Source organism: Gobio gobio (assembly GCF_949357685.1).
Source record: "Gobio gobio genome assembly, chromosome: 6".
NCBI classification, from domain to species: Eukaryota; Metazoa; Chordata; class Actinopteri; order Cypriniformes; family Gobionidae; genus Gobio; species Gobio gobio.
The window spans coordinates 23,422,843-23,483,790 of record NC_137102.1 but is presented as its reverse complement, the minus strand read 5'-3'; the positions used below and the strand labels follow the sequence as shown (position 1 = coordinate 23,483,790).

Below are 60,948 nucleotides of genomic sequence, written 5' to 3'. Positions count from 1 at the left end.
AATCCTAAACCAACGGTTTAGTAATCATTCTGAGAATCCTAGAAGCCTAGAAGTGCCCCCATTATGCTTTTTCAAATATTACCTTTCATGCAGTGTGTAATATTGCTGTCTGTGAATGTAAACAGTCTTACACTATTGTTGAGAGAGGTCAGATTAGTTCCAGCTTTTGTGTACACACAGTTCTGGCATAGATGGGGTCTCAAAACGTTCTTTCAGGAAACACAAGAAACACACATTCAGGAAATTCTACACATTTTAATAACACTTTAAAATTTCCCATTTTTTATGGAAGTTCCTCATATAGACCTATAGCACGGATGTATGCTACATGTACACTGCTACATACGCCTACACATTATTGTCATTGTACTTTTGATGACAAGACATTTAGGTTCTTAAGTCTCCGAGGCAAAAAGGAACATTGACAGATATCAGTAGTAGTAGTAGTAGTAATTTCAAATAAATCCCTAGCCTGTGTGGTTTAAATAACAAATTTAAATGTAATTTGAATGAAAATGCAACCTTTTTTTATATCCAAAACAAGCCATTAGGCAATACAGCATTTGGCTGATATATTGCTGAGATGTGTGCTAAAGTATATTCAGCGTAATCTAAAGATCCATTCAGCCTTGTAGCATCACTGGATAGGCACAACACTTACAAGCAAGTGATATTTTCAAAACAAATGACTTAAGATGCATGTAAAATATCACTAAAGATTAGTGATGACTATAAATAAATACAAAACAATAGCAGGCGATACATACTCGTTATATTGTAAATGGTCCCAAACCCTGGACAGTCAACATAAAATTACAAAAGGTGAAAACAATAACTAAAAAACTGATTCTTGCATTGAAAATGACTCAGTAACATCAAACAACAACTTATCAAGACTGGATTCGCACTTTGAATCAGTATCAGTAAGCGTTAGGGAATAAAAAAAAACTATTTCAGGACATTCCAGGGGACAAACGATGTAATCAATCTAGGGAAAATACCTCTGCAACGACAAGGCCTCTAAAACAACATCTATTTGCACAGAGGGGAAGTCTACAGCGCAGACACATGCAAAACCCAACAGCTCAGGAAATCAATGCCTTAAAACAAAACTACAAAAGAGAGAACAGTGGAATAGCAAAACATTTATAAAATGCTTCATATATCATCAAGCTCACGGGTCACGCACAAAAAGACTATGATCAAAGCATTGCCAACAAATTTAATTCAGCATCAAAAATGTATATTTGTGTTCTGCTTGAAGATCAGTAGAGCCCATATTTACAGTGCTAACGCTTGGCATACCCTTTGGTTTAGTTTCTAAATAACTTCAAACTTAAAACATAACACTGCATTTGAAGCATTTTTATGATGGAAATCTAATTTTCAATTGACATGGAGGAAAACCGCTGATCTAAACTGGGAACATTTGTATAAACAGTGGCAAATAGTCACTTGATACTATGTTTCTTGATAAAACATCTTGCCAGTAGCTTTCCTCAAAATCTACCCAGCGGTGATCAGTATATTTAATACAGTTACTTCATACTTAAGCCTGTTTTATGTATTGAAGTGCTGTAAAAAGGTCCACTGTCTGCTGCTACATCTGGAGTAAATAATAACCAGTGCAAACTAGGCTACATACTGTAGATGGCAAAATACTTACTGAGAAGTAACTTAACCAAGACACTTTGGGCAGCATATGGTTTGACAAGCACAAGCAGGCGAGGCCACTGATTATACTGTTTATTATGGAGTTAATGCTCTGGACTGACATGTCATTATTTTGTGAGCAAGAAAAACGTAACAGAAGAAGTTGACCTTGGCCAGTTTGTACGAACTCCATCATCCAGTGTCCCGCCCTATTCTGACAGGGTTGATTTGTCTTTGTCTAATATTGCTTGTGAACAGGATGCTACAATACTCACTATACAAAAGTAAAGGCAATGAAATAATGACGGCTTGGTTTGTTTGTTCTGTCATTGGCATCTGGGAGAAAAAACTTAATTTTTCAGAAGACCACAAAAATCTGGAAAAAAAAAAGCTGACTTGGCACTCTGTATCATTATAAAAGGCATAGTTCACTCCAAAATGAAAATTTGGTTATTATTTAATTACCCTCATGTACTTCCAAACTAGTTTTTCTTCTAAAAGAAGGCATTTTAAAGAATCTCTCATCGTTTTTTGTCCATACAGTGAATTTCAAAGGAGCCCAAATGTGGTTTTGTTTTTGACCCAATTGACTTTCATTGCAAGGACAAAAACAGTTTTTGAACATTACTCAAAAAGGAAGAAAGTCATACATGTTTGGAACAACATTAGAGTGAGTAAATGATGAAAGAACTTGTCTGATCCGATGGAAAAAGTTGTATTATCGTAAGGTTCAAGGTCATATCTAATTCTCAAGACTCGATTTCAATCTTTGAACACATAGCCATTCATACCATCCATTCCTCGCAGCCTCAACCCTGTGATATTGCTTCTACCCTGACTAAAGTCTAGATCTGCAAAATGCCCACCGCATGGCAGACTAACCCTGACACAGCATTAAACGCATGGCGAAACAACCATCAGACCTGACTTTGAGTGCCACTGTGGGAAAATCAAGCACTGGTTTACAAAAAGGAAGACCGAAACTGCTGATTCACACAATTTATCATCAAGTCCGGACGAGTAATTGTGCAGTAATGTGGACGTAACATAGCATAACACAAGGGTGCGTCTTTCTTTACAACTTCATTTAAACCTTCTGTTCTACTAAGTTTGCTGGTATGGAAGGTGCATATGACAGGATAGGACCGATTCTTAGATTTTTTTCATTCTTTTGATGGCTGGAATAAAGGTTTAAACGTGACATTGTGAAACAACTGTACCGCTTGGATTCACGCCCCTTTCATCAAGAATTTAGGCATTGAGCCAGTAATTCAACAAATCACTTTATGTCAGAATAGTCAATATGAGCCAAGTAGTTATTTGACCAAAGTCGGTTTTGTTCGATGCGTGTAAAACAGCTGTTTAAGCTGATACCAAACAAAGTGTGTCATAGGTACCAACACCTTAACCACCGAGGCAAAAGCACTTGTCCAGGCACACAAAGTTTCGGCCAAGCAGCACAAATAAATGCAAGAGCGTGTGAACAGGAACCATCCTTAACTGAAAGAAAGACTCACAGAGCTCCAGTTCAAGAGCAGTGATTAGGAGTTGGGAGAAGGTCAGAAGTTCCGTGTGGTGTTGAAAGAGTTGGTGAGGAAGGGGGCGCTGGGGGCACTGGGGGCAGTATATGGTGGTGGAGGAGGGCTGGTGGTGCTGAATTCAGGGAAGGGCTTCAGGCCCATCTGTTTATTGTCCTGGAGCTTCCGCACCACCACACGGCAGAACTCCTCGCTGTGCCGCTCACAAGTGTCCAGAAGCTTCCGCACCTTGGCGGTACGTGTGGGTTGGTTCACGACCAGTTCATAGTCCTCGCGCATCAGCAGCTCACGAGACAACAGAGCATCTAAACTCTGATTGAGACACGCCTCCGTCATTTGCCGCACAACTTCCTCCCTTCGAGCAGCGATCCAGCGAGCCGCCGGTCCCTGAAAGTCCAATGCTGGAACAAAATCTGCAAAGACAGTTAGGAGCAGGAGGCGGACATTAAGTAGAGCCCGAATCAAGGGATGTCAAAATTACTGGTACTCTGTATTAGGGCTGGGCGATACATGAAAAAATATTAAAATCAATAAATCACCTTAAAAATTAATTGCAATATACGATATATCAGGGATTAAAAATGTATTGGTTTGTTCTGAGCAAAGACAGTAAGCAAAGGTTTCCTTTCAAAAGGTTACTGGTTAGAACAAAATAAAACTACGGCTTTTAGGGATGCAACAACTAATCGAGGAAAATCGATAATAATCTATAATGAAAATCATCAACAACGATTCTCATTATTGATTAGTCGATCTGCACTGGATAATGCATTTCTAAGGACAAAATGCATCTAAAATAGTGGAGTGGAAAGCTGCTGCCGGAAAGGTACATGAGCCAAGCAGCCAAAACATGAGAATTCTTTCATTTTAAGCGTCAAGCTCATGCATTAGTGTTTACCATACCCTGTCATGCGGTTTGACAGATGCGTGTGTCCTCAGCGCAAAGCGTTAATTTTACAGGCTATATCCACTGATCTATATAGAGAACAGTAGTTATATCCTTATCTGTAAATGTTCATTTCAATTTCAAATTTCAATTTTTGCATGGAAAATGTCAGTCTGACATTAAGCTTCAAACTTCATGTGCATGCACGTCAAACAGACAGAATGCAGTCGAGAGGGAGACCATTAATATTCAGCGCAAAAACATTCATTTATCTGCTGTTGGACGCTAAATTTAGGTTTAAAAGTCAACATCTAATTCACGTATTTTGAGTAGTAACTGTAAAGCATAACAGCGTGTAATTGAATATAAATGTAAGATGTTTCTACAGGATAAAGAAATGACAGTAACAGGTTACTTTGTCCATAGTGAATGTGTTTCTGCAGAAACATTCCTCTTATCCGCTAACACAGAGTGTGTTTTTTGTGTTTTTGTTTTATATTTTAATGTAGGGATTTAAAAGTGTCCTTAGCAAACAATGTATAGCAAAGATATACCCTTACGAAAATTAACCATGATTCTATTAGATAGTAAAACCATGTTTTTTGGCGTATTGATTACAATTTGTAGAACCACACAAATACGTAGTTAAACTATGAATTGAAGCAAAACTATGGTTAATTTGTGGTTACCATGGAATAACTACAATAACCCTGTTTTATTTATTTTTTATTATTGGTTCATTTTTGTAAGGTATATTCACTATGTATGTTTTCATAGCACTCAGCTGACACGTTTGTTTGAAGGACAGCATTGGGCAGGATGTGGAATAGTGTGTTTTGTCAGAAAAAAAGGGCTCATTTATCTGATTAATCAGAAAAATAATCGGCCAACTAATCGATTACCAAAATAACCGTTAGTTGCAGCCCTGACTGCTTTATTTATTCAGAAACAAGACATTTTAAAATTGTATTAGTCTAGCACAACGCTCCCAACACTGGAAACTCTGATGGCGCTTAAATCAATAAATATTCTCATTGGTTCTTGCAGAAGCTCAAAAGTGCTACGTAACACGAGAATGAACCTCATCGGTTCTTGCGGAAGCTCAAACGTGGTTTGTAACATTAGAATGAATCTCATTTGTTCTCGTATGTCAAATGAACATGCTTCCGATTCAGTTTACCACAACTGATGTGTGTTGATGAATGTTTATGTAAATAAAAGCCTAAATTCAATCTGTTCATCATATAAAGCGATTGTGTCTCTTCAGAAAATTGACTAAACCGCTCAGTTCATACGGATTCGTTTTATGATCTCTTTATGTACTTTTTTGACATTTAAATTTTTGGGTGAACTATCCCTTTAAGATGAGAGAAAACACTTCCAATTCAGTTAACTCACTGTTATCACCCAGCCCTACTCTGAACCCAGTTGATACACTCTCAGAAAGCTGTCACTGGAACGATACCCTTTAAAAAAATTATAATATGTACTCTTTAGGTACTAATATCTATGCTTTAGGTACAAAGGTGTGGCTTTTGGGATGTACCGTCCTAGTGACAGCTGTTCTACCTTTTTTTCCCCAAGAGTGTAGCAACTTTGAAATAGAAACTGCAGATGCAGATGCTCCAGCCCTGTTCAGGGTGTGGCTAACAGGTGTTGTTACCTTGTGGGTGTGTCTGCAGAGTGAGGGGATGTATGGCAAGAGCCAGATCAATTTCACTCTGAGGCGCAAGTGGTTTGAAAGGTATGTTGAGGTCGGACACGGGCTGTGCCGTCTGGTTTTCAGTGCTGAGGTTGTTCCGAGAGCAGTTGTCCATAAGTGGCTTTGGAGGATCAAGTGGAAGGGACATTAACGATGACTGCGGACCAGTCTGAGCACTTGACACACCTGATGATGTAAAACAGTTACAATAAATTAACCAAAAAAAAACAAACAAAAAAAAAACAATACACAAAGAGCATCACCCCAATATTGTGTCATTTACTCATTAGGGTTTTTCACACTGTGCTTAACCCTGTGTTATTGCGGTTCTGAACACCACTTGTAATTTGTGAGGCAGGGTAAGCAGGTTTACCCGGGATTATAGCAGCACTTTTGCTGTGTTAACCCCGTATTGCGGTGCCAAATGTGTGTAGTGTGCAACAACGTGGTGTTAAGGCCTGTACACACCGGGACGAATATCGCACACGCTTATCGCCAGCGTTTTTCGTGACGTTTTTCGGCGCGTCTTGAGTGTTCACACCCAAGCGATTTCCACTGGCGATGCGCCGAGTGAACGTGCACATTCAGTAGATGCGCTCACGATACACAAGGTGGTGCTGCGGCACTTACGCTTCTGACACTCGCTTGTCACACAGAAGAAGAGGAGAGACAGTATTTACGTGCTTGCCAAAACCACAGATATATTATGTCTATGGCAAAAGCATTCACACACTTTTTGCTAACTGGCAAGCAGCATTAGCAGCCCATCTTCTTCTTTGTCTACTTACTACTTCTTCGTCGTATCAATGTGTGCTCGGCAAGACCGATTTTGTGCTTGAGCGCCACCAAGTCGTGTTTTACTGTCACTTCAGCAGCTCCAGGCACGTGAACAAAAGCGCTGATCTCATTGGTTGGCCAGTTTTTAACGCGCCGCGTCAAAATAAAAAAACGAACCCGAGGCGTTTTTTTTAAAATGACGCTTTTACGCCTGCCGTTTTATGCGTCAGTGTGAACACTCACATTGGCGCCCATTGTTTAGTCACGAGGCGTTAAACGTCGGCGATAAACGCGCGTGAAAATAGTCCCGGTGTGAACAGGCCTTTAGAATGTTACTGCTAGACTTAGCAACCAACAGCCAATCGCGTGCCTCATATTCACGTGCTTTGTCAGAGGAAACAACCTCAGTCATGGAAACACCCCGCATTGTATAAATGTTTCAGCGGGGAAAAATATGAGATGTGGAGATGGAAAATACGTGAATTGAAGCGAAGAGACAATTTAATTAGCTTTATAGTCCGAAAAAGTCTATTCAGGTGAAAATTGATAATATACAGTAATACGAGGATGCACAACGAGAGCCTTTATGTAAATAGGTTGCATGCTGCATTTGTCCAATCAATGACACTGACACAGTGCAAATAATAATGTTAACATAATTCAGGAATGTAGAGTAGGAAATGACAGATTAAAAATAGCCAACCCAGGTTAAGTATGAGCAATGTGAAACAAAGCAAGATTACCCAGGATTCCTTTTATTAGGGGTTTAGAATGATCCAGGGTTAACCATTTCAAGTGTGAAATGCCCCATTGTGACACTTTTCCATTTAACATTTCCAGCAATTCTGTGTTCCATTGAAGAAATTGAGTCAGCCAAGTGGGAAACAACATGTGGGTGAGCAATTGATGGGAGAATTACATTTTTGTTGTTGTTGAGTGATCTATCCCTTTCAGAAGAAATTAGTCTTACCTTGAGAGGGATTTGATATCGTGAGGAAGCCCGGGTGGGACATTTCTGCTTCCTGGGAAGAGCAGGAGCCTGATCCAGATGTGGAACTGTTGTCCTGTCATATAACACGAAGAAGAAAATTAAGACGCTCCCCAGACTGTTCTCATCACTGGTTAAAATTCTGAATAAACAAAACAGGACCTATATACATGTACATATAAATAAAATAAATTGTAACTCACTGGCCAAGGGATGTTTTGCTCCTTCATACTCTTTTCCTCAATTCTTTTCCCATTTGTTTGAGTTGATGAGCAACCACTTGATGGCCTCATAAACTGACGGAAGAAAGGAAAGAAAAATTACAATACATTAATACGTTTTTGACCTCACAACTTGAAGATACAAATCAAACTACTTCCACTAACTAAATCCAGACTAATACAGGCATGAAAAAATATTTCTCAATACATAATACATCCATGCATGGTCAGGCTTAAAGACTCACCTTTGTTCGTTTGACTTCCAACACCGCTTCCAAGACATCAATCTCATCAAATCTTCTCAACATGGGCTCCAGTTCAATAAGACAATCTGTAAGGTACAGAAAAAGCAGCTATTAAGCTACAAAATGCATAAAGACTCAATGCATGGTCCTGTGGTGGTTGATTTTGTTATGTGGTGTCAGAATGCTTTTTAAAACTTAATGTTCTTAAAACCAAAGAGATAATTATTGACTTTAGCTCTAGGAAACATTCTATAAAGTATAAACAAACAACTATCAATGGAATGGGTGTTGAGAGTGTTGAACAGTTTAAGTATTTGGGTAATATTTTATATAATAAATGGTATTTTCTCCAAATAAGCTCTGTGTAAGAGGAGGCTGCAGAGATTGTCCTGCTTGAGGAACCATATATATATTATATATATGGGATTGTCTTATGATTGTATGCTGCAAGCAACCAAATTGCTCTTGGGAAATAAATAAAGATGAACCGAACTACTCCGCAGCGGTTGGCATCCCGTCCGGTCTAAAATAGCCTGAATATAAACACTTTTATTATAGGCATACCACAGTGATCCAGGATAAGACAAAAACATGGTTTGGAAAATGCATTCATAATGTGCTCTCATTATATACATACATCTTGAACAATGAAAAAGTTAAAATCAGCTCAAGCACAACCATTAGTACTAGCAGCATCTGGTTATTACAATAACTAGGTAAAGACACTAGTTTCACCATTTTAATTGTCCCTTTGGGTGTACCCTCAAAACAGATGTGAAGAATGTGAGCTGCTCTCTGAAAGCAATTTAAATGGGAGACAGCGAGTCTCATTACACTTTAATAAGTGTGAATTTATACACCAAGCATTCCCAAACATTTTAGTTAGCTGAACTTCCTTTGACCAAAAATGTTTACCTCATGAGATTAAGGTGATTTTAGTTTTCAATAATTTAACTAATTCTCATGTTTCTCTGACCATCAACAGTGGTTCACTTTCAGTTGGATTCACACCAGTAGAGTTCTGCAGGGGTGACTCAAAAACAAGTCTGCATTTTATAATCATAATCCATCATCCTGCAGTCAATGTTTTTTTTTTTTTTTTTAATGGGTTTCAATACACTATATTGCGAGAAGTATTGGGACACCCCTCCAAATAATTGATTTCAGGTATTCCAATCACTTCCATGACCACAGATGTATAAAAACAAGCACCTATGCATACAGACTTCTTCTACAAACATTTGTGAAAGAATGGGTCGCTCTCAGGAGCTCAGTGAATTCAAGTGTGGTACCGTGATAGGTTGCCACCTGTGTACCGGCAAATTTCCTCACTACTAAATATTCCACTGTCAACTGTTAGTGGTATTATAACAAAGTGGAAGCAATTAGGAACAACAGCAACTCAGCCACGAGGTGGTAGGCCACGTAAAATCACAGAGCGGGGTCAGCACATGTGCATATCTCCTCACAGTGCATTAGGATGATATAGACAATCTTTTGCTGCACATCAGAACTATATTCTTTGGTTCTACTCATTGTGATGGATGATTAAGGAAATTTGGGCTTTGTGCTTCCTCATATTTATACTCCTGTGGAACAAGAAGTTATAGCTAGACAATTTCATGTTTCTAGCCACCCTGGTGTGCTAATTAAAATATTATTGGGAATACTTCAGAGATATATTACTCATAAAAAGTTCTAGGGGTGACAATAATTGTGGCCAACATGTTTTGGGGAGAATTTTATTTTGCTTTTATTTATTGTTTAATGAAAGATCAATTATTTTTTGCCATCTTGTTCTCATTTTTACCTGAGGTGCCAATAATTCTGACCACAACTGTCAGTAATATGATCCCAGCGATTCTCAAAATGGACACAACGTGTCGGGGACATTAAACAGGAAAACGCATCTACTCACTAGTCCACTTTCACAGCCTCATTGTGTTTATAATTGCGCTCTTGAAAACTATCCAAACTCTAATTTTCAGGTAATTTTTTTTTTAAATGAAGACAAAGAGTTGTTGGAAGAATAGTGATGGTGACGTTGAAGTCTTGCGACTGTGGTGTAGTTAATTTATAGCCTATATTTCGCTTTTTACGGCTGACGATTGTATTTAGAACTCAAAATTCATAAAAGTTGTGTTTCAACTGTGAAGATTGTCATGATGAATGTGTAAGAGCTTATTTTCTACAATAATCCGAAAGCAAATAGAAAACCTGTTGAGAGAACCAGGGAGATGCTAACTTCTTAGTTGCCCTACAAAAATATTTAGCCACTGCAGTGCTCTATTGTGAACCATTTCAGAGCTCACGTTTCAGAAATTGGAAAACCATTTTCATATATTGAACTCAACTGAACCCAGGTCAGCCTCAAAAGCTCTTACTCAACATTGCCTAGAGTTTACAAGGAAGTAAAATGTCTATTGTTAATGGGGCATGTTGAGAACTAAATCCAGATATTAGACCTTTGCACGGTTTGATTTAATTACCGTTTTATTAAACGTATCTGGTTAAAAGATAATTATATTTGAATAATGAAGATGACCCCACGGCTCTCTCTGTCTGTCACAGTTATTTCCTCAGTCCTGATTTGTAGCAGGTTTGCAAAAGAGAAATCTTCAGAAAACTGAACTGTAATGACTCAACATTACATTTTACTAGTCTGTAACGGCAAATTTGATCATGAACTGACAAAATTGCCAGTAAAGACCGATGACAATAGTGGTTAGACATTTAAAATATTTAACAAACCACAAGAACGGCTCACCCTACTGGATTGTGACAGCATGAGTTAAACAAGGATTATGAAAAGCAGAGGAAAGGTCAAAGGTGGGGTGCAGGCTGACACTCACTGAGAAAGGAGGGTCGTTCATCTGGGTTGGCGGTCCAGCCGCAGGTCATGAGGTTAATGAGGGTCTCTCGACTGGGAATGTCTGCCGGCAGACTATCCAGGCCTGTGTCAGGTCGAGATCCTCTGAGGACGCTGAACATGATCTGCATGGGATTGGTGGCCTCTGCTCACAAAGAGAACAAAAGGACAACGTCAGACGATGGTTGAATGTTGCCTGGATAGATGACTGCTGAAGTTTATGAAATGGAGGAGGAAGTGACCATGAGGGGAACTCTGTGTCATGATATTCTTTGCATCACAAACACGACACAGCAAAATCTGTTTGGTATTGAGTAGGGCTGCACAAGGAATTTGATACTATTATAATTTATCAATATTTTGAATTTGCGTACAACACAAACCGGACGGGAGCCGCTCCGGTGGAGAACAGTGACTGGATCGAAAACCTTCAGATGAAAAACAGCTCGTCGCAATTGCGCTGTAATTTTAGAAAGTGAAAGCGGCGGCTCTCTTGCACTGTGTGACATGACAGACAACTACTTGTCCAGACTGGTTTCGTTCACAAAGCGCGTTTTCCGGGGAATGCGGTTGTGAGTCACGGGTGTGAATTCGGTTATCGAATGCAGTTGTCACTCCCATAAATAACTGAACTATGGGTGAATGTAACCATATTAAAAACTCATATACAGAACTGACGACGGTGTGTGAACGTGGCCTTACAACCAATCAGACGTGCCCATTTTATGCATGAACACAATGGTGAATGAGGAGTTTAAATTAGTCTATAGGCCCATCAGCAATGCCAGTTACTACTCTGCCAGGTTTTAAGCATTCTGATTAACATTCATTATTTGAGGCACTGTTTCTGTGACTCGTTTAAGTATGGCATTATACAGCCCTTAAAAAGTGTAATAAAACCATATGTAGACACAGTGCTGTTTATTTATGCCCTTTTCTTAAAGGTATGATTCCATTCCGTGCAGATCCGGCCCAGCCGGTACGGATATGATTTAATTTTCCACTGTGGAATTTTTATTTTATTTTTGTATTATTATTAATTTGTATTTATGTTGCTCAAATAATGTGCTTAGCCAGCTACAGAGAAATTGCCAGCAAGGCAACAGACAAGTGACTAATCTTGAGTGGCGATATCACTACACACATTCTACCAGCGTGGTTAGACAACTGTGCTGAGAATTCCAGGCGAGAATAGTTTGCCGTACCATATAACTGGAACCGCTCCTTACCGTTCTTAGAAACATTCGGCCCCATGGTGAAAAAAGCAGTTATATGTTTGCTTGTCTTAAGCACACAAAGAGAATAAACTACTGTGCCTACTCAGAACTTAACAGATTCAGCTCAAAATAATGTCATGTCAAACCCAAATAAAATTTGCATTAATAAACTAAATCTAAATCACATCTCTTGGCTGAAGTTTCAATAAATTATTGTTTTTAAAATAAGCTATTTTTATGTGACTTGATAAAAATGTAATAGAATCAAGTTTCCAGTGTGCTTTATTAAGAAACACCCTGACTGACTCCTTGTGTGATCGTGCTGTTAACCCAAGAACCGTTAAAACCACTTCGGTCAGATGTGTGATTGTTTTGTAAAGCAGAAAACTAGATTGGTAATGTTTTTGATGATTTTGGTGATGTTCAAAAAACAAAAACAGTTTTAGGCCACATTCAAGTGTGTGGGAAATTTAGCCTAACAAGACCGGTCATTGAATTCACTGGTACACTTCTCTATCACACATGGTCACCCAACATACCTTCAAATGGTATCCGTCTTGAAAGCACTTCCCACATGATGATGGCGTAACTGAAAGAGGAATCGTAGAACAGATGAGTGAATGGTTTGTCTGTTGCCATGCAGTCTCTAAACCACATCTGGCAATCCCCTTTGGAGATAAAACACAGTGTCCAATCTGCCCAGTGATTTCAACATGTCCTATGACTAATCACAAAACCTCAGGCCTGTTGGCAGGTTGACATTTAGCTCCTAAATCACTTCCTTTTTTTTGACCAGCACAGTACATGAATAAAATAAAGGCCTCTTTTGTGAGGAGTTTTGGTGAACTATGAGTAACCCCAGAAACTGGTTTATGGATAATTTCCCATTATCTATTTTTGTTTTGGAAAATTGTAAACAAATACACCGATAATTTCCAATATCCAATACCGGCTGCTACATGCCTCCCTCCCAAAGATGATGAACAATGAAGTTTCTTTTTTTCATTCACTTGTGACTTGGATAAGGATTTTATAGATTATAGATTCCTAGCTGATTAAATATTTTAGAGATAACTAGAAAGGAAGTGTCATGAACCATGAACAAGTGGGAGTGTAAAGGGGAGAAAACCAATAAAAGACAGCCTGTGTGGAATAAATATTATGTGACTGTAGAAAGAAAAAAATATTTAAAAAATAAGATATTTGGGGGCACTTTAATCGCTTTTTAAACACAACAAAAAAAATTATCATATCATGTGAGACTACAAACACCTTATGAACAAATTAAATAAGTTTTGACCATTCTTAGAAATATCAACACATTTGTATAACTTTCCAGAGCTATCGGTCTATATGAAAAATTAAAAAAAGTAAATTTTTATTGCGTTTACAAGCACTACACTCTCCGAACAAATGAAATACAAGTTTAACACAGAAAGAATAAAGGCATAGTGACTTTTTTTTTTTTTGCATTCTTCTTTGAATTTCTGATTTACATCATTGTCTTCTGTATCTGAATAATCAATCATGTCATTGCATTTATGATCAGACATACATCTGTATTAGTAGCATAAGAAGACACAATTGAGTTTGAAGTTTTGTTTGGAGCATGTGAAAATATTTCTATAGAAATTGAAACAAGCCTCCAGTCCAGATATCACCCGTTTCACACATGATCTGTTTGCAGCACGTATGCAGTGCAGAGGCAGAATGGGCTCATTATACTTTCACCTAATATGCGTTTGCAATGCGCAACTGATCAGTGGCTGTATACCACAAATACTAGTATCTATTAGTTCTCATTATTTAGATTTCAAATCCAAATGCACTGGGAATCATATTTTTTGTGCAAATAAAGCTATTTCAAATTGCTATTTTGAGGCAACTGAAAACGACAAAAAACTTGAGTCAACCTAAAGTCAATAGCGCAGTATTTTTTGTGTTATTTAAAGGGCGTGTTAGTAATACTAGGCTAATATGCGCCTGTAGGCAGGTGTACAACGCACGTGCATTCTGCGCATTACACACACACAGGAGCAGCAGCACAAAAACATCCCAAATATTAAAAATAAAAGGATTAGAATGTAAAAGATTATTACTGTGTACATAAAGATAAAAATGCCTACATGTCCTAATGGCTAGTCTTTGCATGTATCAGCATTACCTATTTGCAGTAATGACGAATGAAATTGGCTAATTATTTGTGTATTGACCAATCGTGACAGTACACACATGTATTTAAACTGACATGTCAGGTTGAGAGTGTCTATATTCCGACATGTAAATAGTGAATCTGCAATGGTACAAGCGCAACTGGCTTTTAAAGGGAATTGGTTTATTGCATGTTACGCCCAACCCTTTTGGACCATGCGCCTGGTGCGCCGATTTTTCCGTCATTAAACTAGCAAAAGTGGACTCGGATATGCCCTAAGTGCATGTGCGCCATGCGCTTCAGACCATGTGCTCAGATCCTTAAAATAGGGCCCAACGTGTTGGTTCAGCTTTGTTTTTTAAAGCAGAAGTGGCTGAAAAAAATAAAAATAAATAAAAAACACTTCCCCATTAATAATTAACATGAGTGCTATGATTGTTTTCATAGATGTGCCACCAGTACATATCTGTTAAAATCTCAAAAAATGCGTTTTAGGGTTTCATGACCCTTTAAGATGTTTTATGGTCAAAGACGAGACAATTTTGATGTCTGCATCAATTTAAATTTACAGAAGTCATTTTATATACATAAAAAACATGTTAAAATGTCTACTTTAATATTTCAAATAACTTTTGTCAAAATAAAAGGTCAACATATGGGGGAAATAATGTTCCAAAGTCTAAAATTGTCATTCAGCGTAATGGTCCAGACTTGATTTTGCCATTACATCTTTAAATAAACATCAAATACCAAGTAAAAAAATATATTTGTTATCTTGGCATTTTCAAATAAGTGTTGGCTGTGCTATATTAAAAAGAACTGTCTTATTTTATTGTTTTAGTATTGAAATAACCAGGGGAGTTTGGTCCTGAAAATGCAGCTTTTCATTCATTTAGTGTAACATCAAGAAGCCATTCTGAAATCATTGAAAACAGACGGTCTTTCGACAGTCTGTGACATCATCAAAAGGCACCCTGAAGACCATGAAGTGCTGAAGAAAAGTGAATTTATTGCCCTTAAATATTTGATAATTCCACCATTCCTGGTGTGGTAGCCTAAGTTACAAAAATGCACATTCAGTGAAATGCCTGAAAACAGTTATATTGTTAGATTTTTTTAAAAATAAGTAGATGTTGTGAATAATTGTGATTAACTTTACTGGTCAAGCTCACTGTTTGATAAAGGTTGCCAGTTGAGGGCCTGCAATTCCAGCTGAAGTAGAAGTTTCGTCATTCAGGGTAATGTGTTTTTCATTCAGTGTAATGCAAATTCTCTGTTAAGCCATAGTGTGTCACTGTATAAATAACAATTTTAGCATCTTATTTATATTACAGATCAATGAGGACAAATACGTGGTAAACTTAAATATTCATATTTTAATGCATTTTTGTTTCATTTGTGTTATTGATTCATGTTATTGAGTTGAAAGGCACTGTAAAATGCCACAAAGCCAAAAAGTAAATGCAGACCCTGTAACTAGGGTGGCACTCTTAAAGTCCATTCACACCAAGAACAATAAATATTATGATAATTATAATGGTAACTATATCAGCGTTGACACGATAACACTGTTCATTCTAAGCATGTACTGTAGTTTTGTCGTCTGATGCTTTAAATGCTGAAGCTCTTTGAGGCGGTATGGATTCTGATTGCCTGTCAATGCATTTATCGTTCATTAGCTGAAAAAAATTAAAAATACAAATAAACGCCCTGAAAGTGATGTCACAATATCGTTTCTCTGTGCCTTTAACTTAATAGTTGTTGTGTGGACTCTACTATTCTTTTACATTTAGAATTTTTTTTTTCAACTAGCCTATCTTTATCATTATTGTTATCATATTTGGTGTGAACAGGCCTTTAGCAAGGAAAAGAGAAAAGTATTCAGGATTGTGATTGTCAGATTAATAGCTCACCACCAATATTTCTGAACAGAGAGTTTCCCCCTCACTACGGTATGTCACAAGTTCAAAAGAGACCATTGAGGGGATTCTCCACCCAAAATACCAGTCCTGATAACATAATTTATGTTGGGAAACAAAAAGTATTCATAAATATAGCTGCAAGGAGAAATTTTTGGAGCCGAGCAAGTCGGAAACAAAGTGACAAGCAAGCATGGCAGGGAGGAATAACAGTAGAATACAATTCTTATTATCTGCTTCTGCCCTCATTTATGAATATTATTAAAACTAATTTAATGATACAGACTAATACTAAAAACATTGCAAAGGGGGCCCCTTTTTGGCAAAATGTCATTCAGAGTAACAAACCATGGTCATTCAGCGTAACGGATATAATTATGTAAAAATAAAACAATATACTTATTCTGACCAGTAATTATTAAAATATATAAAAGAATAAGTTATCATACTAAATTGTATTATATTTTAAATGATTTTCACTTCCTTAAAAAAAACTTCTTGCTGACAAATGGGTAAAACCCAGTGGTTTGAAGGATAGTGGCAAAGTATAAAGATTTAAAAATTACAATGAATTAGTATTTGAGGGCTGCACTGTGATCCTTATATAGAGTCTTTTAATATGTCATCAAATAATTTCCTGTTTTAAATATTCCTAATAAGGTTTTCTGATATATAAATATTATGACATTTTAGTGGGTGTCTTCTGTAAATCATGGTAAGAAGAAATGTATGATGATATTTTTTTTGCTAAGAAAAATATATAATCAAACAGGACAAATTCTAATGTACAGGGAACTAAATTAATTTTAATTTAAAGCTGTATTACACATTTATTTTTTTGATGCTTGAATTTTCCAGGCATTGAAATCACAATTTTAAAATTCCCTGATATTTTCAGGCTCACCACAGGATTGAGGGTGAGACATGTCCCTAATCTGACAGGAATTTTGCTTAGTCAGAAACAGACTGGTGCCATGGTGCATTAAGAACAGTTGAAAATTTTAAGGGGCAACCCCAAAAATATGGGAACTGGGAGAGCAGTAGTTAAAAATCCTGTAGTAGAAATCATTTGAAACTCAGGAGGAAGTTCACTCATCCAGGCAAAACTGGAAGCTTTATAGAATCTACAGAAACTGACCTGTACATGTCATATTTGACATCTGTTCTGCGGTTCTTGGAAGGCTCATACTCCTCAGGTGGCATATAGATGACCGTGCCTCCCATTTCGGCAGGTTTGGAGCCGGACCCTTTAGTGATAGAGAGCTGACGCCATTTAGACAAGCCAAAATCAGCTATCTATTCACAAACACAGACATAAAAGACACACTTTAGATCAGAAAGTTCAATGTGAAGTTAAAACAAAATACACAATATACTTAAACTGATTAATGGTTGAGTTAAAATAACCAATATGAGGGTTTTCAATGGCCACTCTAGATATCGAAAGACCAGGGTAGGAATGGAGCTACATTTATCTTGTTTTGTTACAAACTTCTGTGGGGAGAAAAATGAATGATGTTCTTTTCCATTTTCCAGTTACAATGAAAATTAACTGAGACTTTAACGGCTGGATGTGAATAATGCTAAAGTTTCGTGATGGGTCATTCCGTGTCAACTCAACCAGAGGTCCCCGGCTAAAATTTGTATTTTGATAATGTTTTGTCCAGTGAAAGAAATACATAAATAAAGAAGAAAGCCAAAATATTAAATTTCATGGCTGTATATTTAAATTAAATATTTTCTTTTGGATTTGGAGCCAACTTACAGGGGGTGAAAAGGACTTTAGAAAGATGGCAGCATCATTTTTATTTTTACTCAGAGGTCTATTAGATAAATCTGTTTACTTTAGCAATCTTTGTATCATTAAATGTCAACAGTGAAAGTAAAAAAAAAAAATCTTGTATTTTTTTTAGTCCCAAGTTTGCAAGCCTGTAACTAATTATTAAAATACCTTAATATCCTTTTTGGTTCTTAACAAACATTTATTTTGCTTTCTTCATTTTAAAGGCCCTATATGGTTAAATCCCAGACATATGGAGATCTTAATGCAGCTCCATGAGTAAATTGGTCAATTCTACACATTTTCATACAGTTGATATTTATCTCCTTTTAAAGGAGGAACATCTAAAGAACAAATCATGTTGAAACTAGAAACGCATCTCATTTTATTCCAATCAACACAGTTGCATAGATCATAACTTAGCATATTTTTTCCAAAGTTTGCCTATAACTCTACAAGTATTCAAGATATCTAAATATCCTTCTAGATTTTAATTCTTAATAAACTTTTCTTTTGGCAAAAGAACATCTTCATTTTTAAAGTCCTATATGGTTCAATCCCATAGATGTGGGGACTCCATGTTCAAATTTGTGAATTTTACCCATTTTCAAAGGTCTAAAACCAAATGTAGATAACTTCTCAAATAGCTGATACTTATTGTGTTTAAAGAGGAAAAAGTCTAAAGAACAAATAATACTGAAACTAGACATGTATCCTGTTTCCCTCTCAAAATAATTGCATACAACATTCCTCCAACAAGTGCTTTTTCCCCCCATTTTTGAACTTTAAAGGGTAACTAAACCCCTGCTCAGTAGTGATGTGTCGTTCATGAACGATTCGTTCACGAACTTTAATATGACTCGGGACTACCGAGTTGTCTCAAAGAGTGATTCGTTCATTTTGTGTTGACCGCGCATGCGCATTACGCTGAATCTGTACTGGAAACAACAAAAATGATTAGTTCATCTTTCGAGTCTCGAGTCTCGAGTTCGGGTTTGAGTCTTTCGTTCTTCCTGTCAGTCCCATAGAGTCTATGCTGTCAGTAACGGAAACAGAAAAGATTAGTTCTTACGAGTCTTTCGGGTTTGACGTTTGAGTCATTCGTTCTTTTGCCACGTGACTTGTCACACGTAGTTATTTTTATTTTTTATTTTTTATATAGATAATTCTCAGTTAATATGTGTGTATATATATATGTGTGTGTGTGTGTGTGTGTGTGCTATATGATTCAAAATGAGTAATAGTCTAATTGACTTGATTTTGTGATGTTAGACTTGAATAGTCAATATATTTCGCATATTTGTTTATGTCTGATATTAACTGAGAATTATCTATATAAAAAATAAAAATAACTACGTGTGACAAGTCACGTGGCAAAAGAACGAATGACTGAAACGTCAAACCCGAAAGACTCGTAAGGACTAATCTTTTCTGTTTCCGTTACTGACAGCATAGACTCTATGGGACTGACAGGAAGAACGAAAGACTCAAACCCGAACTCGAGACTCGAAAGATGAACTAATCATTCTGTTCCCGGACCTGTGTCACATGGCCCGGCCCAGCCCCAGATCAGATTCAGACACAGACGAGTCGACAACTAACGTCTCGAGGAGTTCGAAGACACGAGAGGCGGAGAACAAACGTGATAAATATGAAGTTGAAAAAGAAAGAATGTCTAGGATCAGGAGGTGAGGTGAACTAACAGAGTTAGACTGCAATAGCCTGACCCAACAACTAATCAATTAATTAAACGTTTCAGTTTCTTATAATTTGGCTTTGGTTGCAGTACCCTATAGTTTATTTTTATTTAGTTTTACAAATGTAATCAACATTTTCATAAGTACTAGATGGGTTGGGCTATTTAACATGTCATTTTAATTATATTTTTCTGAAATGAACGAAATGACTCGAAAAAAGATTAGTTCATTTTGCTGAACGAGACTCAAAGATCCGAGTCAGTAAAATGATCCGAACTTCCCACTACTACCTCTCAGAGCTTAACTCCACCCACTGGCAATTTTTGAAAAATGCTGGAAAAGTGGGCAGAGCCCAGCGGAGACAGAGGGGACGAACCGAGGGCAGGGCTGAGCGGAGGGCGTGCACCTGAGACCCGCAGTGACGGATTGATTGACAGCTGTCAGACTCGCGAGTCGCAAAGATGGAGAATGACTGGAGTGACGCCAGCTTTGCAACAGAGCGGTCATTCTCTCCCACCTTCACCTGAAGTGGAGGAGGGTGAATTGTCTGTAGACACAGACCCAGAGCCTTATCAATGCGAGCCGCTGGCTCAAACTGCGTTAACTCCCGATGCCGACGATGCTAGTGAAGTAGCAGCGCAAGAGAACTGACCTAATCTATGAACAGTCAAATTCTTACACACTGAATGCCACTAAAATAGATCAGATATCTGATACATACGATGTATTTTCATTCAAATTAACTGAATCAATAAGCAGCGCAGGACTAATAAGTTCAGACCTAAAAGCCTATAAACAGATTTCCTCAAATAAGTTAGACTACGCCAGCAAGTTACGGTATTGTTGCCCGTTACCGCGGCAACCACTTGCGTGTCAAGGTTTGAAAGCGCGTCTCATGTATGAAAATGATCTGTACACATGACGGGCGGCAATAATATCGCAAGAAAAGCCTGACGTGTACTGGCAACTGCATTATTTAACCGTATTTTCTTCATTACAATGTTAAAGCAAGTGTCAAGTCAGTTTCATTCATAATGTTTCTACTTCACGTAACATGACAGTTCATACTGGAGTGAAGCCGTTCTCATCGTGTGATTGGGGGAAACATTTCTGAGGGCGTGGTGAGCTCGTGTCAGGGGCGCGGATAGTGAGCACTTTGGCAGCACTTTGGCGGTTTTACACCATATTTTATAGAATTAAAACACTTTATACTCAAATGTTAAAACATTTACTCGAATCAATGAACAGCATTAATAAAGCCCCAGTATTACAGATCATTAACTAAAAACAGTTGGTTTAGGGTTTAGTTACCCTTTAACTATTGGCATATAATGCAACAAAGATTGCTAAAGTCATCAGATTTAACTGATAGATCTACCAATCTCGGTGTAAAATAAAAAATAATGCCATAAAGTCATTTTTACCCCCCCTGTAATTTGGCCTACAAATCTCAGGTGAAAATTTACATTTTGACCAAATCAAATCCACAAAAATTACAAGACATGTTAATAAGTCATAGCTAATTTCCAAGGTACAAGTATTCGCTTATTATCTTCAAAAGGGTAGTAGTAAGATTTTCAAGCTGGGGAAGAAACATGAAACTTAAAATTAAAATAAATATAATGGTATGAATATAATATAATATATAATAATATAAAAATAAATAAAATAGATGTGAAAGAGAAGGGCAAAGTTACAAGATACTGACACTGATAACATTCAGACAAATATGGATTTCAGCACATTAACAATGACTTGCATTCCAACAAGGATTACATGCAAAAAGATCAACAGTTGATCACCTTGACAATCAAATAACTCAGCTAGGAATTTCAAGCATTTGCAAGTCCCAGGACAAAAATCTACACATCTTCAATCTAAACTAATTGTCCAAATGCACAAACCTTAGCGTGGTACTCCCCATCCATCAGGATGTTCTGAGTTTTGAGATCATGGTGTAGAAGGGGTGGAGTCATATTGTGGAGGAAGTTGACCCCTAGAGCAATCTCATAAAGAAAACGAAGCCTCAATGGCCAGGCCACCACTGGGTACATATCTTTCTGTGACGCAATAAGAAAATACAGAAATTCAAGAAGCTGTATGCCACAAAGGGGAAAGTGAAACTGTGCATTACTCAAACCGGAACGCATTATACTAATACTACTAGACTAAACAGAAAGCGTGTCATGTAAAGGAATGCTGTTGTGTACAGTTGTACCTCATGTAGTATCTCATCCAGTGAACCATTGGTCATGTACTCAGTCACAATGCAGAAGAACTCAGGCTCATTACACACCCCGAAGATCTGGATGATGTGGTTAAATCGAGCTTTGTGAAGCACCTCAGCTTCCTTCAATAAACAATTCCTTTCCCTGGGGAAAAAAAAAACCTTAATGATTATGCAATCGGCTGGTAGGGTTTCTCAACCACCAGACAACATTATGTGACAAGATGCTGACTGTCAGGGTTCCCACAGATTTTGACCATTATTTATGTTCTAAACTTGTAAAACTTTCATTCTTCCATGGATGTTATTGAACACAGGAACAGGTGAAACTAGGGCTGTGCAATTAATCGAATTTCGTTTCGATTTCGATTTTGCCTCCCAACGATCACCAAAATAGTACAATCGAGAAAAAACGATTATTTTGCCATGTTCAGTTTTGCAAGAACACTCTTATTTTGTCTTGCGTTCTGAATGAAACGCGCACGCGCTCATCCGCCCCTACCGAAGCCACAAATCTCTCTCAGTTTGTGAGTCTCGTGACTCGTGTGCATATCATCCGCTGGAATTTAAAAACTCGGCGCGAGTAAAGATGGCAGAAGGAGGGCAGTTACAGCAGCGTTTGGTGAGCAAAAAAGGCAAAACCAACTCCGTTGTCTGGGAACAGTTTGGCTTCGAGGAATCAGACGACGAGCAGAAACATGCTACATGCAAGATTTGCTACATGGCAGTGGCTGCAACGCAAGGGAACACCACGAATTTGTTTAACCACTTGAAAATTAAACAGAGTGACCTATGACAATCTAATAAAGAAACAAAAACTGACGAGAGCAGGGGTGCCGTGTAAACGTCCTTTTTCCCCCTCATATTTTTCAAATGATTCTCTCTTTGTAAACTTTGTTCAATGCATGCGAGTGCTGCCATATTTTCGAATATGACCAGTCGTTTTCACCGTCATCACCTGGGTTCAGTGCCAGAAGACGCGAATGAGAAGCCGCGCGCGCTGTGAGAAAATGTATCTCTGTGCGCTCATCCGAGAGCGCGCACACGTCTCTCAGCGCGCAAATATTGAGTTCTCTTTCAAGTCTTGCTCTTGAACGGACAAACTCACACAAAACGTATGTCAACATGTCCATCTTGATGAGTATTCTAGCATACATAGTCTGTATATGCCTTAAGTGAACTTTATACAGTCGACGCATATCCGATCATTAGGTCTTAAAGAGGCAGTAGCCTTTACTGCTGTCTGTTTAATGTCAAACAACAAAAGACAAGGACATCACTCAACGCTCTTGATTGAATAGCTTTTGTAAGTTTAATAGGATTAATCTTTAATTTATGCACTCAAATATGCAATGTTATTTTACATTTGACACATTTCTGTACCTGAAAACTAATGTTAGACGTACCTGAAAAGCATATCTAGCCGAACCATATTGTTGATCTTATTTATTTGTGGTTATCATTTTTATGTGAATACTTTTATACTTTGATTTGAATATATGTTATATTATTTATTTTAATAGTTCAAAAAGTACAACAAATGTTACAATTTCAATTGAATTGTTGAAAGGTGTATTTTTAATAAATACAACACATTCCCAAAGTCATGTGAAATAATCGTGTTACATAATCGTGATTTCAATATTGACCAAAATAATCGTGATTATGATTTTTTCCATAATCGAGCAGCCCTAGGTGAAACTTTAAAAATGTAAAAAGTCATTGCGCTACATTCATCTTGTTTTGTGGGTTGTTCTGTCAACTCAACCAGAGGTCCCTGGGTAAAAATTTAGATTTTTGTCTGGTGAAAAAATTTGATTTTCTTTTTCCTGAAAATGTTAGGTAATGTTATCGCATTGGACTAAAACTTACTGACTTTGCTCAAACAGGGTATAACTACTTTAGTACTTTTTGGGGATTTTTTTCCTCACCTTATTACACTTCCCAGTCAAAAATTAGCAGCCAACAAAAAATAGCTTATAGGCTAAATCTTGCATGCTATATTATCACTAAATATTGGATTAAGTCTTTTTGTCAACTTTTTTTTGCTTTCAATTAGGACTGGTTTTGTATTTCTTTTTGGAACGGTTTGATCTGAGCTTATGCATCTCAGTATTTGTGGATAATTTTGTCAATATTAAATAAAATATGAAAATAAAATTGCACAGTTTATCAGTGTGCTTTAATGTTTAACCTAAACCTACCCATCACCTAAAAAAATAAATAATAATTTATCCATTTCCCTCTTGGGGACCGCAGTTAGTTCTTTCATCAATTACTCACCATGATATAGTTCCAAATCCATTAGACTTTTGTTCATCTTCGATCTTCAAGGTCGTAAAAGTAATCCATATGGATTGAGCTGTTAAATCCAAGTATTCTGAAGAGACAGGATTGCTATAAATTATGAACATGCCCGTATAAAAATTATCAATATTTAAAATGTGAATAGAAGCCTAAATTAAATCTGTTAATCATATAAAGCAATTGTGTCCCTTCAGAATACTTGGATTTAACAGCTCGATCTACATGGATTACTTTCAAGATCTCTTTATGAACTTTTGTAAATTTTTTGGTAGAATGGACTTTATATGAAGGGACAGATCTGTCAGGTTTCATTAAAAATGTCTTCATTTGTGTTTTGAAGATTAATGAAATATCTTACGGGCTTGGAACGACATGAGGGTGAGTAAATGATGACATTTCTTAATTTTTGTGTGAACCTACAGGTAATCTAAATGCTAATTTACCCTATTCTTTTATTATTATTTTTTTTTAATTAATTACAATATTAATCCAAATATTGGCTGACACTGATTTAAAAAAAATCTCTAAAATAGGTGGATAAACAATATGACAGATATCTTGCATCCCAAGAACAGACCAGCAAATTATTCAGAATGTGTTCAATAGAAGGAAAACACATGAGGGTGAGTAAATGGCAGAACTTTAATTCTAAGTGGACTATTGCTTTTTTCTTTATGCTAAATATTTCCATTTCTTTCATTCTTTAGTTTTCCTCTCCATTTAATTTTTTTTATCCAGGCCAGGAAAACACATTCCATGACACATGATCGTATAAACACTGAACTGTGGACAAAAACATTCAAGCTGTAACTCAGTGCTTATTAACCCAAAACAATCAGTCGGTGTTTGTCCCAAAAGAGCCCCTGATAGTACACATACATCTCGGAGACGTCTATTTGATGTGCATGTTTTCATCTGAAAGGTGTATTGTGTTTGTATAGTGTTTGCTCATCTGCAACAAGTCTCCTATGACATTTCCTGTCAGGTGTAAAGTAGACATTTAGAAAACATCTTTAATGTTTATGATTTAGAATTGGGGTGTTACGATGCTCTCATGTCATGATTCAATACATATCATGATACTGAACTCACAATATGATATTACTGCGAAACTCCAAGACATACTGTATGGTAAAAGGTTGACAACAGGTTTTTTTTTCTTCTGCTGATTAAAATGCTACATTTTTAGGCTTGGACTTGGTGCTGGTAACCCAAATGCACAGGACAATGTTGACACCAGAATAAAAATATTCATAATTCTGAAGCTGAAAATACAGAATTATTTTAGACGAATATTCTTGCACTCTGCCACTCACTAGATCTATTTAAATAAACGTAGTCTACTTTTTTACTGGTAACAAAAGACATTTGACATTATCAGGACCCACAAATATCCCACCATTGCATTATAATACATTATATTCAAACTTGAATTTTTTTCCTCACACAGTCATTTTTATTTTGAGTTAACTATACAACAGAATGTCACTATCCACGATACATATATTATTGCATTTTTGTATTGCGATATATTGTGACATGATATATTGTTACACCATTTAGAATGCATGTAAAACTAACTTGTTTATCAGATGTTTGTACACAGCAGATGCTTTCCAGGTCTTTAACAGACATCTTGGAGACGTACGTGTGCCATCTTAGTCAAAAATACATAGAGTATATAAATAAATATATATTATATGTATAAATATAACTCTTGAACATACAGTCCCGCAGAACGATGCTGTCTGACTACATACGTAACCTCACAAGTGCTGCATTTTAGTTTAGATCCGTGACCTGTGATGTGCACAGCATTCTTTTCTAAACACCTGCAGCAACCAGCATATAGCAGACTGAAACCATCCAGGCACACAGAACAAACCCCAACAATTTGATCAGTAGCAAATTACATTTTGACAGTTCTTTAGGGACACACAAGGACAGTGCATTTGAGGTAGCAAGCAGAGCTCACAAGTGAACTAAGTGAACTCACCTCTCACCAACCGGAGAATCCAGTTTCAAGCACTTGATCGCCACGGTGGTGCGCCAGTCGCTGTGCTGCGCCCTGAACACCGTCCCGAATCCTCCTTTACTGATGTAGTGCAGATCCGTTAGTTTCCGATACGGGATCACCGGTAAGGTGCTGGTGAGACTGCAGATGTTGACGCAGCCGGTGTGCTCCATGTTTCAGGATATCTTGAGATGAAACGGGCCCGTTCAGCTTCAGCAGAAAGGGGAACTGAAAACGCACAGCTACTGCTGAAAACCCTCACACAGATCGCGCATGTCTCTACATGTTCTGAATGCGGACTATATTACCCAGAGATTGGTTTTTGACTAAATTGTGTAGGCAAAATATCCTCGTTAATAGTGTCACTGAATAAGATGGAAAGAGTGAGTCCTACAGCTCGCGTTTGGAGACACGCCCCCAGCCCGAACAACGCATTTTACACCACGCCATAAAACAAAATAGCAAATTAACCACAAAATCGAATTAAATCAATAGAGTTTGATATTTAACTATGACGAAACGTGGTTATAGTGGTGGGTTTGCGCTCGGCAAATATTTCGCAGGTGTGTATGTGTGTGTGTGAATGAGTGGTCGGACTAAAACCGCGACGTGATGTTTTTTTTTAGGAACCTCCCGTCTAGTCCCGCCCTTGACGGCTTGACCTGATCACTGTTTGCTGCGGATTCATGAATGACATCTCAACTGTCCAATCGCAGACGTATAAATCGCTTACAGCCAACCCTGTCACAGAGGGCGAGGCTTCTCGGAATACAGGTGGGGGAAAGGGAAAAATCAACGCCGATCACACGACTGTGACTTCAGCTTCCGGGTGTCATGGGGTTCATATTTAATCTGATTTTATAAAAAAAAAACATTTTGGCACATTCACTAGACCTGAACAGTGTGAGCCGTGAATGTGTCTTTTTTTTTGGTAGATTTTAAGCGTATATTGACTTTTTCACATAACATATCTTTTCAGACTGCTGAAAATGTTGTGCACATTGTCTCATGGCACTTTTTATTTATTTATTAGTAATAATAATGATAAATAATAATCATTCGATATAATAATTTTATTATTAAAATAATAATAAAAGAATGTTTTGGGGTCCACTTTTTTAAACGTTGAACTTCTTTGAATTTGACGCAACGTTTAAAAATACAAGGGCCAAAGACGTCGGTCTGACGTTTGTGTAGTCGTGCATGTTTTGATCCACGAGCGCTTCCAGGGTGATTCCATTATGATGTAGCCTAAGGAGGGGATTCCCAACAAGAGATTTTTCCTTACAACCAGTTTTGGCCTGCTGTATCCAGTCTATTAAACAAAAACGAGACTTCAAATAAATGTATGCTGTCTGACATGCAATAGACATCGTTGCCTGTGGTTCTGGCTTTCAGTAATGATAACAACAAACTGTCATGCAGAGGATGGAGCTGGTTGCCTTGGTAACTTAAAGTGTTTTGCTATTGGCACTATAGGGAAGTGTCCTGAGGAAAATTATTTCTCATTCTGTTAAAGTCACCATGAAATAAATATTTTTTATGGTATGTTGCAGTATTTATTATATTTAATCTATGTATTATAAATGCCCCCCCCCCCCCCCCCCCCCCGTGCACATCATTATTTTTGTATTTTTTTTTTAAATCATGTGCCTCATAATCTTTAAACAAAATAACTTTATAATAATAAAGTAATAATCTTTATAATAATAACTAAATCTTGGAGACGTACGTGTGCTCTCTCAGTCAAAAATACATAGAGTATATATATATATATATATATATATATATATATATATATATATATATATATATATATATATATATAAATCTTACAGTCCCGCAGAACGATGCTGTCTGACTACATTCTTAACCTATGTACGCAAGTGCTACATTATAGTTTAGATCGGTGACCTAATGTGCACAGCATTCTTTTTTATACACCTGCAAAAACCATTTGTGTTCATAGCAGACTGAAACCATCCAGGCACACAGAACAAGCCCCGACAATCTGATCAGTAGCAAATTACATTTTGACAGTTCTTTAGGGACACACAGGGACAGTGCACTTGAGGTAACAAGGAAGCAGAGATCAAGTGTATAAGTGAACTCACCTCTCACCAACCGGAGGATCCAGTTTCAAGCACTTGATCGCCACGGTGGTGCGCCAGTCGCTGTGCTGCGCCCTGAAAACCGTCCCGAAGCCTCCTTTACTAAAATAACTTCCCCCTTTCTCTTGCAGTTCATCTCTTCTCTGATGATGTTCACTGGTGCAACCAAACCACAACCATCCAATCAATTTCAGATGGACAAAATCAAGTCCCGCCCTACATTTGTTCTTGTTCGAGAAGCTGTTTATACGTCACAATAGAAGAACACATCGCAATTTCTGTTTCATGTGGACTTATCTGGATATCATTTAGCAATATCATTCATTATTACCTATGTGTATACCTCACTCATTACGTTGTTTTCTTTAATTAAAAAGTAACTGGAAAAAACTATGAGATTAAGAAAATGTATTATTAAATAATTTTAAATTATCTGACACAGCCCTATTATTTTTGGTTATTTTCTACTGGGTTAACAAAGCAAAATAGAAATCTTTCCAAGCCCATGAAATCTGCATATATACCTGATGTGGTTGGGAATCAGTACAGTAAACAGAGCTGAACACTTCTGGGCATAACTAGAGAAAGTAACGTTTGAAATGGATCGTCCCGTCATGGCAGGGTTGCCCAATCTGCTGAGACATTTTATACTTAATTTTTATTGTTAATTGTTGTTTAAATAGAATAAAAAAGGAAGAACTAAATACAGATGTTGCCCTGCATTCTCTCTCTCTCTCTTCCAACTCAATTCAATTCAAAAGAGCTTTACTGGCATGACAAAGTGTACATTGTATTGCCAAAGCATTTATATGAACATATAAATAAATAAATAAATAAAATACAAATGAACAAAATAGAAGTATTGAACAAGTGTGGAAAAATGGGGTGGGGGGAAAAGGATGTACATTAAGTGGTGTGTGTGTTTGCATATGTGTTTGTATATAAGAGTTTATGTGAGTTCATGTGTGTCTGTGTGTGTGTGAGTAAATGGACGCATCACTATTTGGTCGACTCTTCCCTCTTTTTGTGGCAGGAATTGATGTATTTTGCTGCTAGTGAAATGCAGTCTCTCTTTTCGGCAAGTAAATATTTAAACATTTAAACAACCTGTCGTCATGTTTTTCCTCAGTTTGTGGTCTCTGACTGTGCTCAGGTATTCTGCTGTTGTGTAATTTCTGTTTAAGGCCAAATAACATTGTAATTTGCTTTGTTTTTGTGCTGTTTCAGTTCATTCAAATAAGATTTTCCCAATCATTTGGTTGGGCCGAATTGTGTGAATGAGGGTGTCAGTGTCCTGTAATGTCCAGGAGTTTGTTTTTGCAGCTTCAGGACCAGCTGAATCAGGGGACTCTCTCTCTTTCTCTTTCTCTCTCTCTTTCTCTCTCTCTCTTTCTCTCTCTCTCTTTCTCTCTCTCTCTCTCTCTCTCTCTCTCACACACACACACACACACACACACACACACACACACACACACACACACACACACACACACACACACACACACACACACACACACACACACACACACACACACACACACACACAAACAAACAAACAACTACAGACCAATTACATGATGTCATGTATTTCACAGAAGCATCCACATTCTACCTTGATTTTCTTTTTCAGGATTCTTTGATGAATAGAAAGTACATTTATAGTAAATACAAAAATAGTAATAAATACATTAAAAAAAGAACACTAGCCTACAATCTGCTGGTGAATTTAATAACCACCTCAAGTTCTAATGGCGCCCTCTATTGATCACAGCAGCTTTAGAGAATGCATGTCTGTTTTTTTCCACCCCTAAAACATCCATGAGCAAAATGCAAAACAAAAACACGGCCATTTGGGAAAAACTAGAATTTTCAGTTGTTGTGAAATTAGTGCAAAAGTCATTACACCGCAGGGAGGAAGAATGTGGGTTTTAATTCCACATTAATTAAAGGCATAACTGTCACAAAGTGTACTTTTGATACTTTATTAATGACAAATTGTGCAATTGTGCTAAATTTACACTCTAAAAAGAAGTCTCCCAGCGGTGAAAATCACATAAAAAAAAGTGTTTAATATTGTTTATATGTCTATGTGGTGTTTTTAATATGCTTTAAGACAAACCATGTGCAAATTCATAAGTCAACACCATTGCTGAGTATTTTCTCTTTAAAACTGCAGTGATCTAAAGGCAGTCTCAAAAACGTGGTTTGAAATCGCTGGTGTTTCTGACGTCACATACAAACTACCTTGTAAGCAGCAGGCAGGCGGGCAACTATGACCATTCTGGATCAGGGGAGTCTCAAGAGAAGCCAGGTCTTGACTTATTCCGTTATATTTTTCTGTTGATATGAAAAATCGTGTAGATTTAGCAATATTGCTAGCGGGTGTATGATGTAGCCTATTTTACGATGCTATGATGTAAGCCTGATCTATACGCCTTTCTAACTGTAGTCAAGCAAAAGGCTAATCATATTAATTAATTACCTTTATTTATCATATTGTAAAGAGCGATACCTTTGTGCAGTAAGTTGATAGAGGGGATCTCTGAGCTGGTGTGAGTGGAGGCGGGGTTAATTAGCACATTCATAGTTTTGTGTTTACTAAATAAAGCAAGGGTGAAGAGTTACATTCAAGCTATTTTACAGCATGAAGAATTTTTTTTTTCAGAGGTAAATAAGTTAAAATGTCATTTTGGTAATAAAATATGAGTTTTAAGGGATACAAATATTGACTACAGGGGGACTTTAAAGGGATAATTCACCCAAAAATTATTTTTTCGTCCTCAAGTCATCCTAGGTGTATATGACTTTCTTCTTTCAGACGAATACAATCGGAGTTATATTAAAAAATGTCCAGGCTCTTCCAAGCTTTATAATGGCAGTGAATGGCTGTTTCTGTTCATAAAAAGTGCATCTATCCATCATAAAAATGCTTCACACGGCACCAGGGGGTTCAGAATGTTTATATATATATATTTTTTTATAATATAATATAAAATAATATATTGTCTGCCTTATTCTATGATAAGAAGCCACACCAGCTTACAAAAGGAGCACAGAGGGGGGATTCTGTAAGCTATATTCTATTATCAGTGTTCCATCAGCTTTTAGTAATTAAATCTGCATATTTGTGATATGTAGGCTACCTCAGGGCATTATTTACCTTTAATTTAATAAATTCTTATATTTGATAAATACATTCAGTTATTATAATAAGAAACTGGCTGACTGTTACCAATCAAATTAAACAATTTACACTACAAAATTATTACAACTGCAATAAATAATCTTATGTGATTAATGTTTTAAATAAATGTTTGAAAATACGAGACAAATGCAGACACTTTTAAACATATATTTTAAACATTTGAAACTATATCACCAGTGGGTGGTGGCAAGTGGCCGTCTTAATAAGTGAGTCATTCATTCAAATGATTTGTTCAAAATGCCGAATCATTCAGCAACAAAACACTGCGCTGAGTGTTGCTTTTGTTTGAAACAAAACTATTTTCGTCTGTGAAATAGAACAAAAATCAATATTCAAAAAAATCATAAGTCAATATTGTATATAAAATGAAAGTAACTTCATTGAACTATATCAAATCAATGTAACATTTACATATTCAGTAAAACAGAGTCATTGGTTGTTTTATATATTATTTTATATATTTTATATTATATATGTTATGTCGATTAGCATTGCATTAAATATATACTTCATTCTTGTGAAAATACCCAAGAAGGCTTGAAGAACTCAGATAAACTATATATTTTCGCTATTGTGTGTTTATTGTCTTTATGTTTAATAAGTCAAAGCGTTTCTATCTTCTTTTTATTCAGCAGCAATAGCTTGATGCATTTGTCCATATTAGGGATTTTCTGGAACGTCATAAGTTCCCTTTCAGTCGGTCACGTTCGACGTACGTCGGAACTGACCGACGAATTGGGATCTCAATTCGTCGGTCAGTTCCGACGTACGTCTCCGTTCCCTCCTTCAGGGAACGAGGGTTACATACGTAACCGAGACGTTCCCTTTCAGTCGGTCACGTTCGACGTACGTCGGAACTGACCGACGAATTGAGATCCCAATTCGTCGGTCAGTTCCGACGTACGTCTCCGTTCCCTCCTTCAGGGAACGAGGGTTACATACGTAACCGAGACGTTATATTACTTATGTGAGGCATATTTGGAGTTTCTGCAATAAGAGGGTGCCTTCCGGCTTCCAGTATAAATTAAATAGACATATTGTGTTTTTTGTTTGTGCTCAGTAATGCTCACTCCTGCTCATTCCATCCTATTTTGGGTAAAAATATGAAAAATAATAGTTTGCAAATTTGAATTATGATAATCCATATGTTTTTCTCAAGTGTACAGGAGTTATTGTTCTTTTTCACAATGGATGCATGAGGCGCATATTTCATTTCAAGACATGGAGTCCATTTTGATTTTGCATACCTTTTAAAATGGTTAAATTTTAACCAGAAAAAAATATTAGATGTTTTCCAAAAATCATGCCATTCTAGATTAGATTAGATTAGATTCAACTTTATTGTCATTACACAAGTACAAGTACAAGGCAACGACATGCAGTTTAGGTCTAACCAGAAGTGCAATAGCAGCAAGTGCAGGATATACAACGTTTGCATAAGTGCAGGACATGGATATGTACTGAATATATATAAATATATCTATAAATAGAGAGATGGTTATTACTATAAACAGAATTTACAGGTGAATATGTACAGTGAATAATATACAGATGGTTATTACTATAAACAGAATTTACAGGTGGATATGTACTATGAATATAATATAATATACAGATGGCTATTACTATAAACAGAATTTTACAGATAGAGGTATACAATGATATGTTAGGCTAAAATGAGGAATATGGCAGTGGATTAAGGTAGTGCAATAAATTATGGACAGAAGCTATCCGAAAAAAAGTGTAAAAGTGCATTGGATAGTGATTGCATATTACAGTTAGAAGTACGGTGCAAAATACAAATGTAAACAGTTGGTACTGTAAATAACAGTCAGCAGTGCAAATGAGCATCATCCAGTTACGGTGTGGTAGTGCAAAATGCATAAGTAAACAGTTGTTACTGTAATAAACAGTCGGTAGTGCAAATAACAAAGTGAAGGGAGATGTGAGATAGGAGAGTTATCAGTATATGAGGGGAGTGGATCAACGGGGGTTATAGTTCAGTAAAGAGACAGCTCTGGGGGAAAAACTGTTCTTTAGTCTGCTGGTCATGGTCCGGTGGATCCTGAAACGCCTGCCGGAGGGCAGGAGAGAAAACAGTCTGTGGGCTGGGTGAGAGGAGTCCTTGAGGATGCTGCGAGCTCGATGCAGACAGGGTTTCCTCTGGATGTGCTCGATGGCAGGCAGTGGAGTCCCTGTGATGCGCTGGGCAGTTTTCACCACCCGCTGCAGTGCCTTGCGCTCCGCAACAGAGCAGCTCCCATACCACACTGCCACACAGTTGGTCAGGATGCTTTCTATTGCGCAGCGATAGAAGTTCACCAGGATAGCCAAGGAGAGCTGATTCTTCCTCAGTGTCCTCAGGAAGAAGAGGCGCTGGTGAGCCTTCTTGACCAGGCTGGAGGTGTTGGTCGTCCACGACATGTCCGCCGAGATGTGGATCCCCAGGAACTTGAAACTGGAGACACGTTCAACAGCCATTCCATTGATGTGGATGGTGTCGTGTGTGCCTCTTGACTCCTTCCTGAAGTCCACGATGAGCTCCTTCGTTTTGGTGGTGTTGAGGAGCAGGTTATTTTCGGTGCACCATGTGGCCAGGTGCTGGATCTCCTCCCTATAGGCAGTCTCATCGTTGTTGCTGATGAGACCAATCACCGTTGTGTCGTCCACAAACTTGACGATGGAATTAGATCCATACACAGGCTTGCAGTCGGCGGTGAAGAGGGAGTAGAGAAACGGGCTTAGCACACAGCCCTGTGGTACACCAGTGTTAAGAGTGATGGATGTGGAACAGGTGAATCCTGAACGAACATTCTGGGGTCTGTCAGTTAGGAAGTCCAAAATCCAGTTACACATTGAAGTGTTGATGCCCAGGTCTCCAAGTTTGGCTATTAACTTGGTTGGGATGACAGTGTTGAATGCTGAGCTGAAGTCAACAAACAGCATGCGTGCGTAAGTGTTTTTATTGTCCAGGTGAGTGAGCACAGAGTGCAGTGCCATGGAAACTGCATCCTCTGTGCTCCTATTGCTGCGGTAGGCAAACTGGTGTGAGTCCAATGTGGATGGTAGAGAGTCTTTTAGGTGTTCCAGGACCAGCCGCTCAAAGCACTTCATGACGATGGGTGTGACTGCAACAGGGCGGTAGTCATTAGGGCACCTCGGGTTAGAGTGTTTTGGCACTGGCACAATGGAAGTGCGTTTAAAGCATGAAGGTACAGCTGCTTGGGCAAGAGACAGGTTGAAAATGTCTGTAAAAACCTCAGCGAGCTGCTCCGCACATGCCCTGAGAACACGACCAGGGATGTTGTCTGGTCCAGCAGCCTTGTGCGCGCTGATCCGGCTCAGTGACTTGCAGACATCTGTGGTGGAGAGTGTGATTGGTGGGTCAGCTGAGGGTTTGAGCTTGGTGGCAGTTTCTCTGTTGTCTCTTTCAAAGCGAGCATAAAAGTGATTTAGCTCGTTCAGGAAGTTGACATCAGTGGCTGCGGGGGTTGAGTGGGGGGGTTTGTAGTCACTGATGGCCTGAATGCCCTGCCACATGCGTCGAGGGTCAGAGTTGGAAAAGTGACCCTCTATCTTTAGCTTGTAGCAGTGCTTGGCCTTTTTGATCCCCCTCTTCAGGTTTGCTCTGGATGTACTTTAGGCTTGTGCATCTCCTGATCTGAAGGCAGTATTGCGTGACTTCAGCAGTAGTCGCACTTCCCTGTTCATCCATGGCTTCTGATTTGGGTATGTGGTGATCTGTTTCTGGGTTGTAACACTGTCAGTGGTGGTATTGATATGATCCAATACAGAGGGGGTGTAGAAGTCAATGTCCGTGTGAGCGCCACTGGTGGCTTGAGAAGCAAACACACTCCAGTCTGTGTGTAGAAAACTTTCCTGGAGTGTGGAATCAACCCCCGCAGGCCACACCTTGATGGTCTTCACTGATGGCTTCACACGGTTGATGAGGGGTGCATATTTGGGGATGAGGAACAAAGAAAGGTTCTAGAAGTTATTATGATCATGACTATTCAACCCATTCTCACTCTGAGGCCTCAATCTCACCATATATTTGAAAATATTTTTAAACTTCATAACATAAGAGGTCTTTAATGTTGTGTTGTGCGCCATTGCTTTAGTGCATTTGTTTTACAGTATATACAGTACACTCTGCTTAATTGGCTTTTTTATTTGAAGGTGGATCTTTTACAGTCACTAAAAATATACTCTATTGCTCTCTCTAGACCCATTTTGTTGGATAATTTAGAATTTAGGCAAAAAAAAACAACAACAACATTTAGGCAATGTTTCAAAATTTAGCCTCAATTCAATTTAGGGAAAATAGGCAGTTATTGTCATGATTCACCAGTGTGAGTGCCCGTGATTACCACCAGAGAGCACTCCACCCCGGACTGCAAGGACTACATTTCCCATAACTCTCTGCCCGGACTCATCATCCCTAATTACATACAACTCTGTCTCATTACCCTGTTTACCAAGCCTGGTAATCCCAGTACCCCATTCATTGCGAAGTCTTGTCAAGTGTAAAACTGCATTTCTGAGCATTCTCCCTGGTTTCTTGTTTCTTGTCTCTTGGTCTTGGATTACTTGCTTGTTCCATGGATTACCTTTTGCCTGTCTCTCCTGCCTTGTTTGCCTGTTTGGACTGCTTTCCTGTTTTTGACAACGATTGTGGATTATCCTCTTAATAAAGTATAGCGTTTGGATTCTCCTTTGTGTCTTGAAGCAGTATGTTAGTTATACTGTAATAAATAATTATTTTTCCAGTACCGTTCACACAAAGAAAGAAGCTCAAAGAGTCAAATAAATAAAATTGGAAACAGGATGGGACAATAGTTCTATAAGAGGATTTGGGGCCTTCAGATTCATATAGGAATCCACTCCGTGGAGCCCTTAGTCCAAGAGCATTATTTAAGAGGCCATTGGCTATGGGACACATATATTCCAGCATAAATAAACGTTTGTTTTCATTGTTGATGGGTTTTCTGAACCAAACTGAATCGCATAGTCAAGGGCCCCAGGGCACTGGCCCCATAGGTCCGGTCCGTAATCCATCCCTGGCTCCATGTCAACCTTTCTCGCTCGTTGTGACAACAAACATGTCACACACGCATCAAAGTAGCCGGAACAACTTTTCTCAATTTATGAATATGACAAGACACACATGCGAGTGACGTGTGTACGCATCCCGACAGGATGTAGTGGGCTTACCATAGTGAACCAGGGTAAAACAAAAAACACGTTTTGGAAGAAGGATTTGTGATGTATTGACTATAAATGCATGGTTACAAGTTAAAAATTCTAATTTATTGATGTAAACATTATTTTGATGAGTTCTGTTGACTTAATGTTGATGAATACATCAGCTGTGTAATTTAAAATGAAATTCTTCAAAGAAAAAAGTCAATTCATTTTTTAAAAAGTATAATTTCTTAATGAAATTGCCTAAACTTTGAAAACAGTAGGGTTCCCAGTATGCTCTGCATAGGACTGGATAAAGAGAATAAATGTTAAAATTAGGTGAATAAATTAAATTAAATTAAATTAGTGTTTGTTAGTGTTTAATGCTGTTATGTTTAAAAGAGTTTCTGCTATGTTGTTATGTTTCTGTTACGTTTTACCATTGTGCTCGTATTGGATGGTTAGGAACAACATTTTGAGAAATCAATGTAAAAAAGTGTTTATGCTTAATATTTAAGTTCCTGTAACTCAGTTTAGTTTGTTGGTTTAACATATTTCCTTACAAGTTGTCATAACTATTAGTACTTTTATATTTTTTGCAGTGTAAAAGAAAGAGAACACATCTCAAAACATTTCCTTGCAGTTAAAATAAAAAAAGGTTCATGAAAAATCCCTTTTATAGGTTTATGAGTTCAGCATTTGTGCAAAGGTAATTTAATCTTCATTTTTTTTATGGTAGACCTACCACACCATACAAACAGAAATGACTTGAAATTTAATCATAGAAGAAGAAGGTGTGGTTTGGTTGTGTCTCATTTATGACTAGCATTCACTTCTCTTAATGGCGATGAATGCAGAAGATGACATTCATTCAACTTCTGCTAACATTAGATTTTGGATTTTTTTCCCCCACCAGCTCCCAAACCAGTAAAAACACCCAAACAGATTATCAAGCTACTTTGGGTAAGAGAGAAAACAATTTATCACTTTATCATGATGTGGTGTTAGATGCTTGTTGTGAGCATACTTGAAATAAGTCTACTAATGCTGTATGACTTAATCTTTTAGATTAACTAGTAAAATAATACTTTTAATCTGTGATGTTACTTATAACCATTGTTTTAACAATAATCTTAGAAATTACTGTTTTTTTTAAAACAATTCTTCTTTATTTCAGTCCTCATTCTATTCTGAGAACATTGGATCCAACATTGCAGCATGTTTTACCAGAACCACAGTCCAGATGTTGTAAGAAGAGGGAATGGGATGGCGTATTACAGTGATGGATTTTGTAGAGGGAGCAGTGAAGAGAAGACGCTCAAGGTCACCTTGCTTGGCTATAAGGTTATGGAGGAAAAGACAAAGTTCACAGTAAGGAGTTGCTTATGCATGCTTATTTTACTCCGTAGTGATCAATTTATATTAGATAGTCTGTTTAACAGATAGTCTGCTAACTTTTAAAGGGATATTTTTTTTCACCCCATCATATTACTCACCATCATGCTGTTCCAAACTTGTATGGCTTTGTTTCTTTTTTGGAACACAAAATGAGAAATTATGAATAATGTGCTATTTGCATGCATTTTAGAAGAATGTGGACTGGAGATGCACGGACATCTGCAAAAGACAAAAAAGCTTCATAAAAGTGTTTTCTAAAGCCACATTGTGCCTTTGTGTGAAAACAGACAAATTCCTGACATCATTTACTCACAAGTTGTTACAAACCCATGAAGATTTTTTGATGAAGATATTTTTTTTGATGAAACCTAATTTCTGTCCCTCCATTGAAACTCCAATTGAATAACCAAAACTTTGACGATTCAAAAAGTTCTTAAAAACATCGTAAACATAATCCTAATGAATCAAGTCATTGATTGAAATGCAAGAACAAATTGTGTTTTTTTAAAAACATGTTCATTCGTGTACTGGAGATGAAATGAACTGCATGAACTGTCTAATGAGTTTGAACCGACATGAGGGTGAAAAATTAGGAACTATCCCTTTATAGATTCACATAAGGTTGAATATGATACATTTAATCTTATATGGAAACAGTTGGGAAATTACACTGTATCTGTTATAATTCAAAGGCAGTGATAAAGAGGACATGATGTTCTCTTCCTGCACGTTTTAGGTCTACAAGATCTTAGTGAGGCGAGCACCTGACGAGAGCTGGCACATTTTTAGACGATACACAGACTTCTCTCGACTACATGACAAGGTCAGGCACAAGTGACTCATGTCAGCTGACAGTGCAGCAACGGAGACTTGTTCACTTTTCCTCTGTATTTCCTTCTTTTAGATGTGTAGTGCCTTTATGTCTTTATGTATGTGTCTTCAGCTGAAGGAGATGTTTCCTGTGTTTAACGTCGTCCTACCACCCAAGAGTTGGTTCAAGAACTTCAATGCTGAATTTCTGGAAGAGAGACAACTGGGCCTACAAGACTTTCTACAGCACCTGGTTGATCAAAAAGACATGAGAAATAGGTAGTTATATGACATTTTTCAATGTTTAGAAGCCCTCACCCTCATGTCGTTCCAAACCATTCTTTCTTCTGCAGAACATTTTAGTGTTTGTTTTTTTGTTGTCCCTATAATGAAAGTCAGTGGGGTCCAGTGTTGTTGCAGGTCCATTGTTGTTTTGGAGCATATAGACTTTCATTGTATGGTCAAAAACATGTAAAACATTCTTCAAAATATCTTCCTTTATGTTCCGCAGAAGAAAGAAAATCTATATTTCAGTGCTTTTGTAAGCGAACGCAAGTTTATAATCACTTATATTTGTTACCAACCAAAACAATCCCAGGCACCTTTATCATAATATAAATACAACTTGCATAGTTGATCCCATGCTGCTGACTAGTTTAATTAAATCACGTTTCATCTCAATTTCGTATTTAAAATTGTTGGCGCACTGCTATTTTGAGGCAACTGAAAACAACTGCGCCTTTGACCAATAAAAACCTGGTCTAAAGTCAGGTTTTTTTTTTGTTATTTAAAGGGCGCGTTAGTAAGTTAGTAATATGCGCCTATAGGCAGGTACACAACGCGTGTACACTCTGCTTATTACACACACAGGGACGTTTCATCTCAATTGCAGTACCACACAAACATTTTTATATATTAAAATTAAAAGGATTCCTCTCTGGAGAGGCGTTCAGTCTTTCCGCTTGCAAATTCCACCATGTAAATAGCGAATCCACCATGGTGCAAGTGCAACTGGCCAAAACACACCCATAACTCATTAAGAGACTAGGTTCAACCCTTTTGGACCATGAGTCTGTCGCGCTGACCGTTTTTTCTGTCGTTAAACTAGCAAAAGTGGATTTCGGACACACCCTAATTGCACCTGCGCCATGCGCTTCAGATCATGTTCTCAGATCGTTAAAATAGGGCCCATTGTCTCCTCACTGTTAACATCTTTGAGCCTCTGGTTTTCACAAACTCCACAGCACTGAAACAGCTTTAGTTGAGGTCACTAATAACTGGCTTCTGATTTTGTTTATTTTTCCATCCTAATTCTTGTTAGGGTCATTTTTGATCAGTCTCTTTTACCCACCCGTCTTTGGGTTCAGTTAATTTTGGTGTACCTCAGGGTTCAGTTTTGGGCCACTTACTTTTTAGTATGTATGTTTTTTTTCTCATGGTCAGCTTAATTACCATTTTTATGCAGATGACACTTAGATCTATATTTATTCTAATTCTGGTGACATTGAGGTAGTCACTTTTCTTTCACGCGTGTTTCTGAGATGAAAACTTCAATAGCTTTGTTTCCATCCTCCTAATTTTATGCACATGTTGGGATATCGCATAAAAAAACCTGGATGGAAATGGGAAGATGCGCATAAATTCTAAAATTGCGCATAAGAAACTTTTTGCTCAATTGAGTCTGATAATTTTTTTTATCCGATAAGAAAACATGCACATAAATTACGATACTGTCACGGATTCAACTAGCATGCCATCAGCAGCAGGTACTCCAGCTCCACTCACTCGTTCACAATCACCAGAATACTAACCTGCCACACATGTCGCACCCTTATCAAACACCCGCTATAAGCACACAGCTCACACTTACTCATTGTCCGGTCTCGTCAGTCTCTACATGAGAGTGAACCTACCCGGCTACTCACCTTGATGTACCTACCTTCTTCTTCCTCTTCCTCTTCCTCTTCCTCTTCCTATTCCTCTTCTTCATCCTACTGAAGCTGCTTATTCCTTTAGACTGTTTGTCATCTCATCAGCCATCCTGCAAAGCAAAAGACTTGTCCGTTAAGTGTGACTGCTCATTGAACTTAATGCTCATCATTTACCTTTTTGATAATCCAAAGATCGCAACCAACCAACCTGTGAATAAAAACTTGTTAAGTTTATCTCTGTGTCTCACCTCCTGTTTCATGACAGATGGAAACACATTTACAGAATAAATTCCTCAATGCGCATCAAAGAGTCATGTGACGATGGGATGGCAAAACTGGACTAATCACTAACCAGCAGACCAATCTTTAGAGTAATATTTGATGCACGTTTTGTAGTTTGTAATTTTTCCTAAAGGGTGGTGAACAGCCTTTCAAAAGCAAAAGCTTACAAAAGCTACAGTAAACACTGTATTAACACTAATGTTTGCTAGCAGGCAAGCGGAGGCAAATCTTTGCCCTTTGTTTACATCATAGCAACAACATACAACTTATAATTGGATAAGTTCATTATACACTGTTAATTGAAATGTAACTAAATAATAAGACATACATACAGGTTGTGATCCACAAACAACAGATTGTCCCGACAAAGTGGGAACTGCTCCTGGAGAAGCTTTTGTGCGTAGCCTTTGTTGTAGACTACTCTCTGTTCTCTGTAAAATGTGCAGCACACAGATAAACATGGGGTTATAATGTTCAGGAACAGTGTTAAAAATAAATTTAGCTATAGGAAGTTCAAACAAATGAGTTTTGGAAACGGGGTGCAAAAAACAGCGTCTTTTCAACATAGCTGCCTACAACACTGTCTTCTCTAATGCAGCTCAACCAGGCCTCGTCCCCTTTTTTTGCGTACTCCGTTGGCGGAGATTATTTAAATGAGTAACATTGTGATTTACAAGATCCGGAAAAAATCTTTTTGTAGTCCAAATGAGACTCTAGTTGTAGTTTTTGGAAAGTGGATTCTGTTAAAAAAAAAAAACCTTCCTTTGGAGTTAACTTTGAGCATTGTAACCTTGCAGATATTTGTTATGTTCAAACATCAACATTACACACTAACTAAAGTTGAAAAAGTGAAAAAGCATAATAGGACCCCTTTAATATAACTCTGATTGTGTCTGGCTGAAAGAAGAAAGTCATATACACCTAGAATGACTTGAGGGTGAGTTTTCATTTTTGGTTCATACCTCGAAACATATTTCTTTAGGATGGCTTTTTATGAACATTTATACGTTTGTATATCTTTTCCATGTATTGTGTGATTCAACTTTTATGTAAAGCAACTCGAGAGGCCTTTTTAAAGGCGCTATAGAAAATAAAGTTATTGTAACACAGTTTTGCAAGCAAGATTATTGAAGTATATTTTTGCCTCCCATATAATTATTTTCCATCCCCTTGTGTCGCTTAGGAGCTGCCTAGATATATGTATTAAATAAGATAAAAATACAAAAAGCTTGACAAATACATCCAACACTACAATAAAACAAAAAGATGATTTGCTGTCACAATGTAAAACTTTGAGAAAATCATGTGGTAACATTGCTTTCTCTTTACTGAAGTGAGGCTGTCAGAGAATTCTTATGTCTGGATGACCCACCTGATGCTTTTGGCGATATTAGAGAGAGATGGGTAAGCCCGCTCAGTTCCTGTACTGTAATACTTTTGCATCCAGACACCAGTTATCTGGACACATAAACTCAAGACTCAATGAACTAATCCATTTCTCCCACTGTTCTGACTGAAGGCCTTCTGTGAGACACTGGAAGGGACCAACTGTTGCCTTCAGAGAGATTTAATGGACAACGGGAGAGAGACTGAGTCCCTGAGAAATGTTCTGCTGCACAAAGAGCTCCAAATTAGCCAGCCAGAGAGAACAAAAAAGTAATGTAACAACATTATCTATTTGTGGGTTGCTTAGGAAACAGGGACAAGCAGGTGGATTTTGTCTTCTGGCTGAATGACAAAAAAAAGAAGATTATTATGCTCAAGGAAATTAAATCTAATTTGATTAAGTGAAACCCTAAATCCTCTGAGCCCACAGCCTGTATCAGCAACACTAATTGCTTTAGCGATACAGTGTCATGTACATAATTTCACCAAGTACAACATGTTCCTGGATCAAAATCTTTGTTGATTCTGAAACAACATTCCAATTAAGGTTTAAGGGAAAAGTTAACAGTTTATGTCAAGTTTAGGCTTACAACCAGGGTTAGGTACTTGCATCAGTGTTATTCACCTTTCATTATCCTCTGATTTATGGGAATAAGTTATGGGTCGGGTTAGGTTTAGGGGTAGGGATAGGGATAGGGTCAGGACTAAATTTTCAGAGAGAAATGTTGTTCCAGGATCAACAATATATGTCGATCCAAGAACATGTCTTACTTGGCAAAATCATGGTGACCAGAAAATGTCATGCTCATTAAATTTTATTTGCATTCGATTTTTAATGCCAATTTCATTCTTTTTTACCCTCACTGAAAAAAAATGGTGTGTTGGATTTACATGATTTAATCATGTACATCGGTTCCACATGAATCAATTAAGTTAAACAAACATCATTTGTTCACTTAATTCCAACATAATGGAAAGAAGTAATCTTTAAGTAACTGAATTGAATAGTCTCAATGATTTTAATAAGGCTCCTTAACAACAGGGGTGCACACAGGGGCTTGAGAACCCTGCCTCTTTAATCAAAACACACAAGCTTATTTTTGTATATTTTTGTTGTCACTTGATTGATTTATAACAATGTACTCATGAAGCTTTCATTATATTTGCCAGCAATAGCACAACATATACGTGCTAAGAGTGAAATGCTGTTCAATGACATGTGCTGAGTCAGTCCACAGCCTAAGCAATCACTTCGCTTTTCTCCACTATGGTAACCCAGTGTAATTTAAATGGTTCTAATAATTCCACCATAATTAAACATTAAACACTAATAAACAATATAAAGTCTCCCCCTTTTCTCATTTTGCCCAAAAACACATAAAATAACACTTAATTTCAACAATTTTACTCTAGTCGTCAAGTCCCAAGCAAAGCATGCTGGGAACTACAGTTTCAGTAAAAATCATTTTTGAGTACTTAATTGGTTCACATTCACCCCAAATAATTGAATCTAGTAGATTGCACATTTTAGAGAATTACGTTAATCGAAAGCAATGAAATCATGTTTAGAAGAGAAACACAAATTTGTTGCGTAGATCACAAATAATACGATTAAGTCAATTGGACAACATGTGTTTTCCTGTTTTTTCAGTGCTTTAAAGCCTGACATATGAAATAATAGTCTGACCAAAAACAAAACTAGATGACAGAAGACATAGTAGATTGTGTACAATAGATTTTTAAGTAGGTTTGCTCATGTTACTAATTTAGAGGCCTTAGATTTGCATATCAAATATGATAGTAGGCTTTATAGGATTAAGTAAGTTGCAAAATTAGGTGAAATCCACTTTTGTCACTCCAGTCTGTGGAAAAGCATGGCGATCATATATTCAGAATTTAAACCCAGGGTTAGTTTACCCTAAATTGAAAATTATTTCATTAATTACTCATCCTCATGTCGTTCAAAACACGCAAGACCTTTGTTCATCTTTGGAACACAAATTAAGATATTTTTTATGAAATCCGAGAGGTTTCTGAGCCAGCCAGGCAGCAACGTCATTGCAACTTTCAAGGCCTATAAAAGGTGGTAGAGACATCGTTAAAATAGTCCATGAGACTACAGGGGTTCAACCTTAATGTTATGCAGTGACGAGAATACTTTTTGCACGCAAACACAAAAATAATGACTTTATTCAACAATCTCTTCTCTTCAACGTCGTTCTCTGACGCTATTCAAGCAGTGCTGCACTTCCGAGTTCTAAATCAGAATGAGATGCTAAATGAAGAACAGAAAGAGAAGAGATTCTTGAATAAAGTCGTTAGTTTTGGGCTTGCGTGCAAAAAGTATTCTCGTCACTGCATAACATTAAGGTTGAACCCCTGTAGTCTCATGGACTATTTAGTTATGTCTTTACTACCTTTCTGGGCCTTGAAAGTGGTCGTCGTGTTGCTGTCTGGGGTCAGAGAGCTCTTGGATTTCATCAAAAATATCTTAAATTGTGTACCGAAAATGAACGAAGGTCTTACGGGTTTGGAATGACATGAGGGTGAGTAATTAATGACAGAATTTTCATTTTCGGGTGAACTAACCCTTTAAGATAGCTAAATGAAGTCTATACTATTACATTTTTTTTTTTTTACTTTTTCCTGTTAAACCCCATACAGTGGCATGTATAGAATCCAAAACGAGCTGAACAAAGAGACGGGAGACTTTTTAACAGAGCAGGAATATAAAGAAGTGGAGAGAGACAAACTCAGGAGACCAAGGTACCAAATAATTGATGCATATTCCTCTTACTCCCTTTGGAATGAATCCTAGTTGAGCATTATTTATATAAGCATTCCATAATCTTACTGAGAAAAAAGACTTGTCTTGGGAGAATGGGGGAACATTCTGTCTTATTAAACTGTTTGTATCTCTCTTCAGTTCTGAATTGGGGTTCATGAGGAGTCATGGAGCGTGCTGGTGTGGATCAGCAACTGACAGTCCTGAAAAAAGCTCAGTTCTGGAGGACCATTCCAAGAACTCCATTAAATAAATTAAAAGAAAGCCAGGAAAACAACAGCAAATACAGGGCACTTTCTTCAAAATGTCTGTTTGTCCTTAGTCAATAATAAGAACAGAAGACCTGTTGCGTTTATTTTGGATGAAAATAATGCTGAAAATACTCAAAACTGCTTGGTGCCAAAAAATGATTTAGAGCACAAACACTTTTATTGACTCAACTGAAAGATGTTGTTAAAAGAGGTTTTGTGTGTGCAATGGCTCACATTGATGACTGGCTCACTAAGTCATGTCGCAACTTTAACACCAAAAAAAAACAGTCTGTATGACGTTTACCAAAAAGAATATGAAGATGTCACATATTCAAATAGGCTCCTTAGAGGACAGGAGCTTGATATTGTTAATGAATTCAAGTATATAGGAGTCATAATGACTCCACCCTAACATTCAAACGTCAAGTAAAAAAGGTGGCAAATAAAGTTCAATTGAATTTGCTAAATTTTTAAGAAGTTAGGCCATTTCTTGACACCAAAGCTGCCAAGTTGTTCTTCTATAGCCTACTATGATTTTTTCACATATTGAGTATTGTTTTACAAACTGTCATTAACTAGCATAACTACTCTTAAAAGCATTGAATCTCTGTTTAAGAAAGCCATAAAAACTTTTAATAAAAAGGCATTTTCATTTCACCATTGCAATATCTGAGAGACATACATTTTAAGCTTTGATAATTTTAAATGTTTCAAGTATGCTTGTTTGGTATATAAAGTGTTACATAATCTTGTGGGCTTCTTCCAAAGACTTGACATCAGAGGTTGTACACGGGCCTCTGTAAAAGGGGACTGTGTGATACCATTTATGCGCACCACTTTTGGACAAAACGTATTGTTAGTAATATGCTGTAAACTCTGGAATAGCTTGCCCCTTCCAATAAGAGAATGTCCTACATTCAAGACCTTTAAAACTCACTTAAAACAGTGGCTTCTAGAAAGCCAGATGTGTACTCAATTTGAACTGTCACACATTTATCACCCATACCCTTTCACTGCTAAATTGAATGCAATATAGAGGTGGATGAACAATGTCTTTGCCCTTATGTATTTTTGTTTTGTTTGTTCCCTTTCGAGGGAACTCGCACTGCATCGGGACGACGCTTTGGGGGATGCTCCCTTAGCATCAGCGAATCTGAAACCAGAATGCCAACTAGGCCAATCCGATTGGCGTGCGTGATGACGTCATCGTGACGGCATACCCGGAAGTATAAAAGGGTTGCTGGAGCGTAATGGCGGTAGTTATTGCTCTTCAGCATAGCGCTATCTGTTACTGTCTGTCTATTTACTGTTGTTTGTCAGTGAAAGTGTGTGAGAAAAGTGAAATGGAAAGTGTGAGAGTGAATGAATTCAAACAGTGTGTGCATCCGTGTCCCAGGTTCATGTCGGGCTCGGATACACACCTGCTTTGTGTGCACTGCCTGGGCGTCCAGCATGCCCAAGCGGCTCTCGAGGGAGCCGCTTGTGAGCATTGCGAAAAACTGACGCTCAGGGTGCTTCGCTCTCGGCTGGCTGCGTTTGATGAGGCCGGCCAGCCTCGTGAGCCTCGTGGTTCTGGACCCGCAGTCGCTGAGGCGGCTCGGCGTCGCAGATCATGGGGCTCACAGCGGGATTTGTCAGAGGGTTTCGGGACTGCTGCGGCACTTTCCCGATCCTCCTCTGACAGTTCCGAGGATCTTCCTCCCCGTGTGGAAGCCCGCGCTGCGGCTTCTTCCCCCGGGGTGGGAGGTCCGATGCTTATTCTCTCCGGTTCCGAGGAGCCGGAGGAAATAGGCACCGAGGCGGGGGATGAAGCAGGAATTGTTTCATCGCTTCATCCACCCGCCCAAGAGGAGCTGGTCGAGGTGTTGGCCCGGGCAGTGGTCAAATTAAATATAAGTTGGCCACAAGAGGCTCCGGAAATCCAGCTACCCAGTAGGCTGGATGACCGGTTCCTCTCACACCGGGTTCAAACACCTCGCCGGGGCCTGCCTTTTTTCCCGGATCTACACACCGAGGTGTGTAGATCATGGAAACGGCCCTATTCTTCGCGTGTTTGCAATCCCCCAGTATTGGACTATTCCAATGTTCTGGGGGCACGCGAAGCGGGCTATGGGGCGATGCCTCGGGTGGAGGAAGCTCTCGCGAGCTATCTTTCACCCGACTCTGCATCGTCCCTTAAGGCTCCGGTTTTGCCCACCAAACCCTGTCGGGACACCTCATCTTTGGTGGGCAAAGCATATATGGCGGCTGGTCGGGCTGGTGGTTCCCTGCACACATTATCAATTCTGCAGGCCTACCAGGCCGACCTCCTTAAAGAGTTGGACGAGGGAGATGGTCCCTCTCCGGAGGACATTCTGGAACTGAGGAAGGCTGCAGATTTGTCTCTCCGAGTCACCAAGGAGACGGCCCGCGCTATCGGCCGCTCCATGGCTTCCATGGTGACAGTGGAGAGACATCTCTGGCTGAATCTGTCGGGGATAAAGGAGAAGGATAGAGCTTTTCTCCTGGACTCCCCGATCTCGCCTTCTGGGTTGTTTGGAGACGCGGTTAACACCGTCGTTTCCAGACACCAGGAGGCGAAGAAACAGTCAGCAGCCTTCCACCAGTATCTCCCTCGCCGCTCTAAACCTGGGAAGGCTGGCCCTAGCGGGCAGCCTCAGCCGTCATCCAGCTCCTCGCACCGGAAGGTGCAAAAGGAGAGCGTCGCTTCTAGAGCCCCTCCCCCGGGAGCCTGGCAACAGAGGCGGCGCTCTCAGCAGCAACCTTCAGCCCCTAAAGGCGATCTTCGGAACGTCCTTCAGGCGCGGAAGGCTGCTGGGAAGAAGTCCTAGCCACGGCTGGGCTTCTAAGAGCGGTCCCCCCCGCGGAGAAACAACCGAGGTTGTTTCCTCCGCGGCGCTCTGGGAAAATCGATGTGGTAATCCCGCCGTCTATGACGCTTCGGGCCACATCGATTTCCCGCGAACGCATGCTGCACCAGCCGCCTCTGGAAAGACCTGCGGCTGGTCAGCTCGCGCGTCCGCACACGGAGAACCGTTCCCAACTACTTCCTGCCGGTCAGCCGCTTCAGGAGGTTGGGAACGGGAACCGTGTAACACCCGACGCCAGCCTCGAGAGGCTGGTTCCCTTAGTAGATTATTTCGGCGCATGGAAATGCCTTCCGAATATTTCTACATGGGTCCTGCGTACTGTAGAAAAGGGGTACAAACTGCAGTTCGGTTTTCCTCCTCCACAATTCAGGGGGTTATACTGGACAGCAGTGATACCCGAGCAGGTTCGGGTAATGGAACTAGAAGTAAAAACTCTGCTAGCGAAGGAAGCCATAGAGCGTGTTTCTCCGCTGGAAAGAGAGTCCGGGTTCTACAGCCGGTACTTTATAGTTCCCAAAAAGGATGGAGGGTTGCGTCCGATTATAGATCTGAGGGTTTTGAATCTGTCTCTGAGGAGCTTCAGGTTCAAAATGCTCACTATTCCCATGATCGTGAGTCAGATCCAGTCCGAGGACTGGTTCGTCACGATAGATCTAAAGGACGCATATTTCCATATCTCCATCCTTCCATGTCACAGGAAGTACCTGAGGTTCGCTTTCGGGGGCGAAGCGTACCAGTATCGAGTGCTTCCCTTTGGCCTAGCCCTCTCCCCACGCACGTTCACGAAGTGCATGGATGCAGCTCTGGCTCCAATGAGACTTCAGGGCATCCGTGTGCTGAATTATATCGACGACTGGCTCATACTGGCCCAGTCGTACGAGGTGGCGGTTCGGCATCGAGATGTCGTTCTGAACCACATGAAATGCTTGGGGCTGAGACTCAACACGAAAAAGAGCGTGTTGACGCCGTCCCAGAGGACTACGTTCCTCGGGGTCGTGTGGGACTCGACAACGATGCGGGCACGATTGTCTCCCGCGCGAGTCGAGACCATACAGGCGATGGTCTCAGGAATAAGGCTAGGCCACAACATCACTGTGAAGCACTTTCAGAGAGTGCTGGGTCACATGGCAGCAGCGTCCAACATAATACCTTTTGGCCTGCTATACATGAGACCCATCCAGTGGTGGTTGAAAACCAAGGGGTTTTCCCCCAGAGGGAATCCTTTCCGTATGATCAGGGTAACGCGCAAATGCTCTCGTTCCCTAGCCATATGGAAGAAACCTTGGTTTCTGTCCCAAGGGCCAGTGTTGGGAGCGTCTTGTTGCCGGAAATCCGTTTCAACAGACGCCTCCCTCACTGGCTGGGGCGCGGTCATGGACGGCCGCTTTGCGAGGGGCCCATGGGAGAGCCGTCATTCCTCCTGGCATATAAATTGCCTGGAGATGATGGCGGTATACAAAGCTCTCAGGAGCTTTCTCCCGCACCTCCGAGGCCAGCACGTCCTGGTACGGACAGACAATACGTCTGTCGTAGCGTACATCAACCGCCAGGGAGGACTGAGGTCGCGCTTTCTGTACAGGACAGCACGCCAAGTCCTCCTGTGGACCCAAGGGAAACTGTTGTCCATCAGGGCAATGTATGTCCCGGGGGTCCAAAATCAGGGAGCAGACATCCTGTCGAGGCAGGGGCTGAGGCCCGGGGAGTGGCGACTCCACCCAGAGGTGGTGGAGGCCATATGCAAGAGGTTCGGCCCAGTGGAAGTGGATCTGTTTGCGTCTCGAGAGACGTCCCACTGTCCACTGTGGTTTTCCCTCACGCATCCAGCTCCGCTGGGGCTGGATGCCATGGTGCAGACGTGGCCGAGGCTGCGTCTGTACGCATTTCCCCCGATTGCTCTGCTCCCGGGAGTCCTGGAAAGGGTCCGTCGACAGGGGGTCAGTCTACTTCTGGTAGCACCCCGTTGGCCGACTCGAGTTTGGTTCTCGGATATCATAGCTCTGCTAGCAGGTCAGCCGTGGGAGATTCCTCTGAGGAGGGATCTCCTATCTCAGGCGGCGGGTACGATATTTTACCCCCGCCCGGAGATTTGGAACCTGTGGGTCTGGCCCCTGAGGGGACCAGGTTCATAGAGGCTGGCCTATCGGCAGACGTGATAGAGACCTTACTCAGCTCCAGGGCTCCGTCTACGAGGAGACTGTACAGCCTCAAGTGGAATGTATTTTCCACTTGGTGCAGAGAACGTGAGGTGGACCCAGTTAACTGCCCAGTGGCTTCAGTGCTGGAGTTCCTCCAAGATCGTTTCTCTGCAGGGCTTACCCCGTCCACACTCAAGGTGTACGTGGCTGCCATTGCGGCTTTCCACACTCCTTTGGGTGATGGGCCTCTGGGTAGGCACCAGCTGGTTGTACAATTCCTCCGTGGGGCTCGGAGGATGAGGCCTGCGGCTCGGTCCAGAGTTCCAACCTGGGACCTGGCAGTGGTTCTCGAAGGATTGGCTGAGGCCCCCTTCGAACCATTGGAGTCGGCTGGACCGAAGGATCTGACCCTTAAGGTGGCTTTTCTCCTTGCCATTACCTCTCTCAGGAGAGTGGGAGATCTCCAGGCCTTGGCGGTAACGCCAACCTGCCTGGAGTTTGCCCCGGGAGGAGTAAAGGCCATCTTACACCCTAGGCCGGGCTACGTGCCTAAGGTGCCATCAAGGGTGGTCAGGTCATTGGTCCTGCAGGCATTTCATCCTCCGCCTCATGTGACGGCGGAAGAAGGGAGGCTTCACCTACTCTGCCCGGTTAGGGCTCTAAGAGTTTATCTGGCGAAGTCTGCACAGTGGAGGAGATCACAACAACTGTTGGTGTGTTTTGGCTCACCTAAGAAGGGATTGCCTGCGTCTACTCAGACAATCAGTAATTGGATTGTCCAGGCGATTACCATGGCCTATCAGGTGCGCAGTTTGCCTTCACCTGTGGCTGTGAGGGCTCATTCCACCAGAGGCATGGCCTCTTCGGTGGCCCTTCTTTCTGGGGTCCCCTTGCAGGATATCTGCGAGGCGGCCGGGTGGGCTACCCCACACACTTTTATCAGGTTTTATAGCCTGGATCTCCCTACGACGCCTGGTGCGAGGGTGCTCCAGTCCTAGCTGTGCCCGGTCTCCGGCTTCACACTAGGGCAGGCGCTACCCTTCGGTGTGGCCTAGTGGGTACTCGTTCCCCAAAGCGTCGTCCCGATGCAGTGCGAGTTCCCTCGAAAGGGAACTGCTCGGGTTATGTATATAACCCTTGTTCCCTGAGAAGGGGAACGAGCACTGCATCCCGACGCCACACCTTGGCGCGCCTGGAGCGCATGCTTCAGAGCAATTACTACCGCCATTACGCTCCAGCAACCCTTTTATACTTCCGGGTATGCCGTCACGATGACGTCATCACGCACGCCAATCGGATTGGCCTAGTTGGCATTCTGGTTTCAGATTCGCTGATGCTAAGGGAGCATCCCCCAAAGCGTCGTCCCGATGCAGTGCTCGTTCCCCTTCTCAGGGAACAAGGGTTATATACATAACCCGAGCAGTTTTGTCAATGTAAATGCCACTATTATGTGAATCTTTTAATTTATAGTGAATGAATGTTGTATGATTGTTGGCTTTCTTTATGTTAGTCTTATGTTACCTGCCTAGGGACTGCAGATGAAAAGTAGTTATTTTGACTAATTCTGGCATATTTACATGGTGTATTTTTATACAACAATGTGCATGCATCGTCCCTATCAAATAAACCAAAATAAAAAAATGTGAGAGGGCATGTGTGATTCTATCAGTTTTTATTAATAGAGCTTTTACAGGACATTGTGTCAAACTCACACTAGCAGCCAATGACGCAATGTCACAATCTTGTTTACATTCTCTGTTCTACGTTATCCAGATTTTTGACTCCTGTTTTAGATTACTCTCACTGTGAACATATGGATATTGTCTTTGTGATGTGGATTGCAGAGTAAATTGATACACCAAGATCCTTCTGATTCCTCCAAGAGACATGCTCACAGGATATGTCATCAAGCCAGAAACCTTAAAACTTCTTGGAAATAGAAAAGTGGGGAAAGAATATTTCCATGTAAGAATTATCTGGATGTTTTATTCATACATGTATCGTTTGTGGTAGAGATTTTTTTAACACATATTAAATAATTGAATCATCTGTTCTAGTAAATCTGGTTCCACACAGCTCTTAGCTGGCCTCTACATAAGCATGTCTGTCCACACAACATGTATAGAAAAGGCTGGTTGACCAGCATGATCTTTCTGGTGAAGCAAACCTGGTTGGGACACCATGCAGCATCCAGAACTCAACATGAAATTGCCACCATTAAATAGAAATAAAATAGTATTTGATTTACTGCTTTGTGCAAATGAAAAATGAAGGAAGTATATAGTGACACTGTGAAAAATATAATTAGCTGTAGTTGCCCACTTGGTGGAGCAGTAAACTTATTTTCTCAGACTGATTTGTTTATAAAAACCTCACTGTCTAATCTGTCCACCACATCTACATGTTTTCTGTTTATAAGATGCATTGCCTACAATATCATTTTGTATAGTAATAAAGACAATAACCGCTATGTGTTTTCACTTCAAAAAGTGCCTGCAGAGGAAATCCTGGCCAGACAGGCTTTCAAGCACTGGGCATTTCAATTGGAGACAGATTTATGGAGTTACACATGTGTGTTGCTTTGTTGTAGACACTTTAAAATGTGTAATTTGTAACAGTTTCCCTGTTACTGTTGTGCTAGTAGCCTTCTCGGTGCAGCACTGTTATTGTTCACCTGGGCATTAGAGGGCGCTCTGTCTGAGAAATGCATGAATTCACCTATTTAAGGGAGTAAAGAAGGAGTAACAAGAGGAAGTTAATTCTCTACCCTCATGCCCTTCGTCCCAATGTTCATACTATCCATGAATACTATATGTGAGATTAGAATAAGTGTTTCCCAAAGCATAGTATGTTGAAGAGAGTATGTCAAAAGTCCCAGGATGGTCTACTATGGCCCTGTCCCAAATGGCCCCCTAAACACTTGCGGTCTTCCTACAAGTCCGCACTTTCGTGACATGACGCCACTTGGGCTGGATCCCAAAAGGCACACTTCATATGCACTTTCGGTCTTGTGGAGTTACAATGGCTGCCGCATACGCATGTCCGTTAAGTCCATAAGACCATAGGGTGTCCCATTCATCATTTTAAGTTTTAGAAGGGTGCTCGTGAGTGCCCCCTTTGTGGCCGTTATGTGCCCTCGATGTGCACTTCAGCTGAGCCAGCAAGTTTGCGAGCTACGCAGAGGACTGGTAAAGTCAAAGCGGCATTGCATCATGAAAGTGCGGACTCAGAGGAAGACCGTGAAGGTTTAGGGTGCCATTTGGGATCCAGCCTTTTACTGTCAGGAAGAAGCCTGCTGTGGACCAGTGTGGGGTCAGCAAAAGTGGACATCAAAGGGACATATCGACTGCAAATTGGGCACCGCAAGCACCGTTCTGAATCCTGAAATGACAATTAAATGGGACACCCATGCGGTCTCATGGACTCAATGGACAGACGCACTCGGCAGCCATTGTAAGTTCACAAGACTGAAAGTGCATATGAAGTGTGCCATTTGGGCCTATTTCCGGTAGATTTTCAAAGTGTGGATCCGTTCGGCTAATATAATACACTCTAATACACTAATACACTCTAAAGGCTAATATATCCCACAACCCAGTTTGTAACGAAACATGGCGGATATGTGCGACCGATGGTGAGAGGTTTGAGTGATAATAATCAAATTTTAAGCTGAAATAAACTAAATATTTATTTAATGTTATCCATGTTATATAAATATGTGATATTTAATCTGCAATAACAATGTAGACTTTTATAAAGATTTGTTTGGCCACAAATACATCGCATTAATAGGAGAGTTATCTGTATGAAAGACCCGCGACTGCATTTCAACGTGCTGCTACAGTTCTCTCCGATACTGTAGGAAATTAAATTACAAAAGAAAGAAATGTGGAGGATTTCAACTGTAACAAAATGATTGACAGGCCAGTTTACGGTGACAGGATGCGTGTAACTATGTGACAGAGAGCATCCGTTAAAGACGCAATTGTATGACGTGATAGTATGTCCCAAAGCTTGCCTACTCTTGTATGGCGTAGTATAAGTAGGCGAATTGGGATGTAGCAAATGTCTGCATCCGAAATCGTATACTTCCCTACTAAATAGTTGGTGAAAAACAGGATATGACAAAAGAAGTATGTCCGAATTCACAGTACTCATATAATAGTAGGCATAAAGACCCCAGATTACCTACTACTTCCAGCAAGATTTTTAAGTGTGCATACAATCGACACTTTACTATCCCATGAGTCCACAGGAGAGGATTTGTGAATGGCAGTGAAACGGCGCAACTGATGCTGGTAGATCACATGATAAGGGCAACATGGTGAATGTAGTATGTCCAGAAAGATTGCATTCATACTGCACACATTCATACTATATCGAACATACTTTTTTTGTGGTTGTGAAGAAATTACAATTCTGTACAATTAGAATTACAATTCTCAATGTTTTTTGAGAGAAATTGCAGAATTACACTTTTAAACGCAAGTATTGGGTTTCAACTGAGCTGAACTTTCTAAGGATCTAAATGTAAAAATAAAAAAAACCTTCAAAGTTGTTCAAATATGGACTTACATCTTACTAAGATGTGATTATACATAGTTTATACTAGTTACATACATACTAGTTTATTTATATACAGAAATGGACCATGTTGAACATATTTTGTCAGTTTGTGAACATTGTTTTTTTTTTCCAGACAGTTTAATAGGGTACAATGGGGCTAAAGGCACACATTAAGAAAAACATGCATTTTCAGTACTCCCAAAGTGTATTATTCCAGAAAAAAAAAAAATGTTTGTATTGAACATTGATGGAGCAACAGCATTTTATGAGAAAATAAATCACAAAAGTGGTTCATTTTGTTTAAAATACCTATAAATGTATGAGGGGGCAAGTTGGGCCCTTTACCCCACACTGGGGGTAAACCCAGCATAGGGCAAAGGGCACACATTATTTATACAAATACTTTAGCTAAAATAATATGTTTTTAATAAGTCACGTCACCTTTATTTTTATAGCTCTTTTTATAATACATTTTGATTCAAAGCAGCTTTACAGTTATAACAGGAAAATACTGCAACAAAGTTTGTTTCAGCTGCACAGCCGCTCTGGAGAATATAGTGTCATAGTTCAGCTTAGGTACGGTGAGTGATGGTTCATTTCTGTTGTAAAAAAGTTATTGATCTAGTTAATTTATCTATACAGCCGCTCTGGAGAAATCATTGTCCAGCTCAGTTCGGTTCTCATACAATGGTGTCATTGCAGGCAGATCAGTAATATTGTTGAATATTTATTGTCCCCAACTGAGCAAGCCAAAAGCCAAAGGCAACAAAGGCGACAGTGGCAAGGAACCAAAATTCCCTCAGGTGACAGAATGGAGAAAAAAACCTTGGGAAAAACCAGGCTCAGTTGGGGGTCCAGTTGCAGCTCTGGCCAACCAACGAACAGTGTATGATTATGATTCAGGCAACATTTCAGGTCAGAAGTATGGAGCCGGTATGGAGACGGGTTTGTTGAGGATCAGTGCCACTGGATGTCGTGGCGATGAGGCCTTCACGGGGGAGAGTCTAGTTGACACAATCTCTGCTGACACTTCAGGGAAGCGTTGTGGTCATGTCTAGGCGCAGGTCCACCATCTGATCTGGATATGGCCCGGATACGGCTGACTACATCATGCGTTGTGGTCGTGTCTAAGCGCAGGTTCACCATCTGATCTGGATACAGCCCAGAAAGGACTGACTACATCATGCATTGTAGTCGTGTCTAAGCTCAGGTCCAACATCTGATCTGAATATGGCTCAGATACGGCTGACTACAACAAATGTCCTACTTCACACTTCTGAAGTTATGATTACGAGCTCATCACATTCAAGTTTTGACTTGAGAGGACGTTCATGTCCGATTCTTTTAACTGAAACTAGTTTTTTTGGATAATTCCGGCAGCACACGAAGGCTGCATTATTCTCTCTCCATAAGCACCATGAAATACCTTGATAGTTGTCTTGAGTTTTCTTTTGGGAAAGTGCGTCACAATATTTCTGATTTAAATAATTCCTGCTCAAGGCATTCACAAAAAAGGGTGATGCCTGAATGAGTTTGATTATAGTGAATGAGAATGAGCGATTATAGTGATTATAGCGATAATAGCCTCCGTGGCCATGACAAGGCAGACAAGGGGTTCAAGAATGGCCTGCTTGGCCGATACTGGACAGGCAGAGAGTTCATAGATGGCCTTCATGGCCATGATAAGGCAGGCATAGAGTAATAGTCAAACATGAAAACCTATTCTAATAGACCTCTTACTTTGTAAAAAGGGCATACTATGACCTGCTCAATTATTTTGTCACCACACCACAAAAACAGTGGCTCAGTTGGTAGCACTATCCCCACACAGCAAGGAGGTCCCCGGTTTGAGTCCCGGCTGTGCCAGGAGTCCTTTCTGTGTGGAGTTTGCATGTTCTCCATGTGTCTGTGTGGGTTCTCTCTGGAGGCTCCAGTTTCCCCCAACAATCCAAAAACATGCAGTATAGGTGAATTGACGCAACATTTTCTGTAGGTGTGAATGAGCGTGTGAGTCCCTAGCCATGTAATGGGAAAGACCAGGGGTCTCATTTATAAAGCGTGCGTACGCACAAAACAGGGCTGGAAACGTACGTACGCCAGTTCCCACGCAAAGGTTGTGATCTATAAAAAACAAACTTGATGGGAGAATGTGCGCACCTTTAAGCAAACTTTGAGCCGTGCGTACGCACATTCTGGAGACAAAGGGAATTTGCGACACAGATGGTGAGGTCATGAACTGAAGTTAGATTGTAGAAAATAAATGTGAGCAGAACGATTATAAGAATTAATGACATTTAATTTTCACTCCATTTCATACGTTATATCCACATTATCATGCAGATTAAATCCAACAGTGTTATTTGTGCCTATTGTTTTAGGCTATATACATCTAGTAAAATCCAAACGTAATTCAAAATGTATTTTAAAAAAAATGCGCACAAACTCTTTTACTAGAGTGAGAAAAGTAATGTAGAAAGAATAATTTAAAACTGTTTTCATATTGATATACACATTTACATTAATGTTCCAGTTTCATTAATGACGATATGCACTGAAATTACATAAAGTCATTACTCAGAATTGACTGCGCCAGCCAGGCACCCTGCTCTGACTGCGCCACCCAGGCGCCCTGCTCTGACTGCGCCAGCCAGACCCCCTGCTCTGACTGCGCCACCCAGGCGCCCTGCTCTTACTGCGCCAGCCAGACCCCCTGCTCTGACTGCGCCACCCAGGCGCCCTGCTCTTACTGCGCCAGCCAGACCCCCTGCTCTGACTGCGCCACTCAGACGCCCTGCTCTGACTACACCGCCCAGACGCCCTGCTCTGACTGCGCCGCCCTGGCGTCCTGCTCTTCCCGCGCCGCCCTGGCGTCCGGCTTTGCCCTGGCCGTCCTGGCCGCCTGAACTCTGTGTGCTGCCCTGGCCGCCTGAACTCTATGTGCCGCCCTGGCCACCTGAACTCTGCGGGCCGCCCTGGCCGCCTGAACTCTGCGCGCCGCCCTGGCCGCCTGAACTCTGCGCGCAGCCCTGGCCTCCTGAACTCTGCGGGACGGCCTGGCCGCCTGAACTTTTTGTTTCCCCCGTCCCTCCCTGGTCTTTTTCCCCCGTCCCTCCCTGGTCTGTTCCTCCCTGGTCTGTCCCTCCCGTTCCTCCCTGGTCTGTCCCTCCCGTCCCGCCCCGCCCTGGTCGGTCCCTCCAGTCCAGCCCGGGTCTGCCCCGCCCTGGTCTTTCCCTCCCGCCCCACCCTGGTCTGTCCCTCCCGTCCAACCCTGGTGTGTCCTTACTGTATCGTCCTGGTCTGTCCCTCCTGTCCCTCCCGTCCCGCCCTGGTCTGTCCCTCCTGTACCTCCCGTCCCGCCCTGGTCTGTCCCTCCCGTCCCTAGTGGAGCATCTGGAAGCTGCTCCTTAAGGAGGGGGTAATGTCACATGCCTGTCCTGTCTCGTGTGCACTTGTGGTGTTTTGTTATTTTGGGCATGCACTCTGTCTTTGTCTTGATCCCACCCCCCTTGTTATTGGTTTCATTTGTCCCACCTGTGTTCCCTCGTTCCCTGCTTGTCCCCTTTAAATAGTTCCTTTGTGTGTTCAGTCTTTGTCGAATCGTTGTCGTGTCTACGTCTCCCTTTTCCCTGTGATTCCTTTTTGGTATGTTTCAGTTGCATTTTGTTAGTTTGATTTCAGATTTCTTCACCCATATACTTCAAATCGAGAACTGAGATCAGGAAACAAATCGCTCCTTCATATTCCTAGAACCCGGTTGAAAAAGAGGGGAAACCGTGCTTTTGAAGTGGTGGGCCCCACTCTGTGGAATAATCTTCCTTTTGAACTGAAAAAGGCTTCCACTCTATCTGAGTTTAAAACAGCGCTAAAAACTCATTTGTTTAGAGTAGCTTTTAATGTGTAACCTGATCGTGTTTTTAAGGCACCATATTTAGATTGAGGATTGTGATGTCGTTAGTTCAATGTGTATTGTGCATGTGACTATTGTACAGCACTTTGGTCGGCCAAAAGCCGGTAGTAAATGTGCTTTAGAAATAAATAAACTTGAACTTGAACTTGAACTTGTTTGTGTTTTGCCCCATTTTTGGTTGTGTTTTGAGTTTGTGTTTTATGTTTGTTAATAAATATAATTTCTCCTGCTAATGAGTCCTCACCTCAGTTTTCATTTATTATACGTGACACATTATTCACATTATCAGCAAAACTGCATGAATTTGAGTTGAAGGGTTTAAAATTAACAAAATATTTTAAATTAAAATAACATTTGGCCCGTAACATTAATTTATTCAAATTAATGAATAAACTTTATTTTAAAAAAAAATATCTGAGAAGTATTTTATACAATTTTGTTTTTATGGATATTTTGATATATTTATTCTAAAACATAAAAAAGATATTGGATTGCCATCAATGTACTGTGTAAGGCACAAATGGCATTTATAATCTGTATCTAATATTTTTCTATGTCTTGTACCTTTTGTTGTTTGTTTCAATAATGTAGAAGAATGAAAGTTTGATTCATCTTTATAAACGTCCACCATAACAGAGTCATTCAGTTCTGCACAAGTCTCCACATATCTTCACATACGTCCTTTTCACCCACCGCCTTCTCGCGATATTTACTCCTGGTACGGTAACACTTTAGGGTCAAAACAGTCCAACAGTACCACTGTATACACCTTTGACAGTGTTAAACATGGTATCACGTGGATGGTAATGTGCATGCAAATGAGGTTATGCATAGTAAAACTAGGCGTTGTAAGATCCATATATTGTGATTTCAGGGAGGAGACGGGGTGGAGATGCACGTACGCACAATCTTCTGCTGGCTGTGATTTATAAAGGGATTTTTGCGCAGGTTCTGACGTACACATGGTTTTATAAATCTGAATTTTTTTGTGCGTACGCAAAATCTATCTTTTGTGCGTACGTACACTTTTAGTCAGGTTTATACGCAAAGTTTTATAAATGAGACCCCTAGTGACCTACCCTGGAAAATGAACTTGAAGATGAAGACTTCATGTATTGTAAACAGTCTGAGACATGGCATGATATCCATCTATGTAAAAAGTCAATAAGGTTGTATCACTGAGTGTAATTATGCAATTATGCTTAGTAAATAATTACCGTATTGTTCCGAATAATACAACCTGTTGATCCCGATCTGTCATCTGTCTGCCACCCTCCGTTAATCATTGCCTGCCTGGATCTCCTGTTCACTAGCATCCTGCATCAGTCCATCACCTGCACAGAGAACATTGTGTTACCAAACAGCTAAAGTACTTTAAAATTTAAAAAAAGTATGGTAACTGGTAAAATGTACAAACAATCACATTAAAAAATAAACACTTTTCGGCATACCATAAAAATAACCTGTAGCCCTTCTGAATCAATATTAGGCTATCCATCTCATAGTGAAAACCATGTAGCCTACCAACATTTCAGTAGAAGTGAAATCTTATTGTAGTTTAAATCTGGGTACCGTCTTACATTTTAAAATCACATATGTGGAAAGGTTGGTCCCATCAGCAAGGCACGCAAACATAGCAGTCACGGCTTGCGGCTCTTTAGACGGCAAGCTTTTCTTTGACTGTTAGCATTTTTAGCAAGTCTTTTTGCGCTCACGATTTTATAATATTACACTCTGACACACCAAATTTCTTGTCACACTCATTAATGCTTATTTGTCACCACCTATTGTTGTTGTACAGTAGTCATTTCCCAGCCAACACACCCATGTGGGGACAAAAAGGGTCGTACATGGGCTGATATCAGCTAATTTTGTCCTCAGTTTCCATGGAGGCCCTACATGGGTTAACCCAGATGAGTTGGTGATGGGTCTCTT

The 60,948-nt window shown here is 39.8% G+C and overlaps 1 protein-coding gene across 1 annotated transcript; it reads right to left on the bottom strand.

Moving 5' to 3' along the window:
• Positions 1–237: 237 nt before the first annotated feature.
• On the bottom strand, positions 238–26,846 carry ripk2 (receptor-interacting serine-threonine kinase 2). Its single transcript, XM_079820408.1, has 11 exons — positions 26,175–26,846; positions 21,863–22,016; positions 21,549–21,704; positions 17,306–17,463; positions 12,636–12,685; positions 10,863–11,024; positions 8,011–8,096; positions 7,748–7,840; positions 7,527–7,620; positions 5,741–5,965; positions 238–3,604 (listed from the first exon to the last, which is right to left on the bottom strand). Exons 1-11 carry the CDS (start codon positions 26,363–26,365, stop codon positions 3,213–3,215), a joined length of 1,761 nt encoding a protein of 586 aa, XP_079676534.1. The 5' UTR covers positions 26,366–26,846; the 3' UTR covers positions 238–3,212.
• Between the last annotated feature and the right edge of the window lie 34,102 nt (positions 26,847–60,948).

What these genes read in the sequence shown, in the direction of transcription:
- ripk2 (XM_079820408.1), bottom strand. Translation starts at nt 26,365, where the DNA reads ATGGAGCACACCGGCTGCGTCAACATCTGCAGTCTCACCAGCACCTTA. An exon ending in ATGGGGAGTACCACGCTAAG is followed by an intron (nt 17,464 to 21,548) that starts GTTTGTGCATTT and finishes GTTTGTGAATAG; the next exon opens with ATAGCTGATTTTGGCTTGTC. An exon ending in TGGAAGTCAAACGAACAAAG is followed by an intron (nt 7,841 to 8,010) that starts GTGAGTCTTTAA and finishes TTCTTCCGTCAG; the next exon opens with TTTATGAGGCCATCAAGTGG.